Source organism: Lygodium microphyllum, chromosome 1 (genome assembly GCF_053477565.2).
Source record: "Lygodium microphyllum isolate KBCC chromosome 1, Lygodium_microphyllum_v1.1.10, whole genome shotgun sequence".
Taxonomy (NCBI): Eukaryota; Viridiplantae; Streptophyta; class Polypodiopsida; order Schizaeales; family Lygodiaceae; genus Lygodium; species Lygodium microphyllum.
This window is the reverse complement of record NC_141135.1, coordinates 143,958,874-144,019,821: the sequence shown is the minus strand read 5'-3', so window position 1 is coordinate 144,019,821 and position 60,948 is coordinate 143,958,874. Positions and strand designations below refer to the sequence as shown.

At 42.8% G+C, this 60,948-nt stretch overlaps 1 protein-coding gene and 1 long non-coding RNA gene across 2 annotated transcripts; both read right to left on the bottom strand.

The window, feature by feature from the left end:
• Positions 1 to 14,390: 14,390 nt before the first annotated feature.
• LOC148041769 (choline/ethanolaminephosphotransferase 1-like) lies at positions 14,391 to 47,872 on the bottom strand. The gene is made up of 19 exons (XM_087696684.1): positions 47,843 to 47,872; positions 47,571 to 47,627; positions 47,198 to 47,527; positions 21,683 to 21,733; positions 21,261 to 21,338; positions 20,917 to 20,992; positions 20,791 to 20,813; positions 20,545 to 20,645; positions 20,014 to 20,108; positions 19,814 to 19,882; positions 17,603 to 17,672; positions 17,426 to 17,489; positions 17,103 to 17,143; positions 16,827 to 16,911; positions 16,623 to 16,685; positions 16,450 to 16,508; positions 15,508 to 15,560; positions 15,351 to 15,423; positions 14,391 to 15,208 (listed from the first exon to the last, which is right to left on the bottom strand). The coding sequence occupies exons 1-19, from the start codon at positions 47,870 to 47,872 to the stop codon at positions 15,187 to 15,189; spliced, it is 1,440 nt and encodes a 479-aa protein (XP_087552810.1). The 3' UTR covers positions 14,391 to 15,186.
• Positions 47,873 to 57,181: 9,309 nt separating this feature from the next.
• LOC148041768 (uncharacterized) lies at positions 57,182 to 59,402 on the bottom strand. The gene is made up of 3 exons (XR_015691462.1): positions 59,164 to 59,402; positions 59,000 to 59,078; positions 57,182 to 57,355 (listed from the first exon to the last, which is right to left on the bottom strand). It is a non-coding gene; the product is annotated as an uncharacterized LOC148041768 (long non-coding RNA).
• Positions 59,403 to 60,948: the final 1,546 nt, after the last annotated feature.

Genomic DNA, 60,948 nt, shown 5'->3' with positions numbered 1-60,948 from the left:
CTCCTTCCCGGCAGCCATATCCAACTCCTTCGAGCTCCCGTCGCTCCCTGGCTTCCCGAGCACCTTTGTGGCATTGTTGGGCACCTTCAGGGCATTACATCAGAGGTACTTGATTATTTTCTTCAGGGTTTACTTCAGTTCTCTGGTCACATAGGCTGTGAACAGTTTGGGGCATCCACCATTGAAGCTCCATTACTTCATATCTTCATTGCTTCTGCTCAAGAACCCTTGAGGCTTGGTGTGTACCCCCTTGGGCACCTACTTGAGCCCCTACTCCACCCTAGTTGTGCCATGTGGGTTGCAGGCCCCCGAGGATAGCATCATGCTATTTGTGCCCGTTTCCAGGCTGATCTACATCTGCTTCACACCAGTCCTCCTCAAGCTCCAAGCCATTGGGCACTTCCACAGGCTTCATTTGAGGCATTTGCACATGCTTTGATGCTTGGTATTGAAGGCTGAGCATTGACATTGCTTCTGGGATGATTTAGAACTATTTTGGGACTTTCATAATAGTCCAAGATAGTTTATAACAATGCTACAGTAACATTTGATGCTTATGCTTGCCCGACATTGTCATTTGATGCCCGGTTGGTCCCGTATGATGCCTACATGTTAAGGGAATGTATGCCTATTGTTTGGCAACCATTTGGCACTGATTTGGGACTGAAATTTCTCAATTTTTGACAGTCATTTCATGCTATAATAAAAGCGGGCTGAAGCCATTCGACATGCTTTGGGTTATGCCTATTTGTTTTGGCCTATGTCTTGGATATATGCCATGAAGTATTGATCTTTGAAGTACAACTTCGAGCTTGGATTTCATTCCAGATTCTTTTGGAAGAGATTTGACATTATGCACTCATTGACGTGGTTCGTGCTTGATAGTGGTATATGCTTTGACAGTGATGCTCCTTGGGTTTATGCATACCCGTTGCCTACGGCTTGATGCTCATGTTACGGTTGATTACCCTATGTATACATTGAGCTTGAGTGCTCATTGAAGCTCTACCTTGGATGCATTTTTGATTATTTGGAGTAGTCTTGGATGTTACTCGGCTTGTTAGAGTTTTGATTGGGATGTATTTGATGTCTTACATGCTTATGGATGCTATATACGGATGCTCTACCGCCTACATGTTCGGGATGTACTATTGATGTATTGTCTTGGACTTATGTCATTGGAACTGTGTCTTACCTTGGCTTGAGCTCTTGAGCTTGTACATATGGCTTTTGTGCCAGTGGGAGCATTCTTGAATGCTTATCAGACATTGAGCAGGCGGTACTTTTATGCATTGAGTTGTTACATGCTATTGAGCAGTTATAGACACTTGAGACTTTGAGATTTCTTATCCTTTGAAATAATACATTATATGTCTTGGTTCCCTCTATGCTTATGAGCTGAGTCTCAGTTTTGGATCTGTATCTTTGTGAACTGACACCTACTTGTGTCAAGTATTGGTAGTGGCAGAAACACTTTGCCCCGTTGATTGGGGGGTGTGCCTACTCACTGGCAGATGTTTGTATGACATACTTGAGTGTTGGATTCATGCTTATCAACCATCATATGCTTATGCTATGCCCCCATGATACCGGCTTTGGTCTTGGCAGTATCTGATTGCCTTGGGATCCAATTTTGGCACTGTTAGCTCTCTTTTACTGAAATCTAAAATTTATTACAGTAAGCATATATGTATGGACTGACATGGATTTTTCATGCTAAAACATTCTGAAATGATGTATTTTCACTAGTACTTGGTGGGCAGCAGCTTTGGTTCCACTTTCCTTGCCATTTTTTCTCTATTTTGGTGATTTTTTGGTCATTTTCTGCAGTAAACAACAAGCAGTTTTGAACTGTCTACAGTCTTCCAGCTTGCATTATGGTGAGTTCATCCACTGATCATGCTATTTTCAACATCACTAAGCTTGATGGTACGAATTACTCTTATTGGAAGAGCGAGATTTGGCAGGTGTTGGTGCAGAAATTGCAGATCAAACCTTTGAGGTTGAGCGGGCATCCGCCTGCAACTATGCCAAATGAGGAACGGCTTAAGCTTGATGAGTTATACAAGTCCACTATTGTATTATCTCTCACAGAATAGGTTCATTACAATGTATTTGAGGAAGAACAGAGTGCATGGCAGTTGTGGGATAAGATCAAGAATCTCTATGACAAGAAAAGTCCAGTGAGTCAGATGTATTGGCTGAAGCAGCTTATGGATCTACGCATGGAGAATGTGACTATGTCTGCTCACTTGAGCCAGTTCCATGCTATATTCAAGAACTTGACTTCGCAGGACATCACTTTTGCAGAGGATGTCACTCCTCTTTTCTTGCTTGGTATTCTTAATGAGTCATGGGATGTATTCTGCACTGCATTATGTGCCTCTACTGCTACCTTGAAATTATCTGACGTTGAGAGTGCTCTTCTAAGGTTAACCATAAGAATTTGGATGCCTCTCGTGTGTCACATGCTATGACAGTTAGAGGCAGGAATGATGGATATGGAAAGCATGGCAGTGCCAGTGCCAGTGGCCGTGGACGGGATTCTCAGAAATCTCGGTCCAAGTCTCATGGGAGATCATGTAGCAAATCCCGTGGCAGGAATGCAGATGTTACTTGTCACCATTGTGGGAAAAAGGGCCATATTAGGCCACAATGCCATGAACTGCGCAATGAAAGGTGCAAAGATAAGGGGAAAGACAAAGTGCACGATAAGTCTTCTAATCGCAGCATAGTGCCTGCAAAGTCCAGTGTTAAAATCGAAGAGATCAATGTTATGCAGCCTGAGTATACTGATGATGATGATTATATCCTAGCAGCTTCTTCTAGTGCTTCGCAGATGACAGACATACACTCTATGTATGCACAGTGTTGGCTCTTGGACTCAGGTGCATCCTTTCATGTGACACCTTGCCGAGAGTGGTTTCATTCATACCGTACTATTTTGGGTTCTGTGCACTTGGGTGATGACAACTCTCTTGATATTGTGGGCATTGGTGATGTTAGGCTGTAGTTTCCTTCTAGCAATAGTTTTGTTATACAGGATGTACGTTATGTACATGCTTTGACACGCAGTCTCATGTCAGATGGACAGCTTGATGACGCAGGATATCATGTATATTTTGGAGACTCTGCATGGAAGATCACTCGTGGCAGACTTGTGATTGCGAGAGGTGCCAAGGCTGGTAGCCTCTATCCCCTGATTGTATCAGCTTCTTCCCTTGATCATGTTTTGTCTGTGGGTTCTATTCCACATGTATCTCTTTGGCATGCCCGTTTGGGCCATATATTTTTGAAGAGAATGAAAATGCTTTTTGGTTTGCAGTACTTACCGCCCCTTGATTATGCATGTTTTGATTCATTTGAGCATTGTCTTTATGGTAGGCAGACTAGGTCTACGCATAAGAAGTCTAGTAGGCCACGCATGAGTGAGCCCTTGGCATTGGTACATTCGAATGTCTGTAGGCCCATGCCTTGTCAGTCTATGGGTGATGCAAAGTATTTTGTTACGTTTATAGATGATTTTTACGAAAATTTTGGGCTTATCCCATTAAGCTGAAATCCAATGTCTTGGCTGTGTTTCAGAGATGGCTTGCATTGGTTGAGAACCAGTTTGGGTATATGCTAAAATGCCTACGGACAGATAATGGGGGTGAGCATGTCTCACGTGCTTTTGACCAGTTATGTGATGAGAGGGGTATTAATCATAAGTTGACCGCCCCCTACACCCCCCCCAAAATGGTTTCGGTCCTAATTTCGGTCCAAGGAGGTTTCTATCGTTACAAAGGACAAGAGTCTAGCAGTAGCCAGAGATTAGAAGTGGAGAAAAGGGTTATATTTCACCAAATTGTCCAAACCCTCGAAGGTTTGTGGATTACAAGCCCTTATGTAGTCGATGCAAAGGAGAAAGCCACACTATAAAAGATTGTCCAAGTCCAGTCCTTATGAAATCTACTTCTAATATCCAACAGGGAAGTTAGAGGGAGGAAAATATTTTTTAAATAATAATAATAAATCAATCAAGCAAAAGAAGCAAAGAAACCCTTCCCCATCCCACATGTCGGCACGGGTGGGGGGTAAAAAAATTTGCGATTCCAAGAACGGGAAACGAATGGTTAGCGGATGATGATTCGAATATGTCATGTGCGCCAAAAGATGGAAACAAGGGTGTTCGTGCGCAAACCCGTGCAATTTCGGGATACAAAAATTAATTGCGAAAAATCCGTATACTAGAATGAAGTACCAAAAAGAAGAAAAAATATATGGAACGACATGCCAAACATGCCTATCACCTGGACAATGAAAGTGGCAATACATTTTGAGGCTTTTAATATTATTGCATTCCTTAAGGAGCATCTTGACACCATTACTTTATTCACTCATGCTACTATTAAAGTACAGCAAGCCATATTGATGAGTTCAGGTCGATGACTAAATGCCATTCCAACAAAGATAGAACCTAGTCATGTGGACTCCCGCATCCCCTCACACCCTTCCTCTCCCCTCTCCCCTCTTCTCTCTCTCTCTTTCTTTCTCTCTCTCTCTCTCTCTCTCTCTCTCTCTCTCTCTCTCTCTCTCTCTCTCTTTCTTCTCCCTCCTCGACCCCTCCCGACTCTACTACTACTACTACTACTATTACTACTACTACTACTACTACTACTACTTCTTCTTCTCCTCCTTCTCTAGTGCTCTTCGTCCCCGCCCCACACTGGTCATTCGCCCACTCCGCATTGGCCGTCCATCATCGCCTAGCCACCAACGGCCCGCCGACGGCGGGTCGTCGCCCTGCTCTAGGCCCGCCCTTTGATGCACACTCCATTCATCGTCCCCACTTGCCTACCGCTTGCATTCGATCATGCACCGACACTAGAGCTAGTTGTTGCCCACCACTTCCCGCCATCAGTCCTCCTAAGCCCCCCCTTCCCATCCTTAACCCACACAGAAACCACCCCCCCCCCCCCCCCCCCCCCCCCCCCAAAATCCCTATCCCCCTTTCCCACCATTTCTCCCTAACCTGCACCAGCCTTGCCGTTGACCCCCCAAAATTTCATCCACACCACAGGTGTTTGCGTGTTCGTACACATTAGCGAGGGTACTCCTACCGTGTTTCAAGAGCTGTTAACGAGTATCTACGCGCAAGGACGCCTGTCTTGTCTCATTCATGCCGTGGAGTGGCCGTTCATGCCTAGCTGTTATCGAGTACCTTGCTGTCCGGACTTTGATTATTTTATTCTCATAAATTGGAAAACCCCGTAAATTTATTCAAAAATTAGAAAAAAAGTGTAAACAAATCAATAAAAAATTCATCAAAATACTAAGAATGACATTAAAAATTTTAAAAAAATCCCACCAATTCCTAAAAATTCAATATTAAATTTCAAAACTCGATGTAATAATAATTAAAGTAAAAAATATTTAAAATACAATAAATATTATAAAAACCTTAAAAATTCATAAAAATGCCATAAAAATACCAAAAATATTTTGAAACTTTTTAAAAAATAAATAAAATGATTTATCCACTTTCTAAACATTTTCAAAAAATTCCTTTGATGATAATGATCACGGCAAATTAGAAAATCATTAAAAATCCTTAATTTCATGAAAATTTACCTAAACATGGTTGAATAATGGTGATTTTTTTTAAAAAAAGCAAAATTTTTAAAAAATAATTTATATATTTCTAGATTACTTGTATAGTCTGACCTAATTAGAATTAATTGGAAATAATTAATTGAAAAAAAATCCATTTTAATGTATTTTCTTTACAAAAACATTTTCACTCCAAAAATATCAAACGAAATTTGGAAAAATGTTAAAAATTTATTGGACTTTTTTGCTTCACTTTTAATTCATTTGTTGATTAACAAAAAAAAAAGTGTGTCATTTATATCCAAATTCATTATTGTTGACAAACTTTTTCAGCTGGTTGGATTTTGTTGATTGGATTACATTGTGGTTGCATCATCTTGATTACTAATAGCACATTCAGACTGTGCTTGCATACACACCCACGTCATGTATTTCTTTTTCTATTTCTTTTATTTTTTGTTTCCCCAAAACCACGCTTAGTTACTAATAAACAAAAAAAAAACTTTAATCCACACACGTTTTGAACGGGCACTCGCGCCAAACATACATTTTTTCTAATTAAAAAATCAACCTATTGTTCACTTAGCACGTGTTTCGTGCGCTACAGACATGTGTAATTTTAATTAAAAATGAACTAATTGCCACAAAAAGCATGGGCTAGTAAAAAAGGAATCCACCCACCATTAATTTCTAATGAATGAATCTACATTTAGAGACCTCCGTCTGGATAACAGAGTCTGGGTTTCGTCTAAAGCACCGCATCACCCTAATAATTTGTAATTAGCATTTTAAGAAGGAACCGCTACTTTTTTAAAAGGTTTAACACCTAATAAGATTTCATCAATTTTTAAATAATTTCTTAAAACAAACAATTCATTAAACTAATTCCCTTCACTGCACTTTTTTCCATTTTCAATAATTGTACTTTGTGCGATGGGCACATACAGTTCTTCGAGTTGTTTCTATTGTCAAATTTGATTATAGAAGTTTTGGTCATGTCATGTCTGGATTGTTGTAGTATTATGGTTTGATTGCTATGACACGATTATGGGTATAGTCTATAGTTTTCTTTTCTGCCTGCTACGGGGATCCAGAGTGTCTAATTGTCTTGCATCACATGAAGCTTTCGGTCGCACGTGTAGAGGTCATGTTAAATTTTTTCTAGGATGTGGATTGCTTGGGGTGGTCAATTGATTAGTCACATGTGTGTGTGTGTGTGTGTGTGTGTTCTGATCCATCTCTTATTTACACTTATCCTGTTGTTTTTTGCAGGCATTCGTTGTGACTGTTTGTGTGTGTGGTGTGTGTGTAATCCATCTGAATGGCGCCTCATACTCCTCCTCCAGTCCAGTACATCCCATTTGTGTCTCATGACTATTCTTTATTATTGGAGTCCGAACTTATCAGCAAAGCGGGCTTAGCCAAGCTCGTCGTATACTCATTGCCACTCATCTCGGAGAATACTGATACTTGTGATCAGTTTCTAGCCTCTTTTAGTAGTAAGAGGTATGGCCTTATCAGAGGAACAATTGTCCAATTGACGCCTAAAAGTATAGGCAATGCTATGTCTTTACCCTATCGGGAAGACTCTTTCCCTACTGCTAGACAATTCTCCAATGAGGATATCCTTAAATTGTTGTAGAAGCAGACACAAGATGTGTTGGATCCCAAGAAGGTTCTTACTTCTTCTGACATCAATGTCTCCATAATCTCCAATCTTGTGTGAAAGCAGCTATGCCAATTTCTCTAGGACGGGTGTATGCTTGCCAAGACACCCTCTAACTACCTTTCAAATGAGTTGTTTACAGCTTCCAAAATGGTGTTGAAAGGCATAACTATTGATTGGAGCTCCTACCTTTTGTCAAAGATGAATCAACACTTTGTCACAACCATAAGGGGCAATGTAACTAATGTCACATTTGGTTCCTGCCTTTCTGTCTTTTTGACATATGCTGCCCCTTTGAAAGAAGTTCCTACCTTGATAGTTGATCCACCAAAAGCTCCTCCTACTGAACACTTTGATGTTGTCATTGAGGATCTTGATCCTATCCCTCTTATGGTAGTTCAAAGAAAACGCCTAAAACAAGTGGCTAATCGGCCCCAATTCCTCCTCTAGTCTCCGTTCCTATTCAATCTGGCTGTCAACTACCAACTTTCCTCACAACACCGAATCTTTTCAGAGCACATCATGATCGTACTCTGGAGATTTTCATCCTTTCAATACAACACTAAGTAGTTGGAGATGAAATTCCCTTCCTATGTCAAGACATTCAGTGTTCTATTGAGCTCTCAGTGATTCCCTATATCCAATAGTTGTATTCCTTTTGTTATGACGAAGTCAAATAGACCAAAGAAGAGTTGACGAAAGAAAATGAGGAGCTAGATTCTGCTTATGAATGCTTTTTCTAATCTTTGTACCCAAATGGAGCAACAGACTAAGACCATTGACACTCAGAAAATTGAAATTTCTAGTTTGTACACTCAGTTGGCTTTACTAACTGCCTAGACAAAGGAGCTTAAATTATTGAATACCAATTTAGAACAAAGCAGCATCCAAATTCAGCAACTTAATGATCAATTGGTTTAGTCATGTTCTTCTTCACATAGTCCTATTGTACATCCAGTTTCTTCTTGGTCCCCTGCAAACTTGGCAGTACTCCAACGACAAGCCACATTATGCCCTTTGTTCCACTGCTAAAGTGAAAGGCTTCTCAAGGACAAGCTCTCAATGATGGATCTACCTCTTCCAGAGGATGGATGGGGTGGGGCCTGGTCTTCTGATTTGTTGTCAGAAGTAGTTCATATGGTCTTTAAAGACTCAGTGACTTCGGATATAATGTTCATGTCTTATATGTATTTAAGAGGTGATCTGTTGTTTCCAGACGATAAAGATCTAGCTTGGTATGTTGGGGATGTGGTCTTACAAGCTGCCTTGTACATAAAACATTTGGAGTTGCTGATAAATGAAATGTTCTAGTGTTATTCCTCCAAAGTGGCTGCTTGTCCTAACACTTTATGGCATCCAATGATTGATTTTGTAGTCCTGAACCAAAGACAGAACAAAGCCTCTAATCACATGCTGAACACAAACCAACTGAGGATGGATCTTTTAGCTTATCTTTCTAAGAACCATCCATTAGATTCATCCTTCTTTGATGCTTACCATCGCCGATCTGCTTTAGATCCATCCATTCCTAGCTTATCTTATTATCAACAAATGGTCCACAATATGATGCTTATTTTTTCCTTTATAAATCCAACTCAATAGTCATTTTACCTCTCCTTTTCCAACCTCCCTTTATAAATCCAACTCAATAGTAATTTTACCTCTCCTTTTCCAACCTCAAGGTGGCCCTCTAATTCGGATCTTTACCTATTGTTCTCTCATTGAAGACTAAGTATTTTTCCCTTCTCTGTCTTGTCATTTCCCATCCATACATATTCCTTCCACGTTTATGCTTATCAGTTAACACATTTCTTAACCAATTCTTCTAAATTCTCAACTAATCCTTCTTTAGCTCACTCCTCATTCTATGATTTTGCCTACCCATCTCTTCATCCTCTTTTACACGTTTCTCTTCCATCTCCTACCACTTCCATTTCTCCACCCCCTAAATTGGTTAGTAGGTATGAAGGATTTAATCACAAGATTCCAAGAAGAAGAGGATGGAGCTTAACTGATTCTCTTACGAAACTACAGATTAATTGGCCATTAATTCCATGGGAGTGGATGACTGCTACTCAAGCATACCAAAATTATCTCCATTTTGCCCAACAATATTCAATCTCTAGATCCTTCAGTGAGATTGACAAGCCACTTTACTTGCTACCTCACATATATGCATAGGCATTCACATAATGATCAAAAGGCCATTCCAAAGTTATGTATGAATGTCATGTGAATATTGATTCCCAATAGCTGGATGTACTATATTTTCATGCCCTTTGTCTGCCTAGCAGATACCTTGTTTTATTAGAAAGGATGTGCTACCTTCAATTCTTCCAGAATCCTCGAAAAACTTTTGTAGATGAATCCTTATCCATGGATCGTTTTCGTAATCATCAAGCATTCAAGAGGCATTATCTTCACCCATACCTCTAGATGTATCCTATATGTTTTTTAATGCTATATCTTTTCTTTTGGAGGTGCCGTTCAGATGGTTGTTTTGTGTTTGTATTGTGTTAATTTCTATATGATGAGTTCGTGGTGATTGAATATTGGATTTGTTCGAGAGCTCTCCTTTCGACTACTTGCAGTGATGGTGACAGTGGATGAAAAACTTAAGATGCAAAGTTGACGAACCTTTTATGTCCTCTACGAATTTGTTATGCTTTGCTATTTTTTATACGATATGTTAATAGATAAAGGGTTTTCCTTTCGTTGTATTCTTTCTTAGATCTAGGTTATTTGTTGGGGTCGTGGTTTGGTGGTTTATTGAAGATACTAAAGAAGATCGAGTTAAGCTCTTTAATGAACTTGTATTTCCCTTTTCTTAGGTCGCGAGGACGCTTTCTTATCAAGTGTGGGGATATGTTGAATGCTACAATGACTTGGTTTTTTGGTTGATTTTTGTTGTTTTTGTGGATTGAATGGTTGATTTTTTATGAATTTTGAGTAATGACTGATTATTTTGAAAGTGTTTGAGAGTGTTTTGGAGGAGATTGATTATTTTGGAAGTTTTAATGAGGTTCTGATTGGTTCTGATAGCTTCTGTTTTGTTCTGATTTTCTTTTGTATAAAGCATGGAGTAATGATAGATGGAAGTTGAGAATGTTTGAAAGCTCATTGAATGGTTTTTTATAGTTTGGAATGGTTTTAGTATGAGTTATGAGGTTTTGATGCTTCCTGTTGACCTCTTATAAACCTTCTGATAAGCTTCTATAGAGCCTCTGTTTCTGTTCTGTTCTATTCTGTATGCCTTTGTAAGTGTTATGTGGAATGCATGTGTCACTTTGGAAATGTTTTCTAGCCTTGGAAAAAGGTGAATATAAGTTTAAAAGAGCTCAAGAAAGTGGAAGAAGCAGCTGTTGAAGACTCAAGAGAAGACTAGAGTGAAGTGACAGTGATGAGCTATGAAGAGTCACTGTAGTGGCTTTGGTGACCTTTCATATTAGACACACATTTTGGAAGGGGCATCCATGACCAAAGAAGAATTATTATGAGTAATTATTGAGTATTGTAGTGAGGAGATGATGTACTATTGATTGAGAGAAAGATAGAGTCAAAGATAGCCAATTCTATGCAAAACGACATGTCTATCTATGAGAGATTGTGAGAGAAAACTATGAAGACAATGAAGATAAATACTATGTGATTTTATTTCCATTCAAAACGGTGCATCTATATATGAGAGATTTGGAGAGAAAACTATGAAGACAATGAAGATGAATACTATGTGATTTTATTTTCATTCAAAACAATGTTTCATTTTTGTTCTCTTTGTTGGTTGATGAATTCTATGAAGAAAATGATGAATTTTGTTGAACTTAAAGCCGTGGGAGGATTGTTTCTATGAAGTTGTGTGAAGATTTCTTATTCTTGGTGTTGTTTTCTTTGTTGTGATTATATAAAAGATGAAAAAGATGGTTGTTGATGTTACAAGATAGATTTTCTTGCAGTAGAAACACTTTTTCCTTGGTATCTCTCGTGGGGCTCCACCTTGGTCCAAACAAATCATGCTATCGTGCTTCAAACTCAATATCTGATATAAGATAATCTTCTTCAACCAAGGTAATCTGCTCGTGTGTTGCTATGATCACACTCATTTTATCTAAGGTCCAACCTCTACCATCATCAAATGCACATCCGTACACTCATAATCAATGAGAACTTGTGTTGAATCCTTGACTAGGACAAAGAATAACTCCTCCTTTCATTTCCAAGTATTGCAGCAAATCTGATAGAAGTAAGCTTTGCACACCATCTATTTCAATGGACATCAAGGCGCCGAGATTGGATTTGTCAACTTTGGTTCTTCTAAAGAGGATGGTATCGTGAGAGCCAACCCTTGCTCCGCCACCGCCTGACATTCCTCTTGAACATTTATTAGCTCTTCAATCAACTCTTCTCCCCTATATATGATAGCAACAATCTATGTTTATGGGTGTATCCAAGCAAGGAGGTAAAATGCCATCGCACAATCATGCTTTATGAGCTCCAAAGATGTTGTACCTAGCGCACTACCCATGGGAACAGTGAATACTCTATGCCAAGGATCCACATGGGTCAAACACCTATTAACCACTTTTTGGTGGTCCTTTCTTTCTTAAAATACCATGAGTTGTTCTAGAGACACCCCTTGATGGAGTATGTGCACGTGGTCATAAAGTCTTCCAATACTTGAAATGGGGGGGGAGGAGATCCAGCAATGAGAGCACCTATTCCAGGTTGAAGGTCTTTTAGAAGATCTCAAAGATCTCGTCACCCTAGCTTGCAACGAGAGTCTCATGGATCCATGCGTCAGTGTACACCATCATCCATTACAACAAGGAGAAGGAATGTGGTGGATGTAAAGAGATAAAGAGAGAATGTTCGAAATAAAACAATGAAATAAGAACTAAAGTGTTCCACCTTAAAGAAAATACAATCCTAATTCTATGATAAGAAGGGGGATCTTCAAAAGGACTGCAAGAAGTTAATGGCATTGTAAAAAGAAAACGAGACAAGTCCTAGTAGTATTGTCATCTCTCACAACTCTTCAGTGTTAGAGAGGTAGTGGTCTCATCCATATTCAGGTGTTATGGACCCTACATGCACAATGAAGTCTAGCAGTTCAAATCCTAGAGCTAGTTTGCCTTTCAGATTTATGATGGGAGGTTAGATAAAGTCCAATGTTTAGTCCTATCCATCAACACACAAGACTTCTTTGGAAATTGGATCAAAGGAGGGGAATCCATGGTCATGATGTGCTTTCCACAGACTTGGTTTATGGCAAACATTGAGATTTCATTATGTTTACTATTTGTGTCAAGGATTGATACGGTTGTTATTGACAATGTTTGTTTGAGGCCCCTCGATGGTGGCTTGATCACCCATTACTTCATTATCCACGGTCCTCTTTGATTGTCATTATTATTTACATTATAGTAATACAATTTTTTGAAGATCATGGTGATATGAGACATGTTGATACTTCCTATCATTGTATATTTCATTATATCTATCCCCCACGATTTGAGAGAGGGTGTTAGTATTAGTGCATTGCATGGATTTTATTGCATTTTAGCATTTGGAACACTACTTGAGTGGGAAGCTAGATGGACATTTGTGGTCAACTTGGTAGTGTTGATTTTCTTCTATCTTCTTGTGTGTAGTTTACTGAATGCAAAGGATCCAACTATCACGATGGCAAGCATTCAATCCATAAGCTTGACATAGGAGGTAACTTAGTTGCTCATACCTTACAAATGTTATTGTTGTTGTGGCATCCAATATATGCATATGCATAACAGAAAAGCATTATTGCTATGAAAACCATCTGAAAAACACCAAGGTAGGGTCCACACCAGGCGATAAAAGAAAAAAGGGAAGGGGTCTCCATTAATTTACATACTTTTTGTTTGACAATATAAAGGTGGGTTTTCTTTTGGAGAGCCATCACAACTTCTATAGACCTCACATCCTCCGAAGAAAATACTTATTGGTGGAAGATGGTTTACATTATACGTGAAAATGTTTGATTCAATAAAAAACGTGCATAATTTTTTGTAATTGATTTCTTCTAAAGAACAAAAATTGTGATTACATGCTCAATATTTTGCAACCACTTATATTAACTTGAACTATTAATGTTTTCTTGCAACTCTCCCTCCCTCCCTCCCTCCCTCCCTCCCTCCCTCTCTCTCTCTCTCTCTCTCTCTCTCTCTCTCTCTCAACATGTTCGATTACGTGCTCAATATTTAATGTGACAACCAAGTTTTTTGAAGTATCTTAAACTTCAAACCATCCTTCAACAATATCTTTAATAAGATATGTCCTTCAACAAATATAAATTTCTTAAACTTGTTCTAAATAGCCAATAACAAGCCTGACAACTACCAAATTTAGTAAAGAAATGAAAACCATTACTAGCTCTTTGTTCGTGCAAAACTTCATCTTGGAGTTGAAGAAAAAGGTGAAGCAAAGCAAAATCCTTAAATGATTCCAAATGTAGTCTTTGTGTACAATTATAATAAAGCATAGGATGTACAAAGGCTCACGTTCCTACAAATGTTAAGCGAGCGAGAGAGAGAGAGAGAGAGGAGGAATGATTTTTACGTGGTAGGAACAATCCCAAAATGCCGCTAGGCATATCCCACAATTCTATGTGAGAGAGAGAGAGGGGTGTGCAAGAAAACATTAATGATTCAAGTAAATACATGCGGCTGCAAGCAAGGCTTTAATTGGATGGGGTGCTCAATATTTTAAGTGGAAGGCAAGTTTTTTGTAAATACCAGCTATCCCGTGCATAATATCAATTAAAAGTGCAGAAGACATCTTTATTAATAAGTATTTACATTCGTTTGCGGTTCTCATGACCTCGTCCTCCCATCTTCTTGTTAGCTAAACCCACCTCTATTGCCGACGTTCCCTCTACCTCCACCAAGCACACAAGCACTTCGGCATGGGACTTTTCAAAAACCACATTTGATATGCACGACACACGCCGCCGGCACGCGTGCGAGAGCGAGAGAAGAGAGTGAGATGCTTAATACTCGCAACAAAGGATGTCGTGCATAAGATTTACTCTAGATGAATGGTTTAAACATGGTCGAAGATATACACGTTTCGTTACTTCCTCATCATATATATATATATATATCTCCACAAAGACACCTTAGCCACTTCCTAGGCCACATGCTAAGGCCTCTCGGGGCAAGCCCAAAAACACCTGAACATTTGGATGAAGTTTTCATGTGTACAGATTTTTCACACCTGCGGCAGACAACTGATTATTTTGGCTTTCTTTTATTGATCCTTCATATTGGTGATGCCTCCAACCTCAACAAGCTTTGGCAAGCATGAGGAATACGGTACGGGGGCCATAAGCTAGTGAAAGTATTTCTTATAAAGTGATTGTAGCCTAGAGAGTTGTGTACCATCTTGGAAAGTGATTTTATTGTTGACGTAGAAGTGTTCAACCATGGGCTAGCTAGTGGATTGCATCTTCTTGGGAAGTGAGTCTGTTGACAGGCTGGATATACATTCAAGCTTCCCACTGAATTTACACTTACATAATACATAATTGTCCTCATCATACATGTTCAGCAAATATGGAATTAGGATGTACTTCAATTTTTGAGAATCACAAATAAATGCATAGATTTTTGCTGTACATGGTAAGACATTTTGAATACCCCTCGGAGGATAGAACAAGAATCATCCCCACTTTGTGGGCGTAAAAATGACAGGATATAAATAAAGCCAGAAGAAACTCTGGCTCATCTCCACCTGGTGGTTGAAAAAATGATTGCCAGTCTCACTTTCCTGTGTCCAGAAGATTAAGAGTTTTCACAAAATCCATTTGACAGCACAAAGCCAACTCGACTGATAAAAAAGTGTTGTTCATTCTCAATCAATTCTGGCTGACTGAAACATTCCTATGCTGCAGCTCATCATGCCTCTTTCCTACCAATCCTGCACATCAAATATCATTTCAATCATGTTGTTTTCTTTTACTTGCTGATGCAAGTTTTACAGGCTATGAGAAACACACAGCTCCTGGTTTGGCTCAGTAAAAAGAGCAGTGTCCGCGAAAAAACTGGAACAAAAAATTTACCTGAAGCAATGGATACCAAGAGCGTTTGTAATCTCATGTATAATACTTAAGGCAAAGTGCATGTACAATGATGCTGCACGAGCAAATAATATTGTGAGTACAAGACTTCTCTGCAGTAAGCAAATCAAGCAGTATCTCATGTTTTGATGAGCATTACTTGTGAAGGCACAATAAACGAAAAGAATCCACTGTTCATCAATCAAGGGTGATCTGCAAGAGAAATGTTTAATGAGGAGATCTTCGAGGCAAAAACCAAAGCAGCTTCAAGCAGTTCACTAATTCACCAGCTCCTAGGCAAGAAAGAGAACCAGATGCAAAAACTCAAAAGCAGCCTGTTCTAGTAAATACTACTTTTCTGCAAATAAGCAGATCTAAAGACCACAGTAACGAGACAATGGTCCTCCAATCAATGATAGGAGTTGATGCACACAGCTTTTGAACACTGTCCTTCCATTGGAACAAAGATGAGACTAACAATCAACTTCACATCCTAAAGAGAGAAAAGCTCTAAACTAGCAGCATAAGCATAAAAATTTTCAAGGAAAGTTCAACCCAAACAACATCATGGATATAGGGTTCCCTTGAAATGGTCACCACTTTGCTTCAAATGGTTGCAAGGGTAATAATAATCCTTGCACTTTTATGACTGCAACCACTAAGTTCAGACCACTAGGAGCCTGTACAAGGTCTAGTGGCCTTTTCTATAGCCACTCTCCATTAAAGGTCTTAAATTTCTATATGTGATCATGTAAGTGTCCAAACAATCTTTCAAGTAAGGCCCAGCTTTCTGATTTTGATAGCCATGGCCACCCTTGCCCCTAGGCTAACTAACAGTATGTCATGAAAATCTCACACAATACTGTTGTTGTAAGCGTCCAAACAATCTTTCAAGTAAGGCCCAGCTTTCTGATTTTGATAGCCATGGCCACCCTTGCCCCTACTCTAACAGTATGCCATGAAAATCTCACAGAATACTGTCACACAAGGGCACACATCAGTGTGTGGAACATTTCCCTATTGTCATGTGGCATTCACAAAATATCAAGCTCACAAGAAAGGAACACAGAAAAATGGGGGCAGCTGTAGACAGACCACTTACCCGCCTAAAAGGCTGGCAGACAGAGCATTGGCAATGGCAATTGGAAGGAACAACAATGCCTGCAGCAAACATTGGCACAGTTAGTTGCTGCCAAAGCACTCTTCAGACCTTAGACAGCAGATCATTCATCAGCACAAATGAACAAGCCACTCGAACTAGTTCTTAGTACCCACCATGTACATGCCAGTCTTCAAACCTTTTGGCTCATCACACAAGTGTGCTAAAATCATCCTCCCCTTATTCCAATGAAAAACAGAAACATCAGCCTCAAAACAGGGCAGTAGTATCTTTGCAAGCAGTAAACACAGATGAAAAACTGCCAGTCCAGAAAATCACAAGGAGCTTGACATCACTAAAGAAAGGATTGAAAACCTTACAACAAGGAAGCCAAAAGCAAAACCAGTGCCAACCATCAGCAAATGAGGTTGTGTTGTCAGAATGTCAGATGGCGAAAGTAAGCTCCTGAAACAGAAGACAACAGTGTGGAGTGGTTTAAAATTACACATGGAGCCTATTGCACATAGATATACAATGAACCCTTGTTGAACCCTTCAAGAGTTTATAATATTTTTAGTTACACACTTTTACATCTTATTAGAAAAAAGTTATGCACTTTTACATCTTCATAGAAGAAAGTTGGAGAAACAGCATACCAAGTGACCACTCCACCAATCAAGAAGAGGAAAGGAAAGAGCTGAAACATAATCAGAAATTTTAGATCAGTTTATTTAACCCACGCAAGCAAAGTTAAGACTTTTAACATGACAGCATTCAGTACTGATTTGCCTCTCGTGACAATACTGCTACAATAGATCAATATCATTAGATTAAGTTGTCAGAGGCGGCATACACAAAGTAGACTTCCAACAACTACACCACAGAAGCAGAGACTGGTTGTCACAGATAGTAACACGAAATAGCAGTGCACACTTGGAGAGACAACAGCAACATTTCAAAACAAATATAACCATGATACCATGGCCAGTGCCATAAGCATGCTTCCATTTCTGCTTTTAACAACTTTGTGAACATTGTAGACACTGTCATCAAAACAAAAATATAACTGACGTTAGCTTGCCACCCAAATGGCAGTACTAAGTCAAGCAAATAAGCACAGCACATTAAGAGAAAATGACCACACAACATCACTCACTTGTATGCCACAGTTGGTGTGACCGCCAGGATCATCATTGCTACTATGACAGCATCATACATCACCAGATCTACGGACAACACAAGGCAAGGAAACAGAGAGAATCTGGATCAAGACATGGAGCTGGAACCTATTAAAGCAATCGAAATTACTGCCTCAATACCCTGGCTACAATCTATATCACACCTTCGCACAAAATAGTACCCCCTAGAAAAGCCATGAAAACAAACATGGAACAGTAAGAAAGTCCCTTCAAACACAATCATACCCTGACAATTAATGGCAACTAAATTAGCAACCTTCTTCAGCAGGCTACATCCTTCATGCTCAGACACTTCGAGCAATTTTGACAAACTTAGAGGTACCCTGGAGTTACTTCCTCAGACTTGTTTACAAGAGCCCTTTTGAGACTACTAAAAGACAGAATGAGGTTGTCCCTTCTCTTCGAGAATCAGGTCAAAGACTGGATGCACTGGGGCACAAATCCTGCCTTTCTTTAGGGAAATTCCATCGGAGATTGGGAGGTTCACCTTCAAAGACCCCACTTCAACTATTCAGCAGAGATTATAGGAATTCAGGTGGTCAACTGGTGATGCGGTCTATTCATGAAGGAATTTTAGATGAGGGGAGGACGGACTTGCCTCCTTCACACACTTGGCTAGGTCTTTTCTCTAGAGGGGATGCTTTGCCACAATTGATAGCCACCAAAAGTCAAAGATCCTTCTACTTTGTTGTTGAGGGGAATGGACCTACAACAGAGGAGGTTGACTCGTTAGAGACTGCTGGCTGTAGTATTTAGAACGGAATACTGATTAATTCCATCCTGTGCAAATGTATTTCTAAATCCGGTTCCTTAGACTGGACAAAGGATCAAGGTAGTTTACTAGTACCTCATGTGATCGAAAAATGTACATCAACCCAAATCCTATTTGTGGTTGAGGTTTTTGGCATATCAAAGATCCTTGCAAAGACAGGATGAACCAGGAGAATGAATTTGGAGAGACCTCTTCTAGGACAGGGCTCCACATGCTCCTTTCTTTCAATGCATGGTCAGGTTAGGGAGGCGGGTTAGACAAGCAGGATTAGGTTCCAGCTTTGTTGCATGTAAGAGGGTTTGAGATTGTCAGCATATCAAAGGAGACCAGAGTCACTGAGCATGCGTTTCATGGGTGAAATGTTTCACCCCGGTAGAGAAAGTCTGGCAGTTTCACCTTTATAAAAAGTAAAATAAAAAGTTTGACGATTTGTGTTAGCTTTGGACTGCTTTGTATTTTGAGAATCCACTTGACCTTTTTTTTTTAACTTTTGAGTTGTAGAAAGCTAAAAAAGATTGGATCTCAAAGTCAGAACTTAAAATGTTGACTCATGAGTCTTGACTCTTAATTTTGTATTTTCAAATTGTCATATTCTAATGGCACCATGCACATGCAAAGTGCAGCAGATGTAACTTTTAGGATTTCAGCAAATTTATGATGTGTATGTTTACGTTTACTTTGATGTAAAGAGTTATCTTCCTATTTGACATTATTGAAACTTCAAACTCGGTTATTGTAGTGTTCCAAATTTGTGTAACTCGCTTGCATCATGCATTATGCATATATGCATTCCAAATATATTGCTCATCCGAGCATCATTGCTCGGTACATCTTGAAAGCAAGATATAATGCAGTGATATATGAAGAGCACATCTCTACAGACACCATCACCTGTATATGGACAGACCTCATTCGCATGCTTAAGAGGCAGATATGAGAGATTGCACATGATTCAGAGGCCACCTTACATAGTTAGGATTTTTTAGCACCTTTTTCCACTCAGGGATACCCCATATGATTTGACATCATAGAACAAGCGAATGGTTATCTTATCCATTGGGCAGATAAGTTGGTCTATCTGCCTCATTCCTTACGCGTGTTGGGATTGTGAACTGCATGTATTTACCTCCATGATAATTACCAGTGAGGTGTCAATGAAGTCTCACTAGATTTTTCTTTTCCTGGAGAAAGAAGAGTCTAGAAAATGAGTTTCGCCTCGTCCCTCAAACTTCTATACAAGTCAGTGACTAAAAACATCACTTAAGTAGGGGAAAAACTGTGATGCTCGAGGTGATTGAAGACAGAATTATCCGTTTCAAAATCCTAATTATAATCTCCAAGAATTTCTAGACCTTTGCAGTTTGGGAAATGTATTGCCTACACATGTTAACGTCACCTGATACAACTGGGAACCCTGAAAATAATGGAAATGCATCGCCCAGTCTCTGAGACCACCATGTTGGTCCTGCATCAATAACAGCTGACAGTTTGAAGGACACTAGAAATCTCAAACAAGGATTCATCAAATATCTACAACAGGACATGATGGGCATGATAAAATTAAATCCAAGAGTACAGAAAGGAGATCATAATTACCAACGATGGATGTATAGAAGTGAACAAGGTATATCAGCATCAGGCCTTCAGTGGGACCATTGATCTCAGGGAGGATCAATGTATTTGTGAAAAAGCTGCAACACAAATCCGCTGAAATTTCAGATGAATCCTCACTACACCACCAAGAAAACTAACCAACCAACTTCAAAGGGAAAAGGTTGCTGGGTGAATAACTGACCACAGCTTTAATCTGCCTATCAAACCTTCTATATAAAAAAATTCAACTTAACGCCTGAATAACATAGCTGGAATCCTAGTACATTCCTAATGTGTTTTCCACAGCCCATGCTTGGGAGAAGCATATTGCAAGAATATCTTGCTGGATACATATCTCCTTTGTAAAAGTAAGCTTTTGTAAAGTGTGGACTTCTCAAGAGCTAAAACACATTTACTGTAAGCTAGTTTAGGAAACCATCTGAATAAACAGAAGCCAACTAAATGGACAAAATCGTGCACAATACAAAACATGGAAGTTACAAGTTAAGAAATATGTGAAAGTTAAGAGCATACTGCTCCCAAGTTGCCCCATAAAATGGGATTGTTGCTATCACCCAAAACCAAAACGTGTGTCTACCGCTCATGACTGAATTCCCAAAAGCCATGGTCTCAAACTGCAAAATGCAGGAAATAAATTGTCACAACTACTACCTGCTTGGAATCTGATATTAAAGCACAACATGGCAACATTCCAAAAGAATAGATTGGAATCTCTATGTCTAACCTAAATTTTGAAAGGGTTCATGAGTTAAAACTTACCGCACATGTGAGGGCATCACAACCTGTAACCAAAAGGTAGAATAGATAATCAACGAGGTAAACAAGACAGCAGTTAAAACATGGTGCAAGCAAGTAATATTTCTCTGTAATCAGTTAAAGCTTTACCATGATCAAACAGTTCTCCCAGAGGACTAGAGGAGTTCGTACGCCGTGCTTGCTTGCCATCAACCGCATCAAATGTCTGAAGATCATAAAAACCAGAAGTTTTAGTATTGACCTCCATCTTGAAACCCTCTAAATAAAATTGCACTTGCACTTGCAAGAAGCAATTAAAGTAGGCCTTAAAATCTTAGCCCAATTGATGCTGTGCTGAGAACCGTACAATTTGCCAAAATCCAAAATATTTAAACACAAGCAGCCAAATAATAATTCAAGATTAACCACTTACTAACTTCCTTCAGGATACTGGACCTTTAGAATCTTCAAAATATTCTGAAAAGAGCACAAACCTGATACAGAAATAATAGAAGACCATGCAAAAAATGAACCCATTTTGGAGAAGCAGAAGTAAAACCAGGAGAGTAAATCTGCAAAATAAAATAGCTTTATTATAGGAAAAGCTCAAAGAGCTCTTAACACTGCCCACACAATACTTGCTGGCTCAATCTATGAAAACCACTCCACCAAAAATTATAAGTCAAACCAAAGTTGCTTCTGGTATAGATCATGCCATGTACAAATAATGAACAAAGCAGAGTTACTCATGTTCCTGATGTAAAATAGGCTGTATTAAGGCCCATCACAGTACAAAAAGCGTGCATCGTACAACAAGAGGCCAAAATAAAGCTCCAGACTCAGCGAGTACACAAAAGGGAAAAGGGAAAACACCATTTCCAAAGTTGAAGCATATGTTTTTGAGATTTGAGCTTACATAGCTTAGAAGAGCTGATGCGACCACAAACAGAAACCCTGTCAAGGTGATCTGCAACCAGTAAGGTACATAAGCTATTGAAGTACAAATTTCGAACTTGAGAACAAAGTCAGGATAATAGTAAAATTCAAGTGTTACAAATCATAGCTTTTCATTACCATATTTGGGCTGATGCGCCAAAAGCAAACCGCATGCACAAAACCAACAAAGTTCCAAAAAGAAGGTTAGCTATGTTTTGCCATCATACTAAAGAATGCATCCCATCCATAATGAAGTACAAGAAGGTAAAGAAAAAGAGGAGAGGGCAGAGAGGATTTAACAAAACCCACAAAGAAATAACCCAACTCTTTTCTTTCAGAAAAATTATCTTTCTATTACATAAGGTGAGCATAGATTACAAATTGTAAGGCATGCAAGAAAGTTGAAATTATACAGTAGAGCAACATATTAACACCCCTGGCTAGTCACCCCATGGACAGAGTCTCTCAAGCATCAAGAGGGATGGGAAGCCATACGGAAACAGCCATGTAATCTGGCTATACTGATCTGTGAAAAAAGGGGACCTGCACTCCCATATCCATGAAAGAAAGTCTAGCAGGCTGCTCCATGATCCAAAGATCCTTCTTAATTTCCAACAACATGTCCAATTATCCTTGTAGCCTCTCCCATCAACACTTAAGCAATCAAGTCAAATAAGGTGCAATATTAAGGTGGTGATGATCAATAAGCACAGGACTCAAAAGCCCATGTATGCCAGGCAAAAACCACTCACATATCCATGAAACAAAATCAGCAGACTGCTGCAGCATCCAATAATCTTTCTAGCCTCTCCCGACCACTGTTGATCTCATGAAGGTGAGATCAAGCAGAATCTAATGCAATTCAGCATAGCACTCAGAAGTCCATGTATGCAAGACAATGAACATGGCTATAACATCCCATCTTAAGCAGCTGATAGCTGATAACGGATATAGCAGAAGAACCACGTGCAATGCTGATTGCATCCAGCTAATCCAAGCTCTCTCAAAACAATACACAGATTTCATTAATGAAGGCCTAGAAAGGAGTGCAATGCTGATTACATCTGGCTAATCACAGCTCTCTCGAACTACATACGCAGATTTCATTGGCGAACGCCTAGAAAGGAGCAAAAGAGAACCAAGAGCAGAGCCTTGAAAGTTTGAAACCCCAAGTCAGTCCCAAAGATGGCCAATTGGACACAATAGTGGCTGCACCCGATTGCCACAGGTGTAGCATACCTAAAACCACATGCAAGTCTACAACAGAGACATGAAAAGAGACGTTAGATAAGTATGTTGAACGAACGGATGAAGTGTACAAGAGAGTAAAGCGAGCTCTTTAAAAGTCACAAGAAAGGCATAAGACAGCGACAATGCATCACCAAAAAATATGTAGTGTTTGTTGAGGGCGATCAGATCCTCTTGCATTTTGAAAAGGCAAGGCTTAAGAAGATGAAGGGAAAAGAGCCCTTATTCACTAGACTCAGCACAAGGTATTATGGGCCAATTCACATAACACAAATGATCAGCAATGTGGTTTACATGTTGAAGCTCTCATTTCTTCTTTTTTTTGCAAGTAAAATGTGGCTGATTATATTACTCAAAAAAACTGATTACAACGGAGTGCTCATGCTCAACAGACTAGCTGAAGCTGATGAAAGTCACAAATACATCACGTATTCAAGCATCTCAAGGCGGCGGTCTGGGGGGATGGGGGCAAGAAGCCATGGAGGGGGGGGGGGGGTGTATCGCCATCTGCCTGCTTGCATCACAAAAAACAGGTTCTGGCCGCCCCAAGTGCGCATGAAATGACATCAGAGCTCCTTATGAGCCCTGGACTCGCCCTGCACCTAATCCCATCAGCCGCAGAGGGAGTGGATGATAGAGGTCCAAAGCTCTACTAAGGTTGCATCTACTCAAAGTCTCTCTCCGCTGAAAGCCTCCTAACACCACGCCTTCCAGATATGCCAATCAATAAGACTCCCTATGATCTCCCATACCTCTGAGCCGTCTGTTGTGGGCTCCAGTACCTGGCGGATGGGTAAAGCCTCCAAACCGACCACTGTGCACAACCCTGCCTCAATAATGAATATCGTGTCCTGCATCCTCATACAAAAGGTAACGGCCTTCGCTGACCACCTGCCAGCAGAAAACTCCCCATGAGATACATCCAAGGTTGGGTGCTATACGACGAAGGATGCGGCGTGCTCCTCTCCACACGAGCTGCGCCACCTCACACGACCAAAGGCAGTGCTTTGGGGTTTCCAAAGGCTACTGTGTGCAGCGCTTACAACCTCCCTCATTCTGCATCTGGGCAAGCCAGCTTCCCACCGCCAAGGCTCCATGTGCCACCAACCATAAAAAATACGATACCCTCCTCGGCCTCCAGCTATCCCATAGGCGACGCCAAAAGGTCCAGTCGAAAAGGTTCTGTGATGCTGTGCTCCGCCCAGTGCCTGCTACGTGACGGTGCCCAATCCATATCCTCCTGCATCAATACATGTCTACTAATCCTGGCAGTGTACTCCAAGAAACTTGGTGGCTTCTTGGCAACTGCAGTGGCCGGCCATAGCCACTCTCCCGAATCCCACCCCAGCTCATCAAGTGGCCTGCCCTCCCAAATCCAGAGGCGCCACTCCCTAAGCTCCTGCCAGAAGACAAAAGGGTCCAACTGCCATGTCTTCCCCTAAAGGCCAATCACCCAGATCCTCTTCCATGACAGGACAGCTTTCCCCTCACCCTATAGCCCTCTGTCGAGCCAAACGCCCCCCCTCTTGTTCGGTGAAGAAGGTCCCAGGTGGAGCGCCGCCCACTCTACCTGCCACCTATAGGGGGATGCCTGCTGGTGAAAACCTAGCAGTCCATGCCTCCCCGGGCTCTATCGGCTCTCGTATTAGGGGAGCAAGCCACTCCTAAGATATTGCTACGTCTATCTCCCTTCTCCTCAACTCCACTCCTCTCTGGCAGTCTAATACTCCTTGCAGCACCTCCTTGTTCACCATCCTGCACACCTCCTACCATGCCCTAATGGTACGAACTAGGCCAACCTCCCAACCAGCCCACTGGATGTGGGAGCGCTCGCCAGTCTGTGCCCCTTCCCGATCTCTAACCTAGGGGTTCTAGATCCAGTCTATCTCCTCCTGGCAGCCTAGGGGGCTCTGGATTAGGGCCTTACAGAGGCCCTACCACACGCGGACCAAGCTGCGCAGAAAAGGTGATCTAGGGGGGTAATCTCGGTTGACGTAAAGATCCATCTCAGGAATGGCCTCCACTCACCACCAAGCCTCGGTCTACAATCTTGATGACCCTCCTACAATAGGACCTTCTAGGTCTGCCTGCCTGGTATGAGGCCGCGGACAACTAGCTTGCCAAAGAGCGCCATACTCCAATACTTTGGGTCTATGTAGTATGATCCCAAGGCCTCCCTCTGACCAATGTCGTATGATGGTCGCCCACACCACCTTGGCCTTGGAATCCCTAGAGCCATCTAACCCAGACCAAAGGAAGTTCCGCACTAGGCAATGAAGCTACACTGCGTAAGATAAGGAGAAGCACCAACACGAGGCGATGTACTAGGCCGTCGCTAGGAGGACCTGGTTAACCACCAAGGCTTGGCCAGCTAGTGAGAGGAGAGTTGTGCTCCAGTAGGTTAGCTTCCTCTGAATAGAATCAAGGACTGGAAGAAACTGCTGGGCGGGAGTGATGTGTAGTCCCACCTGGAACCCTAGGTACTGGACAGTTTGCCCTCTGCTCATCCATCTAAATCCCAAGTAGACGTTCCACTCCGTGCTAGAGTCCGAGTCTGAGAGGAAACCAACCAACTTTTGCCAATTGATTTTTACTCCCGCTGCAGAACAGAACACCTCAAGAGTCAGCCTCACTCTCTCCAGCATCAACTCATTGTCCTCTATGTAGAGTGTTGTATCATCTACATACTCTGAGTCTAACAACTCAGTCTTCTCTCTCACTAGAAGTCGAAGATGACGTAATCCGCACACGTGACCTAAGGAATTGAGGCATCGCCTCTGCAAGGAGTAGGAACACGTACGGGGCCAGGAGATAGCCCTGCCGAAACGATCTCTCCAGCCGAAACGATCTCCCCTCGCCTACCACCTATGAGAACCCTGCTAGTGGCTGATTTGTAAAGAGCGAAGACCCCGCGAATCCAAGCTTGGGGGAAACCCAACCTCACCATGGTGCCCTCCAGAAAATCCCAATCCACCCTGTCATAAGCTTTCTCAAAATCCAAGAGTAGTACGGCCAATCTATGCCCACTATGCTGAGCCTACTCTGTCGCCTCAAAGAAGGTGAATATATTGTCTAGGATGCTCCTATCCTGGACAAAGCCTGTCTGTGTATCATGGATGATGTCTAGAAGCACGGGGCATACTCGCCTACCAATCATCTTTGCCAATGCCTTATAGGCCACTGAAAATAAGGTGATCAGTCTCCACTGGGAAAGCTCCAACCAATCTCCCCCTTTGGGAAAAAAACAGATGAGGCCTGCTGAAAAACTCCTTGCATCTGTCCTGAAGTGAAAATCTCCTGAAAGGCCATCAAAAGATTTTCACTGGGAAAGCTCCAACCGGTCTCCCCCTTTGGGAAGAAGACTGATAAGCTTGCTAAAAGACTCCCTGCCTCTGTATTGAAGTGAAAATCTTCTAAAAGGCCATCAGTAGGGGATCCACCACTTCCCAATAGGTAGTGAAGAAGGCCTTAGAGAGGCCATTCTCTCCCGAGCATTTCTACCCATCCTGTGTATGAAAAGCCTCCTCTGGTTCATTCTCTGTGAAGGGGGCTAGGAGGGAGCGTCTCATCTCCGTTGTGATGAGGGAGATGTGATCCCAAACCTGCTATCTACATCACTGTCCCCTAGTTGAGGTTGTCTCCTGCTCGAAAAGGCGTCTGTAATAGTCCATGGCAATCTCCATCACCTCATCTGGGCTAGAATGAGTCCTCCCATACTGATCTCCAAGGCTGCGTATTTGCTCTCCTAAGGTGCGAGGCTGGTGCACCTAGAAAAACTCCCTGCACATCGTGTTCTCTTTCCGCGCCCAGAAAGCTGCTCAGGTGCGGAAAGAAAACTCCGAGCGTCTATCCTCTAGGCCAACAATGGTTATGCGCACGCACGTCCTGTGCGTGGAGGGTGGGATCCCCTAGTGCCTCCTGTAATAATCTTTACGTGGCTGCAAGGTCCCACTAGAGTGCTCTCTTCTCCTCCCAGCTCTTTTGTCTAGCTTGTATGGCTGCCTCTTGACAGACACTCCTTGACTTGGCCAGGACCTCTGCAACCTCCTTTGCGATCCGGCTCCTCTTGCCCCACTCCCTGATCCAAATCTGCTTTATTTGTCTCATCACCTCCTCCCTCCTATAGATCGAGTCAAGGATCCAACATGATCATGTATCCAAGGCAGATGCTGGGGGATCAAGTGTTGGGAGAACTGGGCAATGATCGAACAACGTGGTGCTCACCAACTGCCCAATCTAGCCTCCACGAGAGCCTCCCCGCTCTCCCACATAAAACCTGTCCAACCGCTCTAGTAGGACTCCACCTAGCCGCTTGTATCCCCAAGAGAAGTCTAGCGACCTCTCCCTCCTGTGGAAGGCATGGTCTCTCCAAGCATTGTGTGCTCCCATTGCCAGTAGAAAGACCTCCCATGCCTCTTAATCCTTCCTAGCCATGTCCTAGTAGTTTCTCCCTTTGCCCTGTTGGTCCTCCAAAGCCTCCAAGTTGTTGAAGTCTCCTCCAAAGATCCAAGAGTCCACCTCTAGGAATCCATCCGCGATCTCCACCTAGAACCTGCTATGTGCCCTAACCTCTGTAGAGACATAGACATTGAGGACTCCAAGGCACAAGTTCCCAATAGCCAATCTGATCCATAGAACCCTCCCTACCACTATCGTCCCATGGTCTCATACACAAGCGGTGAGACTCAAGCCAAAAGAGATGCATACGTCTCCACTCCTTCCGTGGACACCTATGGCGTACTCCCAATAAGTATGCAAGCTGCCCAGAAGTACCTTCGCTACCCGCTAGGCCTAGGTGGAAGTGAGCTTGTGCTCCTAAATGTAAAGAAAAATACTCTAGCACAGAAACATAAACAAAAACCGTATGACAAAGCACAGACTGATAAAAAGAACACAGTTAGGATTAGGGTTAGAGTAACTCAAAGACAATGAACACAGTGAATAAATGAAATGATATGACTACTAATAATATGATGCTCATGCAGCAAACACACTATACAGTGAATAAATACTGAACCTCGAACTCCTGTATCTCTAGGATCAGGGCAGGGATAATGAGCTGGAGAGTGTATCATACTCCAAACGGATACCGAATTGCAGCAAGGCAGCCTCCGAATGTCGAACACCAGCAAACGCAGCAATGAGAAGTTGGATCTGATGCAAACAGTAGTAGAGAGAAAGACTAAAAACGGAGCATGCAAGAGAGAGAAAAACTGAAAACGCAAGCAGGACAGCCTGCAGGAGAGAGAAAGACTGCAACGACTGCAGACATGAGAGAGAAAACTGTCAAGGCGACAGCTAGAGTCTGCAAACGCAGCAATTTGCTGGCGTAGCAGGCTGTACGACAATAGTGCAAATGAATAGTAGTCAGTCGCCAGGTAGAAACAGCAGCAATCAACATGTCGAGGGCTAGAAACAAGCGCCAGACTATAGGGAACAGTGATGGACAGCAAGGATTGAGATGTCCTCCGTGACCGGGGTGTGGACAGCAAGCTGGTAACACCTGAAACCTGCAAAAACGAGATTATAAAAGAGTGAAGGGCTGGCTGTCAATTTATAGAAATTTAGGGTTATAGATGCTCTCCCACTTAACTTTCTCGATCCGCTCCTCGTTTTAGGGTTTTGGCTAAAATAAGCCTAAAATAAGCATGTTTTGGGATTGTTTAAGTGCCTAAGTGCATTTCTTAGCACAATACCCTCTCTCAAGCTCAAAATAGGGCGAGAAAAGTAGGCCAACCAAAAATTTTGATTTACCCCAAGGCGTCCACCCCAAAGCAACCAAGGCATCGGACAAAAGGTGCACGTCGGCTGCCCAATAGCCTACCAAGACTACAGAGGCGATGGATATCTTACCAAGGGAGCCTAAGTAATCACCCCAGAGAGGTCAGGGCGTCGGACCAAGGGTGCTCTTCGACTGCCCAAGGGCCTACTAAGGCCTACAAAGACGGATGGAATCGACAATGGACTTGTTTTTTTTTTTTCTAAGTATTTTGAAAATATATAAGTAATATAGGGACAGCAGCCGATTAAGTGACAGATGGAAAAAGATAAAGAGAGTTTTAAACCCAAGTTATTCACAAAACTAGCAAGCCAATCCCTCAAGTGCCTAAGGATGATAAAAGTAAGTGTATGTGTCAATCATGCGTTGAATATGTAAGAGGCAAAAAAAAAGGTATGCTTAGCAAGACAAGCAAAGCAAGCAAGCAAGGGTAGGAAAACTGCCTTTAGAAGAACTGCCATGTGTTATGCTACAAATATGGTGGATCCTAGAGTCAACCACTCCAAAAGACCAAAAAGGGATAAATGCACACAGATACATGTTGACATAAACAGAATGTCAATGCATAGGGTAATGCAAAGGGAGATGCAAGATGTCATGCTCATGCAATATGCTATGCAACGGTGCCACTAAGACAGTGCCCTCACAGGGGGGAAGTGTTGACTTATCCAAGTGCCCTTTTACAATCAGGTCATCCTGATAGTGCGGATGAAGTTATAAATGTCCATAGTACAATACAAAAAAATAAGTAAATGTAATGTCTAAAAAACTGTAAGCATCATCACTGTCACAATCAAGAGTAGGAGCCGCCCCCTCTCAAACTCGAAGGAAAAGCAAGAGAGAAGCACTCTCTCCCCGTCAAGCTGAAGAAGTAGGGGAGGGTGTACCCAAGCAGATCCTGGGTAGTAGGTACTGAAAAACCAGTCGTTGACCGCTTTCGTTAACATATCTGCAAAAGTGTCTGATGAAGGTACAAACTCTAGGCGAATAGTGTCTAGCTCAACCTGCTCTCTAGAAAAGTGAAAGTGGACTTCCACATGCCGTGTCCGTGGGGTGATGATCGGATTGCCCGCAAGGGCAATGACACTCTAGTTGTCGCAGTAGACAACTGTGGGGGAGTCACATGGAAAATAAAGCGCCGCCAGTAAACTCCTCAAATAGACAGCCTCAGTGGTGTCATCGAAGGGAGCCCAGTACTCAGCCTTGGCTATGGAAGCTGCCACGGTCTCTTACTTACAGCTGGACCAAGAAATGGGAGCCGTGCCCAAGGTAAAGAGGTAGCCGCCATGGAAATGCCAGGTGTCATGATCTCCTGCCAATCAGAATCAGTGTACCCTACAAACATAAACCAAAACCATATGTCAAGCCATAAGAAAAAGTACACCGCAAATAACGCAACACACAAATACATGCAATCCAATGTGACATCCTAGGTGCTGTGAAATACTGACTAAGTATGCTAACTGAGTAAGCTAAATCTGGCCTAGTGTGAATTAACCAAAGAAGTTTTCCTACAACAGAACGATAGGCTTTCGCTTTAGAGAAATATCCCACAAAAATAAGAATATCAGCTCAGGGAGTAAGCTTTCCTATCTTGTCATCAGACGTGTGTGTGTACGCACGACACCCGAAGACTCTGAAATGGAAAATAACAAGTCGAGAGCCAAAAAATGCCTCATACGAGGTTTTCTGAGGAAGAGTCGCAATCAGGCACCGATTGAGAATGTACACTAACGTGTTAACAGCCTTGACCCAAAGCCGCTCAGAAAGCTCTACTGCAAACAGCATAGAGCGTGTCATTTCCATGATTATGTGGTTCCTACGCTCTACGACTCCATTCTGAGAGGGGGAGTTGGTAGAGGTGAGCTAGCGAGAAATGCCATGCTTCTGTAGAAACTCAGAAAACTCGTGGAAGATAAACTCACCACCGCTATACTCCTCATGCACCCAACACGACGATGAGTCTGGTTATTAACCAGCATCACCCAAGCAAAAAAATATGTAAAAGCATCTGACTTATGCTTGAGAAAGTACATCCACATGTATCGTGAATGATCATCCACTATCAAAAAAAAGTACAACGCGCCGTTCAAAGCAGCAATGGATGTCAGCCCACAAAGATCAACGTGAATCAATCTAAGAGGCTCCTCAGCTCTATGTGTGAACTGCTGAGGAAATGGGATACAGTGCTGCTTCTCGAGCTGACAGGCTTTACAGACATCTCGAGCTAGCTTCAGGCGTGGAAGGCCCTCAACTAGCTCATGGCGTGACAACTCATAAAGTGAGTCATAAGCAAGATGCTCTAAGCGAAAATGCCAAAGACGCTTATTTTGCATAGGCTCCCGAGATGTGACTAAGGCCTAGAAGCTATGGAACACGGAGCCTTCGGCGGTTGGCTTGGTCAAAAAGTGTGTCATGTGGTATAGGCCATTAGGCTGTGCCTCACCACAAGCAATCACTAAACCAGTCAAAGAGTCAAGGAACTTGACTGTGATCGTTGTAAAGAAAACTACTCACCCCAAACAGCAAAGCTGCTGAATAGATAACAAGTTCACCCCAAGCTGAGGGACATGATATACATTGTCCAACGAAGCCAGATCTGAACCCTTGTCAGCGGCAAAACTGACGCAACCTTGAGCCTGAATCTTGATCGAGGAGTTGTTTTCTACACGGACCTGCCCGACTGCAAGAGCTCCGGTACGAAAAATGTTCTCTATAAGAGTCATGTGATATGTAGCTCCACTGTCAACAATCCAAACTGGAGCTGAAGTGCTCGGCTATGATGAGTAGACCTTTGCAGTAACCTCATCGGGAGGCAACTCACAGATGTGGAGGAGACTCGCATCTGATGTCTCTATGGAGACAATATGGGCTTGTGCAGACCAGTCAGACAAGCCCTCTGGAGTTAAGAACGTTGTCGATTGAGATGACTGTGCGGTGGCAGTGTGAGTCTAACCTTTAAACTGCCCCTTGCCATCACCCTGCCTCCCCTGCTGGGGGTTGCCCGACTAAGGGACAAAGGTTTGAGACTTAGGTTTTGGTGTTGTGCCTTGTGCCTTTGATCGACACTCGTCGCCAAAATGGCCAACCTTTTGACAATGTTAACTATACCTATTCTTTTTAGGTACATTCAACCACCCAAGTTTGAGTTGTGATTGGGAGTTTCCTTGAGAATCCCCAGATTAATTTAGCTTTTGAGTTTGATTTTGATTTTGAGTGGAGGTTTGGTTTGGTTTGCCCTTCCCTTGTTGCCGTTTCTAAGAATGAGAAAAAAGAGCCCCTCTGAAGAGCAATTCATATGAAACTGATCGAACAATCCTACGTAACGCAACAGCTGACACTCAGATTCATAGAATATAGGCATGGTAAGCTTTGAAACTATTCCTTCCACAAAATTGAACTATTTCTTAGGGAGTTTATTTAGGAACAATGTGACCTAATCGTCAGAGGACTTGGGAGTTCCTGTAGTGGAGAATTCAGCGAGGAGACACCGATACTCAGCCAACTTGACTTTCAAGTCATCCCGGTCAGTGATTTTGAAAAGTTGAAGCTCATGGTCAATATTAATACGACAGGTTCTATCTCGAGCCGTATAGCGTACGATAAAAACATAAACAAAAACCGTACGACAAAGCACAAACTGATAAAAAGAACACAATTAGAGTTATGGTTAGAGTAACTCAGAGACAATGAACACAGTGAATAAATGAAATGATATGACCACTAATACTACGATGCTCATGCAGCAAATACACTATGCAATGAATGAATACTGAATCTCGAACTCCTGTATCTCTAGGATCAAGGCAGGGGTAATGAGCTAGAGAGTGTGTCGTACTCCGAACGGAACCCGAATCGCAGCAAGGCAACCTCCGGATGTCGAACACCAGCAAACGCAACAGTGAGAAGCAGGATCTGATGTAGACAACAATGAGGAGAGAGAAAGACTAAAAACAGAGTCTGCACGAGAGAGAAAGACTAAAAACGTAGGCAAGACAGCCTGCAAGACAGAGAAAGACCAAAAACGGAGCCTGTAGGAGAGAGAAAAACTGAAAACCCAAGCAAGACAGCCTACAAGAGAGAGAGAGAGAGAGAAAGACTAAAAACGGAGCCTGCAGGAGAGAGAAAGACTGAAAACGCAAGCAGGACAGCCTACAGGAGAGAGAAAGACTGCAGCGACTGCAGACAGGAGAGAGAAAACTATTAGGGCGGCAACTGGAGCCTGCAAACGCAGCAGTTTGCTGCCGTGGCAGGGTGTACGACAGCAATGCAGATGAACAGCAGTCAATCGCCAAGCATAAACAGCAGCAATCAATGTGTGGAGGGCTAGAAACAGGCGCCAGACTGTACAGAACAATGATGGACAGCAAGGGCTGAGATGTCCTCCATGACTGGGGTGTGGGCAGCAAGCTGGTAACACTTGAAAGCTGCAAAAACAAGATTGTAAAAGAGTGGAGGGCGCCAACTGCCAATTTATAGAAAATTAGGGTTCTAGATCCTCTCCCACTTAACTTTCTCGATCCGCTCCCTATTTTAGGGTTTTGGCTAAAATAAGCCTAAAATAAGCATGTTTTGGGGGTGTTTAAGTGGCTAAGTGCATTTCTTAGCACAACACTATTGAAGTAAGATGTCGATCCGTCTGGCAAGGACAGGCTGCAGCTCTTGCCAAACAATCAACTTCTTGGAACCACGTGTCCCACTGTAGTGGAGACTATTTACATTCCAAGATGCAATGTGTAAGCTCATGGGAAAACCTGTGACTGATTGAATAGGCATTTGTTCAATGTGAAGGCTGCTGATGAGGAGGAAAAACTATGGGACATGCAAGTACGCTTTGCTATAGGTCTGGACAGCGAACTCCAATCCCCCATGGTGGCTCTCGGCCGGACCATAGGGATGATAGATGTTCCAAGTGGTACTATCAATGCATCTATCAACCATGCTGAGAGTCGTGACTGTGTACACTGGTAGAAACCGGCTGCCTCTGCCAAGGGCCACTCGATCATATCCCTCGAAGCTCTCCACTGTGGAGGGGTTTAAAAGATAATGCTCAAGTGTGGGACCTCGACACCAACTCACCACTTAATGTCATCATGTAGCCAAGCCACTGCTATGCAAACAATGCTAGTCCTTCTTCTCCCATCCACTGGGGGCACTTGACTCTTCAACTCCTCCTCTATTTGTGTCGTCGTCCAATCCCTTGAGTGAGAGAACTGAAGGAAAAAAGTGTAGTTTGGTCCATCCAATGGTGCTAGTAGATGGGCCTTGCCCCTCCTTGACTTACAAACCACAAAGATCCCCACCTCTAGAGGTAGTGGAAACTCTTTGCGCTCCGCAACTCTCAAGTAGGACCATGGGCTACTACGGAAGAACTCCTGTGGCAACACTTGTACCTGTCTTGGGAAAGTGTGACGAGTAGCAAGGGCAGATGAGCTAGTGGCTGTGTGGGAGGGGGAAAACTACTGGTGCAAGGAGGATGTAGGCGTGTGTGGCTCATCACCTCTTGTGGGAGAAGGAGGGGTGCGTCTAGGGGGGATCACCTAAGCCGGGTGCCGATCAGGGGGGGTGCTCGACAGGGGAGGTGGTAGGGGGGAAGAGAATCAAGGGATGGTGGAATGGTCGGATGTTTACCGCAGCACAGAGGAGCAAGAAATTGAAAAAAGGAAATAGCAAAAGGCGCAGGACAAAAAGAAGAAAAAGGCGTCTTAGCCGGTAACCAGACCCTGGAAAAATTAAAAGCACGGGCACAACCCTCAGTTAGTCTTAGAGTCGCCCAAGGAAAGTAAAAGAGTAAAAAGCGCACCATTAAGTGTGAAAACGCTCCTGAATCCTTGTAAGAGAGCGCCACGCTCACTCCTGTGTAAGTTGTATGCATTAGTTGGGAATAGGATAGACTAGAACGGTGGGAAATGAGAAACGGGCCTAGGCTAATGGCCGGCCATGTAAAAAAGGGGATGACCGCCCATGCAAAGTAGGGCATGTATATAAAGTTGAAAAGTGAATGAGAAGCTCATTCTGGTGTGTGGCCAAAGCTTCTTCTTCTTCTTCTCTTGTTTCTTGCCTTCTTGCTTGTGCTTGAGAGAGGGATTGAGAGAGTGTGAGGGAGTGAGGCAGTGATTGTGTGAGAGTGAGGGATCTTGGAGAAGAAGCTCTCCAACTTCTCTCTTCATCTTCCCCTCCTCTCTTCTCTTCTCTTGTCTCGCGCGTGGCTATGGAGGATGAAGCTCATGGGAGAAGGATTGAGGTTGCTTGAGCTTGCCTCAAGGATTGTGGAGCTACCAGTGTGCAAGAAAGAGGAGGGTACTCAATCGAGCATCAAGGTAAGCTCACTACACCCATAAGGTAGGCATTGCGCGTCAGCTATGTGAGAGGTAGCCATGGCCGCTCAGTTCGAAACACTTGAGCAATAAGTGGTCCGTAGGTCTCGGGGTAGAGCTTGAAGCTCCCCTCCATTTTGGAGTGAGGGAGCAATTGTGTGAGAGTGAGGGATCTTGGAGAAGAAGCACTCCATCTTCTCTCTTCATCTTTCCCTCCTCTCTTCTCTTCTCTTGTCTCGCGCGTGGCTATGGAGGATGAAGCTCATGGGAGAGGGATTGAGGTTGCTTGAGCTTGTCTCAAGGATCGTGGAGCTACCGATGTGCAAGAAAGAGGAGGGTACTCGATCAAGCATCAAGGTAAGCTCACTACACCCGTAAGGTAGGCATTGCGCGTCGGCTATGTGAGATGTAGCCATGGCCGCTCGGTTTGAAACACTTGAGCAATAAGTGGTCCGTAGGTCTCAGAGTAGAGCTTAAAGTTCCCCTCCATTTTGATTCTGTTGCTGAGACCGACGGAATCGAGCCTTGAGCGCCGCGCGCATCAAATCGAGCATAGAAGTAGGGTTTGCAGCCTGAACCGGTACTCAAGATAGCTAGGAGATTTAGGAGGTTTTAATCCGTGAAACAAGTAAGTATTTTGGTTTGTTAAAAGCATTAGTGTAGAACTACCATTCTGCATCTCTGTTTTGCATTTTGGCTGCACTAGATTAAGGTTAGATTAGGTTAAGAAAAGAGAAAACAGAGGTTTTGGCTGCTGCTAGAAATAGGGAAACAGGGGACCAAATTCAAATTTCTAGGTAAAACAGGGAAAGGGAACTGGCTGTAAGGTTTTGCAGTGCTAGGAAAGGACCTTAAGAGGCTAAGAGGCTTGGGAGGCCAGGACAAACCTCATTTCACTGGTTAGCTTTGTGAGAGAGAGAGAGAGAGAGAGAGAGAGAGAGCTTCTGGTTGCCAGGAAGAGGGAGCTATCACGATTCTGGGTGCCATCGATTTGTACTGCTCCAAGTGAGTCTGGTGTTTCTTAGTAGTGCCCTAATCAGATCTAGGAAGTCTCTCGTGATTGTGTGCAGCAAGCATCAAGAGGGATCGAAACGTGTCGGAATCGCGCCTACCGCCAGACACAATCGGAATCGGACCACCCAAGTCCTGAAGTCGGACCGTCCGATTCCCAGAATCGAACCATCCGACTGAGGGAGTCGGACCAGCCCTATTCGATTCCCAGAATCGGACAGTCCGATCGAACGTGCCACGTGGCACTCGAACTGCCCATTGTAATCGGACCATCCAACATTCGAATCGGACCAAACAATTTTAGGACTCGGACCACCCCGTCCGACTACTAGAGTCGGACCAGACCTATCCTATTGCAAGAATTGGACCGTCCGACTCCTAGAGTCCGACCAGCCCTGTCCGATTCCCAAAATCGGACCATCCTGTCAGAAAGAAGAAAAGAAAAAAAAGGATCTTAGATGACCCTGCCACAGACCTGACCCCTAGGACACAACCCTCAACACCCCCAAGACCTTGTTTGACCATTAGAACCTCAGAGACCAATCGAACTTGGAGCAGAATAGAAAACGCAGCACAGACCTTCAGAAAGACCATAGAATAGGCGGGAACCGAGCTTAGAACTCAAATCAGGCTAAGAATATGAAGAGAAACAGAGTGGAGTTCGCATTAAACGCTTTTTGTATCGGCACTTCACTTTTGTGTTCCACTAAGTTTGCACTGCAAGAAAAGAGAAAAGCCGGTTTTCGCACCAAGCACCACGAAAGCACTAAACATAACGTGTGAATAAGGATTGCAGCTGCTTTCAAATAACAAGGAACACATCAGGATATCTAATAACATTAAGGAACCCACTAGTAGGAGAAGACCCCAAGATTTAGACCGGTGCCTGAGTGCCCTACTAGTAGGACCTGGAGAAGACACGAAGACATGGAAAGCAACAATATAGAGGATTGGACGCTGCCGGAGCTGCTTGGATTTATTGACAACCTCATGGAGCTGGAAGCAGAAACAATGTCGGGATCAAGAGGCGAACGAGAAGAGAACCAATTAGACTTAGGAGAATTTCCAACCTCAGTCCAAGAACTGGTCCACAACTACGATCTACTCACCAGGACCGTGATCCAAGGCAGACATGTAGAGGAAGTGGTAGCAAACCTGGAATAAGGGAGAAGAGCGATCAAGAGAGCGCTAGAAGGCATAATTGTCTACAACCATGAGCAAAGGGCTAGAAGGCTACAGCAAGACCTAGATATGTACGAGACTAGACGAGTGCTAGACCTAGCTAGAGCGGCCAAATCCACACCAAATGTAGAGAGGGAACGGGCAGCAGAGGCTGACATGACATTGAGCGAACTGATAGCAAAGTGACTCTTGGACAACACGTCCATTGAACAGAGCACTACTGCCCTAGCAACCGTGCTACTATCGGGATTGGGAGTCATGCAAGGGGCTAAAGGGCAGGCTAGAATCCCCATAGTAGCAAAACAACTAGCTAGATACGAACCTAGCAGTGACCCGTACAACTTCATGGAGCAGTTCGGGCAAGTATGTGAGGCAAATGGTCTTACTGACCCTGCACAGCGAGCTCAAGCTTTCGGCCTGTGCTTAGGCGATAAGGGGAGGACCTGGTATTCTAGTCTAGATGACGCACGAACTTTGTTCGCCTTAAGGGCCTCTTCATCAAGAGGTTTTCAGAGGCAGGGTATTCGGATAACCTCATCGTTAGGTTGATGAATATCAGTCAAAGGGAGAAGGAGGACGTTAGGGATTACGTCACTCAGGTGCGTAGCCTCTACAAGAGAATCCCTATCAATGAGCGACCTATCGAGAGGGCAATGTCTACAGTGTTCATGAACGGGATTCGGAGTGAGGAGCTCTACAAAGCTTTGGCCAATAACTCCACCTTGCAACGAGACATGCTAGCTAGAGTTTTCGAGGAGGCAATACGCGTAGATAATCAACTCAGGGAACACAGCATGAGGACTACCAACCGAGAAAGTGCAAGCCAGAGGGACCCTGAGAGATCAACTACTTCGGGGAAAAAAGCAACTGCTAGTGTGCAGGATAAGGGAAAGAGTGTAGACCACGACCAGGGGATGGCAAAGATGAAAATGAAGATTACCTTCAATTGGCTTTTAGACAGTATGGCATCTTGTCATGTTACTCCGCATAGAGCTTGGTTCTCTTCTTACAAGGAGGTTGACGGATGTATTTCTTTGGGCCTTGAGCAGGATTGTCATGTTATTGGTACAAGGAATATACACTTGGCTTTGCCAAATGGGTCTTCTCTTATGCTCCGTGATGTCTTGCATATACCTACGCTCAGTAAGAGCCTGATCTCTACCAGTCAGTTACATGGTGCAAGATAATATGTCTCTCTTGGAAATACTTCATGGAAAATCCATCATGGTTGCTTGGTATTGGCCACAGGTGCTAGATATGGCAGTGATTATGTAGTGCATGTCTCTCATGTGGAAGATTCTATGGTTGCAGTTATACAGATACCACATGTATTGTTATGGCATTGTTGCCTAGGCCATGTACAACACACTGAGATGGATGCTTTATGTGATATGGGCTTATTGCCTGCTCCTCCCCATGCTACTTGCCCTCATTGTACTCATGGTCCGTGCAGAGCCTCTTTGGCCTATGGCGATCATGTGAGGCATGCTCCTCTAGATCTAGTCCATGTTGCAGTATATGGACCTATGCCTTCCCAATCACTTGGTGGAGCGTCGTATTTTGTGACCTTCATGGATCATGCTACCCACCGTGTTTGGGCTTTACCTTTGGTACGGATTGCGGATGCTGTTACTATACTTGACAGGTTTATGGATTCTATTGGTAGCATGCCTAGATGCTTGCAAATGGATTATGACAGTCATGAGACCCAACTTACGGATCTCTTGTCAGCAATATGGCATTGATTTCTTATGCCCACGGTATTATGGGATTGCTCATGACATGTGCTTGACTTTACAGGCAAAGGTTGCTTCTATGCTTACCACAACTAGGTTGTCTTATGGCTTTTGGGCTGAGGCCCTTATGACGGCAATCTACTTGGTTAATCGGACGTCATGTTTCTCTTTGGATGCTATTACTCCGCACGAGACATGGAGTGGCATGAGACCCTCCTATAATCACTTGAGGATGTTTGGCTGCCAGGCATCTGTCAATATGCCATATGAGCCTATGTCACGCAGATGCATACTCCTTGGTTATGGAGATGGTGACTTTATAGCTTACAGGTTTTGGGATTTAGATGCCCAGCAGGTTCTACACAGCCATTATGCTGTCTTTTATGAGACGCGGACACCTCTCAAGCCTCTTGATGCGAGTTTAGTGCGCTTTATGGCTGATTCTACAGCCGTATGTCAGTCTTCCGCTTTGCTGAGGCCGCACATTGTCTTGAGACCCCGTTTGACTTGTGCCCCGAATGCTAGCCCTCTTTCGATGATTGACCTTGGAGAGTCTGTATGCTCTCCACTGTCTTTTATGCACTGCGTTGATGCTATGCGCCACTCTGATGCTTTACAACCGTGCACTTATGAGTTGTGTTGCTTGCTTCATGGAAAGCAGTCATGGATTGCTCTATTGTCTAGAGCTATGGAATCGCTTATCTCCTGGATATCTTGGACTCGAAGATTCCCGACACTTATTGCACAGCTCGCTTTCCGATTGGGCGTTGGGTAAGGTGTCATGATTCCTCACCCTGTCTCTTTTCTTTTCTTTTGTTTTTTCACTCCCTCGCCCATTGGCCTTTTAGTGGGAGGTTGTTGGGGTAAAAGATCCTTGGGCCTATCCATGTACAATGACCGCCCATATTCTTTATTCATATATATATGAAAGTGTAATAAGGCTGTCATAACATTGTTGACAGCACCTACATTGTGTGTGCTTTTCTCTCCCGCGTCTGCTGCATCCCTTTCACAAAACACACTAGAAAAGAAATGCATGCCCTAAATAGAGTTGCCTCCTCCATCAAAGCACATGAGAGACTAAGTGTCAGAGCTCCTAATGTCCCCATCCCACTCAAATTGAGACTCACAAGCAAGAGATGGCTATGCAAGATACACATGAATGCTAGCACCCCCTCTTAGATCCTAGAAGTGGCAAAAGGCCAAAGAAGATGAAATGGATCCAAGGGTGGCAAAGTGAAAAAGTTAATGAAGTCCATCGATGAAGAAGCTCCTCACAATCCTAGGAATCCCCTTCTAAAACATAACAGGCCAAGGAATCCACAACTACATCACCAATATCATCCCCCTCTAAAAGGGATAAGGGGGTACAAGGGACTGTCAAAGGAGACAGTGGGGAATGGGATGGAACCTATGGGATAGGAGGTGAATAATCGCGAACACGTGCAACAATGGAAGACTCCTATTATGGGGGTACAAGGGGACTCTCAAAGGAGACTATGGGGGATGGGATGGAACCTATGGAATGGGAGGTGCATAATCAAAAGCAGGTGCAGAAATGGAAGACTCATACTATGGGAGCACTAGATTGTGCTCGAGAGACTAGACTACATGCAAGATTTGTTACAAGAATTCTGATTACAAGATAATCCCATATAGGGGCACAAGATACAATGATAACTTAACAATATACAAAAAATCCCACAACCTCAGACCGTAGAATAGACAACAAAACTCGATAGGATATGAAGGATTCCACAACCCGAGACCCTAGATATGGATACAAGATTATCAAAATTACAAGATCTCCCTCGATGGGGATGAACAAGACAATACTAGACAAGATCTCGTACTACAAGATTACAAGGTGACAAAACAACATGCGTATAATGGAAGACAAGACAAGACTAGATACCATGACTAGACAAGAACTAGAACTCGAACTCGAAGTTACTTACTTGGATGTCTCAACTCCTTGAGCTTCCAAGACTAGCATTGGCAAGACTAAGGAGCTCTATGGTGAGCCCCTCCTTTTATAGGTGTTGGTGGAGGGCTAAAGATCTTCTAGAATATTCCATGATGACATCATCGATGATGCAAGAGATAAAAAGGCATATCTTCTAGAAGGTTCTGCGATGACATGGCAAGGGTGCATTCGCATGGTTGGCTCAAGGATGTCTAGTTAAGAGTGTGTTGCATGGTTGGCTCGAGGATGTCTAGTTAAGGGTGCGTTCGCATGGGGTGTGGATTCATATGGCATGAGCAAGAATTAATCCGTACACTTGATCATTGCATATCCGTGACATCACCCCCTCTTCTAGCCATGAGTTCCACAAGGAGTGGCTTGGTGGTTTGGTCCAAGTTTCATTCCATTCCTTTTGTGAAATTCTTTAACTTTCAAAGGTGCTCCTTGGAGATATTCTACAAGTTCCCAAGTGCGATCATTGATGTCATATCCTTTCCAATGAACAAGCTATTGCAATCGACCTTGACATATCCTTGAGTCTAAGATATGCTTGACCTCAAATTCTTCATGATCTTTAATCTCGACAAGTGATGGGGGATTAGATCTCTCCCCCATCAATGGTGAGCTATAGTATGGCTTGAGCAAGGAAACATGGAAGACTGGGTGGATCTTCATGGTGTTGGGAAGTTGGAGTCGATAAGCAATTGGACTAATTTGGGCTACGATAGTGAATGGCCCAAATCTCTAGTGATCTAGCTTGATAGAGGGCCTTGTTGTCTGGAGGTTATGCCTGAGCAACCATACTTTATCACCAACTTTGTATGTTGGATATTGGAGACAACGCTAGTCCATATAGTGCTTATACTTATTCTAAGCCTTTTGGATTTGTTGCTTGAGTTCTTGGTGTATATCTGCTAGGTGTTGAGCTTTATCTCAAGTAGCAAGGTTCTTTACTTGATCAAAGAGATGTACATCCATCCTTGGATACTGGCCATAGTTTGCAAAGAAAGAAATTTGCTTGGTATTTATTGTAAGCAATCTCTGCAAAGGGCAAGAGCTCAAACCAATCATTCTAATGATAGTTAATGGTGCAATAGAGATATTGTTCCAATACTTGATTTACCCATTCTGTTTGACTATCAGCCTATGGAAGTTTCGTTGTGGATAACTTAACTTGGACTGGATGATTGACTATCAGTCTATGGATGATTGGCTATGTTTGCAAAGGCTCTTCCAAAAACTAGATATGAATTGGGAAACCCGATCGCTAATGATGTCGTCCGGGAGTCCATGTAATCTAAAAATATATTTGAGGAAGAGTCTAGTAGTAGCTACACCTGTGATAGTCTTGGCGGTAGGGATGAAATGTGTCATTTTTGTGAACCTATCTACCACAACAAGAATAGAATCATATTTGTCTGACTTGGAAAGATCTATTATGAAATCCATGGACAAAGAAGACGAGGGTCACGCTAGAATGGACAAGGGTTGCAAGAGGCCATGTGGTTTGTGACGAGGTATCTTGGCCATGTTCCAGATATCACATGATTTTATATATTCATTAACTTCTTTCCACTTCTAGGGCCACCAAAAATCTCTTGAAATAAGCTCAAAGGTCTTATTAACTCCAAAGTGTCTTGTTGCTAGAGTATCATGGCATTGTTGAAGTACCTAGAGTCTTGGCTTTCCTAGAGGGATGTAAAGTAGATCCTTAAAGTATAAGGAATCCATTAGTTTCCCAAAACTCACAAACTTTATTTCCTTTTCCCTCTTGATTTTTTCTCTTGACATTGTTGACCAAATCATCATACTGCAAGGCTTTATGGATTAGCTGGATCAAGGGAGGGTCCTCTTGGTGATAACTAGAGATGGCTACTAGCTGGAGGTGTGTAGGCTTGAGTAGTATTACTCGTTGATGATCAAAAGTTTTTTCTCCCTTCTTACGTGCCAAGTAAGATCTTCATGATAAAGCATCTCATTAGCATTGTTGGCATCCTAGGTGATAGGTGATGACAAATTCACACATAGATAGGAAGTTATTCCAACGGGATTGCCTTCAATTAAGGATGCAGATTGTCATAAAGCATTCTAGATTTTTGTGATTTGTATAGACGATAACTTTATGGGTTGCACCCTCTAGATGATTACACCAAGTATCAAAGGCATCTACAATAGCAAGTAGTTATTTGTCATGGGTCTCATAGTTTCTCTCTAGAGGGGAGAACTTCCTTGAGTGAAATGCCACTGGATACATATGACCATCATCTCCATGCTAGGACAAGATGGCTTCTAAGGCATAGTCTAATGCATCAATCTCCAAGAAAAATGGCTTGGTAGGATCTGGGTGGACTAGGATTGGAGCAGTGGTGAAAGTGGTCTTCAAGGTTTAGAAGGCCTTCTCGGCTTTTGGGGTCCATGAGAACTTTGAGTTTCCTATGAGTCTCATGAGTAGTGTGACCATCTTTGAGTAATCCTTGATAAATGTCTTGTAGAAGTTGACAAAGCCAAGGAAACATTAGACATCGCGAATACATGTGGGGGTCAGCCAATCAAGAATAGTCTTGATCTTCTTGGAGTCCATGAAGATTCCTCTCTAGGAGACATTGTACCCCAAGAATTCCACTTTGTCTTACGGAAGAAACACTTCTCAAGTTTTGCATATAGTCTTTTTTCTCTGAGCTTTTTCAAAACTAATTTTACATGGTGCTCATGCTCCTTTGGATCTTTTGAAAATATCAAGATATCATCCAAGTAATCTACAAAATCATCTAGAAGCCCTCAAAAGATATCATTCATCATATGTTGAAACACTACAAGAGCATTGGTGAGACCAAATGGCATAACAACATACTTGAAGTAACCATACCTCATGCAGAAGGCTATCGTCCATTTGTCTCCTTCTCTAATCTGTACAAGATTGTAAGTCCCTCGTAGATCGATCTTTGTGAAGATCATGGCTTTTCCAAGGCATTCCAAGAGCTTTGGTATCAATAGCAAAGTGTATCGATTCTTGGTTGTTATCTTGTTGAGTTCTCAATAATCCACACACATTCAAAGTGACCTGTCTTTCTTCTTCACGAACAAAATTAGGGCTCCAACAAGAAACTTAGTGCCTAATGAACCCTTTGGCAAAGTTCTTATCAATGTTCTTGCATAGTTCAACTAGTTCATCGAGGGAGAGCATGTAGATGGGTCCAAAAGTTGGTTGACCCTCCTCATTGAGTTCTATAGCACAATCATATAGTCTGTGTTTGGATAAGAGATCTACATTCTTTTTTTTCAAAGACATATTGGAATTCTTGATACTGGCTTGGGTAGCTTAACTGACTCATCCTTACTAGATTCTTAAGCTGGTATATAATATATCATATAGGTTGGTTCCTACCTTGCTATGTGCATAAAGGCTTTAGCTCCTAGATATACCGACTTTTCTTGATTTTCACAACGTGTAATCTTTTGCTTAACCCAAACAATTTCTGGGTTGTATTTCTTTAGCCAAGGCATCCCAAGGATGATTGGATTTGTGAGATTGGATATGATATTAAAGCATACATGAGATTTGTGATCACCCAAGAGTCACCATGAGTGGTTGGGTTTCCTTGGTAATATCTCCACGTGCTAGAGATCTTCCATCCACGACTTCAGCTATTGCAAGATTGGTCTTTTGGAGTACTAGAATCTAGTATCTATTCACAAGGCCATCATTAATGAAACATGCAAAGGCCCAGAAGTCAACCAAAGCTTTGAGGAAAAGGGTCTTTCTCGGCATGATTATCTGGACTGTGACAAGGAAAGTTTCCATGGATGAGGCTGGGATTAAGAGACCCTTTCTTATATCAAGGTCTGATTGTATAGTCTCATTTACAACCGGACATACTCGTTTTCTTGCTCAAGGATGGTTGCAGCAACTCTAGGGTTCTTGCCCTCTTATTTGGATAATTTAGGGCAATATGTCCAAGGTTTCCAGAATATAGACATAGATGATTCTCTCTTCGTCTTTGCTTTTCTTATGGGATCAAGGGCTGGATTTGGTATTATCTATTTGCATCGGTTCAAGCTTGGTTTCTTCTCTAATTGGGTCTCTAATTGGAACTAGGTTACAAATTAAATACTCCTCATGCCAAGTGAGGTCACAGATTAATTGTATAAATTCAGATGCATAAGCAGAAGCAAGGCGATTACCTTGTTGTAGCTTCCGAAGTTTTGTTTCTGCTACTTGACCAACCTTTGTATCTCCAAATGTGGAAGTAAGCTCGCAAAGAAATGCCTCATAGTTATCAAGTACGGGTATATTCTTTTCCAAGATTGGAGCAAGCCATGATGAAGCTTGACCATAAAGCAAAGTCCCAATGAATCCCACCTTGGAAGAATCATTTGGATACCTATCCGGTTGCATGCGGATATAAAGCTCTACTTGCTGCAAAAATCCCTTGAACTTCGAACGGTCACCATTGAACTTCTCTAGCATGCTAATCTTGGGTTCTTTTATTGGGGATTGATAAACACACGGAATCATCTGATCACTTCCTCTGTTGTTCTGCAAGTCTCGGATATGGTCTTGCATCTCTTGAAGCGCCAGGCCTAAATACATAGGGTGTTCTATTTGAAGTTGCGCTTATCATCCATTCAAGTCTTGAATTTATTGTTGGAGGTTTTGAAGGAAGGCAACAATTTTTTCAAGAGTCGCCTCCATGGTGCTCAGTAGGGCTAGAAAGGAGTCTTGCCAAACTGTTATGGGAGCACTAGACTGTGCTCAAGAGACTAGACTAGATGCAAGATTTATTATAAGAATTTTGATTACAAGATAATCCCACGTAGGGGCACAAAGTACAATGATAACTTAACAACAAGATACGGAAAATCCCACAACCCGAGACCGTAGGTATATACAACAGGACTCAATTGGATATGAAGGATCCCACAACCCGAGACCATAGGTATAGATACAAGATATTAGAATTACAAGATCTCCCTCGACAAGGATGAACAAGATACAAGACAGTACTAAACAAGATCTTGTACTACGAGATCACAAGGTGACTACACAACAGGCGTATAAGGAAAGACAATACAAGACTAGATACCATGACTAGCCAAGAACTAGAATTGGAACTTGAAGTTATTTACTTGGAGGTCTCCACTCCTTGAGCTCCCAAGACTGGCATTGGCGAGACTAAGGAGCTCTATAGCAAGCCCCTCCTTTTACAGATATTGGAGAGTGGCTAAAGATATTCTAGAATGTTCTATGATGACATCCTCGATGATGCAAGCAATGACATGATATCTTCTAGAAGGTTCTATGATGACATAGCAAGGGTGGATTCGTATGGTTGGCTCAAGGATGTTCTATTAAGGGTGCATTCGCATGGGGTGTGGATTCATATGGCATGAGCAAGAATTAATCCGTATACTTAATCATGGCATGTCCGTGACAACTCCCATGGAGAACCCTACACAATGAAAGGAGAATGGAGCTTGTAAAGCCCCCTCTCCTATCAACATATCACTAAAACGGCTCCTAAAGAAAAATCCTCAATAGAGACAGGCTGGTCAATAAAGACAAACCCAACTAGTAAGGCTAGTAAGGCCATGAACTGAGAGGAGTGGAAAGCTCAAGTCTGAAACATGTAGGACTTCTGAAACAGAGCAAAGTGCCAACACCACTAATAGGCACCAAAGAAATATCGCCAACAATGAAGTAAACGAAAACAAAAACAAAAATAGAATCAGCAAGTTCCAAAGGAGAGGGAAACAAACACACCACATCATCAAGGGGGGAGAGCAAAAAGGCAAAAAGAGGAGTGAGCTTGGAGCCTAGGTGCCCAAAAGTTAGAAATTGGAATACAAGTTCCACACTCAAAATCAAAGCTTTCTAATTTCCAAGTTGAGGGGGAGAGAGCGAGAGAGAGAGAGAGAGAGAGAGAGAGAGAGAGAGAGAGAGAGAGTCATTAGTAACAGTTCCAAGTCTATTTAGTCTATTTTATGCTCAAAACTGAAGTTAGTCGAGAAGGGGGTTTTTTTTGGGGGGAGAGAGAGAGAGAGAGGAGAGAGAGAGAGATTTTTGAGAGAGATTAGTCTCCAAGAGAGAGAGAGAGAGAGAGAAAACTCGTGACGATGTCGCCGCCTGCGCGTGCCGCCCTGCCGTCGGTCATTTGACCTGTCGGCCCTGCCCGCCATCACACCTGCCTGCCTTCGGGTGTCAGACCTACGGGTTTGGGTCGCCGTCGGTGCCTATCAGTCCTGTTCGCTTGCAAACCTGCACGCCGTTGGACCTGCTCGTCGGCCCCGCTTGCCATCCGACCCGCCCGCTGTTCAACCTGTCCGCCATCGCACCTGCACGCCGTTGGACCTGCTCGTCGGCCCTGCTCGCCATCCAACCCGCCCGCTGTTCGACCTGTCCACCAAGAGAGAGAGAGAGAGAGGTGCAGTTCTGCCCTGCCCCTGTGTGAACAGTCTTCTCACTGCCAGTCAGGTACAGACCTGTTGTGCGAGCAGCCCAGACTTCAGTACAGTCCCTGTGCGCCCTTCTGCAGGTAGTCAGGCACACATTTTGCTGCTTCAGTTCAACACACACTTGGGCAACTTCCTGCAGGGTATAAACGCAGACAGTTACAGGCCCCCAGACTTACAGGCTTAGACCTGCGGTCAAAAGGCTTGCATACAGGAATCTGCAAGGACAGAGAAATCTGATTGCAAGGACATGTCACGTCAGGTGATACTTCCAGGCAACTCACAGGCAGCCGGCAGAGAGAGAGAGAGAGAGAGAGAGGACAGAAGCATGGCTGGGCTGGATATGGCTTTTATCGACCAGACGGTGGTGGCAGCCCTTGGTCCGGATTCTGATACAGAGAAACCGGAGGATATGGTTCCTTGCACGGAGGAGATGCCTTCTGGTTCTGACTTTCCGCCTGCGGGCAAACGCTCCAAGCATACTTCCAACGAGACAATGGGTCCTCAGGAACGTTCCTATGCACAGGTTGCCTCTGATTCTGTGCATTTGCAGGAGATTAACTGGGAGCATTTGCTGGAGTTTGCCAATACTCTGCTTGGCGATTATGTCCAGCATAATCATGAAGCTTTTTCTGACTCGGGAACTGAAGAAGTTCTGGAAGCCACAGTGGACCCGAAAACTGTCTTGCGCTCTTTTTCGGTGTTTTATGACCGTGCGGTTATACTCTTCTTCACTAGCAGGATCCCAGTGCTTTCCCATATTCGCCAGTGGCTGCACCATTTACTACAAGGGGAGTGTGTTGAGGAGATCTTTGTTGGGCCCCGAGGCTTCTATGAGGTGCTGCTGAAATCAGAGAAGCATCGGGCTGAGCTCCTGTCCAAACTGCCATTGTTCTTTGATCGCCATTTGGTCTATGTTGTGCCATGGCGCCTTATGGTAGACTTTCAATGCCTACTTCAACGTGAATGCCCGGTGTGGGTTGAAGTGGAAAATTGTCCGACTGTCTATTGGCCATTGTTAAACGATGCCGTGGCCGTTGTGGGAACGGTATTGGTTCCCCCAAGCCTAAGGACCATGAATCAAAACTGTTTGTGTATGTTATGGGACACTGCCAAGAAAAGGCCTGCGTGGCTTCGCCTTAATTGCTCTGGCATGCATCCTTTGCACTTTCGCTTGAAATGGGGCAACTTTGCAGGACACTGCTTTTCGTGTGGAAAATTGGGGCATTTTATGGCCGAATGCCCAAAGAGGCAACCGTCTTCAGATGATGCGCATGTTGTGCTGCCTATGGATGACATGGTGCTTGATCCTCCGTCACAGGAGGCCACCCAACCACCTAATGTTTTGAATAAAGGTAAACAACAGGTCCTCGGTTTGGATTCCCGTAGCAATGACTGACTAGAGGCACGTCCCAAAAAATGTAAAAAGTTGGATGCTAGCCTGGCGGATTCTGGGCCTAATGTTTCACAGGATTCTGTGCGCACGTATATGCGCAGGAAAGAAATGTTCTCTTCCCAGCATGCTGCGCGTACTATAGTTCCTTCTGCTCCCCGTAATCAGTTTACGAGGAAAGCATATACAAACGATCTAAAGGGCCCACCTGCTAAGTTGGCGTTTGATACTAGAGGTAATGTGATTACACCCTGGGATCGTCGTTATCCCCGTTCCACTCCCAAGGCAGTGGATATTCCATCTACCTCTAAAGCGGGCCGTCAGAATTCTTTTGTTGTGTTAGCTGATTTTCTGGATGAAGGTGTCCTTGACATTCTAGCGGAAAAGGTTAAATCGAGGCAAGCGGTGCCTCATTCTTGATTCTCTTTTTGAAGATTTATGAAGATAGCCACGTGGAATGTGCGAGGCATTTGTTCTCGCCATAAGCAACATGCCATGTGGACTGTCTTGCATGAGAATCAGTGGGATGTCTTGTGTGCGGTTGAGCACAAGAGTCACAGTAAAGGAGGAAAAGTTGTGGATTGCCATGGGTTTCGCTTGTTTTATGCAGGGACTCATGCTATGCACTATTCTGGCGTGCTTATGATTGTCCATGAGAAATACCAGCCTGTTCTTATTAAAAATGATGTACAAGGCCGCTTTGTGGTAATCGAAGTTTTATTTGAAGGCAAGATCTTATGGTTGCTGGGCCTCTATGCTCTGAATGACCCTTCATCCCAACGAGATCTTTGGAAGACTTTGCAGAGCTCCATGTCACTTGGCATAAGGGGTTTTTTGATGGGGGATTTCAATATGTGTTTTGACTCTTCTCAGTCCACTTCTACGCATTCGGAGATGGATACTTCGGAAGGTCGGGTGTGGAATGCCTTTGCTCTTGCGGTACTTAAGCAAGATCTCTGGTCTTGGCTCAACCCTTCTTCGACAGGGTTTACTTTTCATTCCGCACAATATGCAACTACATGGTCGCGGTTGGATCGAATGTATATCATGCAGGATGATGATTTTCTTCCTGAGATGCTGGAAATGAAAGTCTTGCAGCAATATGCCTTGTCGGACCATTTCCCTCTCCAGCTTGAGATACTTGCACAACCCATTGCACCTTTTATGCAGTTGCTGGATAGACTCCCTTTACGTTTCAACTCGTCTTATTTGAAGGGGTTTTATTGGACTTCGCCGCTGAGGGCTCGGCTTCCTTTGCACGACTGCTCTCTAATGTGCAACGGGTTGCTCGGCAGTATGGGATCCATCATGCCTCTATTTGTCGGCGGCGTCAACATGCAGCGGAGGACTTACTGGCTTTGGTTCGTTCGCTACTGGTGGACACCCCAGATGATGAATTTCTGCTGTCACTGGCAATGTGTTTGGCTGATCTTATTAAAGAATTTCAGTTGAAATCTTATCAGCAAGCCAAACTGCACAACTTGACTGACAATTTGCAAGATAGTGCTTGTCAAACTCATAAGTTCTTTCGCGTCTTGCATGTTTCTCCTGCTCGAGAAAATATGACTAGACTCCAGGATTCAGAAGGTTGCATGGTCACTGATCTGCAGACCATTGTCAATATGTGCAAGAATTATTTTCTGGATCTTCTTGGTTCTTCTCTGTCGCCTTCTGACTAGGTTACGCATGTACACTCAGTCTTCTATGATCTGGTCCGCCATCAGGTTCCACTTGATATGCAAGCTACTTTGGAGGCAGATATTTGTGAGGAGGAGGTTATGGATGTTTTGTTACACCTGCCTAAGGATAAAAGCCCTGGTTGGGATGGTCTCACCAATGAATTCTTTGAGAGCTCCGCTACTCAACTGGTGAAGCCATTGGCGGCTATGTTTCAACAGGTTTGGGAAACAAGGGTCATGCCTTCCTCATGGAAAGAAGGCCTTATCAAACTGCTTCCAAAGGTTCCTTCGCCGTCAATGTTGCAACATTGGAGACCAATTTTTTTTATGGGTTCGATGTATAAAATCTTGTCCAAAGTGCTGGCGAATCAGCTCCACAAGCAACTCCCAGCTACTGTGAATCCTCTTCAATATGGTTTCATTAAGGGCCGCAACGTTCTACATAATATCTTAAATGTGCAAATGGCTATTGACTATGCAAGGCACTCTAGTCAGGAAGTGATATTGATTCAATTGGATCTGGAAAAGGATTTTGACTATTTAGACTGGTCTTTCATTGTAGAACTTATGTTTGCTATGGGTTTAGGTACTCGGATGTCCCAATTAATCTACACCATTAGTGCTCAACTTCTTCGCGCGTTATGCTCAATGGTGGGGTTACAGAGCCATTTGTCCTTGCACGCTCGATGAGACAAGGTTGCCCTTTGAGTCCTCTCTTCTTTGCCCTGGCGACCCACCCGATTCTTTCAATCTTATCTTCAATGGCAACTTCTACTCAGCTGGCCGGATTGTCTCTTCCTTTGGAACAGCACTTCATTAGCCAATCTTTGGCTGATGATAGCTTTATGATTTTGCGTGCGGACAAGGACAGCATTCGCAAGGCATTAGATGTGTGGACACGCTTTGGTCATGCTTCTAGTCTTCGCATCAATGCCTTCAAATCAGCCATTCTCAGTTGCACGGAGTCTGATTTACAGTCATTGGGCTGGCAGGGTCAAGTTGTTCCCCGTGGCTCCATTGTCAAGTATCTTGAGTACCCGTTGGGTGTTGATGTTCGGCCAAAGCAACTACTGGAGTGGATTTCATAGAAACTGGCAGCTAAGTTTATGTATTGGAAGTCGCAAGCATGGCCCTTCCATGTCCGCCTCAAAGTGGCTCAGACAATTATGCTGCCAATGCTCACATATTTCTTGCCATTGCTGTTGTGGACTCCTACTACTTTGAAGGCTCTCTCGCCCCATTCTTTTCATGTTATGGAAGAAGGATTCATTGCACGCAGGTATTTCGTGGATTTCATGGTCACATACATGTACCCCCAAGCGCCTGGGTGGTGGAGCTATTTTGGATGCCGAAACTCATATGCTGGTACTTCGTTGGTCTCTTTTTCCTGCTATGTGTGTGAATCATCACCCGTGGGTCATTATAGCCCGTTATTTTCTTAAGGACAGCGGGCTTCGGCATGGTAATACACAACTTCGAATCTATTGGTGGCATGTCCTTAATGCAGACTCTCAGTTTCCAATCCGTCCTCCTCTCTGTTACTACATTTGGTCGGCTCCTGGAAAGTGGTGCTCCAAAAGGCGCGTTGGCATCCAGTGGAGGACCGCTTGCATACTAACTCCTTTCAACTGGAATTGTTAGCAATCTTGAGATTACTTTCATGGGAAGACAAACATGAGCTCAGACCAAAATTTAACCGCATGGCCCGTTTGGATGTGACTTCAGATGCGGATGCCACCCTTGCCAGTAGTAATGTCTTCGCATCGTTTCGTACTGCCAGGAGACTTTTCAAAATCCCGCGTGGATACTGTGATTTATGGGAACAACTTTTGTTAGTACTTCAGAGCAGGCAACCCTTTCCTACCCTTGCTGCAGATCGTCCTTGGCAAGACTGGGACCTTGCAAGCCGGTTGAGTCTAGAAAAGGCCTTTGCTAATCAGGTGTATCATCTTTTGATTAAAGATCATCAATGGCTGGGTGTTAAAGCTAATACTGTATGGGGATTGCAGAAATCTCAGTCATGGTAAAAGGCAACTGTGATGGACGGCTGGTTGAATAAGACACCTTTCAAATGTAAGGTCTTTCTTTGGCGGGTGATGATTGGTGGTCTTCCTCTTGCCTCGGCCCTTTCCAAGCGTCGAATCTCGAACGGCAATTGTTTCTTCTGCACCACTACTGTGGAATTGGCTCGACATCGATTTATTTCTTGCCCGCTCGCTAAGAATATCTGGTTGCTCTTGTCACAGGTTTGGCGCGCGGTAGTGGGGTCCTCACTAACCCCTTTCGATTGGATTTTTGTGCGCCCAAAATACCCCACACCGCCATAGTTGCATATGAAGATCTTATTCCACTTTTTTAGATACTGGGGATGCTGGTACAATTGGACCACTCGGAATGCCTTTCTTTTTGATTCGGCCTCTAATGTACCGAGCCACATTGCCAGGCTTAAAGGTCTCTTGCATTGGCAGATAGATCTCATTCGGCACTCGGACTTGCTCCCTCGGGAGGACTTACTTCCCTGGCATATGGCAATTTCCTCTAGGTCTTTGCCATGACTTATGTAACTTTTTCGTGGCTTTGTACTTGGATTTTACACACGTTGGCTTAGAGCCCTCGTGTATCTTGTAATCATGTAAACTTGTACCTTTTTTTTCATAATTAATACAATTACCTTTTACGAAAAGAGAGAGAGAGAGAGAGAGAGAGAGAGAGAGAGAGCTATTGTGGCAATCCTAGATCTATTTGTATGCTAATGACAAAAGTTTGTTGGCAAGTGGCCTTATCTTTGTTTTATTGGAACATTGGGGTTTTTTTTTTTTTTTTGGGGGGGGGGGGGGGGGGGGGGGGGGCGACGGGAATCATGGTAGAGAGAAATGGTCACAATTTGCCACAATCTTCCAAAAGCTAGAACACATTGTGCACCTATGGACTAGTTCGTGCCACGAAGCCCCATCAACCCAAAGTATACAAAACATTGAAAATGATAGCACTAACAAAACAATGATAAAATTAAAAGTAACTAAAATGAAACATTAAAATAATAAAAACCATAACATAAAAAACAACGAATACGAAACATTAAAAATGAAAAACAAAAACGTTAAATATTAATGCTTAAGTTAGCCACATTAAAAAACCCATTTTGGGCATGTGAGAAAACTGGTGACCCCAAAACGTTTCCCTAAGTCAAAATGCCATTTGGCAGCCATTTTCCCAAAGCAAGAACATTTCGGCTAGGCAAACACATACCAAGCCCATCTCCTTATATTTCCACGTTTCAAGTCCTCCCAAGAGGCATTTTGGGGCATTTCCGGCTTCTATGTTATACCCTTTGATGGATGAAGATCCTGCAATAAATCTCCTCAAGGAGTAATATGACTCAAAGCACCACTATCAGTGAGCCAAGGCCTCTCTAAAGACAAGACAACTAATCCTCCATCTCATGGATGTGAAGGGAGCACAAATCCATGCAAAACTCAATGCTTAGTAGGCCAATCCAATACAATCACTTGTGGATCCAAGATGCTCCTATACCTATCTCCAACTACTCTTATTAGCCAAGACCAAGAACACCAAATCAAAGTAAAACTATGATTCCACAAAGATGCAAGAAGACCAATCTGCCCAACACCAAATCTTGCCACAAAAACCCTATGCAATGAAAATCTATTGCGACAAGTCTATGCAAAATTCTCAAAACCATAGCAGATAAGCACAAAACGGCTTCGAGACCACTCACACAAACTCAAAACAATATCACCTAGCTTGGAACGTGCCATGCTCAAATCAGCATTTGTCATGCTCTAGAAAATCCTTGCCCAGCCCTACACGGCTTTGCAAGGGAAAGAATAGAAAAATGATGTTTATGGTGAAAGAATTCTTATATAATAACAATCTTTGGGATATAAAGAATCAATATTCATTAACAATAAATGGCTAAATTGTCAATGGATGAGATCAGTTAAGTGATAACAATCAAGGATGGAGCTGCACATTTGTGCTAGACAAAGGCCCAAATGCAAGTAATTGATTCGCCAACATGGATCATAGTGTGCAATCTTAGATCTTCCCCAAAACAGCATCACCATACTCTAGATAGCTCCACTCTACTTTGGAACAACTTCCCTAGACTTGGTATGGCTATGTTACCTGCCTTCGAATAGCTTTGCCGAATGAGAAAATTATACGATCAACAATAGAAACACACGATCAGCAAAGGCATGACAAACATCCCTTCGCAGCCACAATTTGCTCAAATATAGGACACACTATGAAAATAAGTTGTGGTTTCCCACTTTCGCACAATTCTCCCACTTGTCTTGCATCTTGCTAGCTTTCACTTGGTTAATTAAACAATGAACAGTATTTTTCAATCGTTAATTATAAGTGTCCCAACTTGAAACTTTGGGATGTGCCCAAACTTAACATGAACCTTTCATTAAGGCTCATTGAAATTAAATTGATTAATATGTGCAACACCTGTTAAGGTAAAAACAACTCCTAAAGCCTGTCAAGCATCCACTAACTTTCGATCCTCCTAATCTTGGGCTACGATAATAGGTCCATCATACTTCACAAGATCACTCACATGAAACACTCTATGTATCTTCCCATTAGAGGGTAGCTCCAATCAATAAGTCACCTCACTTAGCTTCTTAAAAAAGCGCAGAGTCCCCCACTTTTGAGGTGTGCTAGCTTAAGTGAAAAGCTCCCAAGTTCCCACGTTGCTTCAACTGCTATTTCTAGATCCTGAAATAACACCATCAATCAGATGTAGGTCGGGCTTCTTCTACTAATGTTACTCTTGCAAGACCATCTCCTAAACCTACTTCAACAATTGATCCATATCCACAATTGATTGATCCACCACATAGTTCCCAATAGAGGTCTCCAAAGTATAGTTCAAGGTATTGCTAACCGGCCACCATGACCTATCTTGCATTCCATGCAGATATCCTGCCACGTCATCCACCCGCCCCTATCCCATTACCTGCTCAACATATGGGTAGCTGCATTACACCTAGCTGCTTTTTCTTTAAAGGCCAAGCCTCTTCAAAGAAAAGCTGGTGGTGTTCGAAACTAGGATTTCTAAAGATCATTTGTGAGTTGACCCTAAGTTTGACCAAACAATTGAAGTCTCCTAGCTTCTTTAGGCCTAGAGACCGTTTTCTTGAATGGCCCGTGTTGGGTCTCCATCCAACTGTCCAATGTTCAGCACTCTTGCAGTTTCTCAAAAGCTCAATGTTACCATGCGTAGAGGCAAACTCTTTTATCTGAGTTAGTGCATGTTGTATTGTTACTCATACGGGCATACCTTAACCCTCTCTTGTTTTCAGCTCTTGTGCATTACCATGCAAGGTTTCATCAATGTATGCAAGTCCACATCTGAGTCTGGGGACAAAAGTAATTCATGTCCCAAAGCACACACATTCTAATGTCTGTATTGGTAAGAGGTGTGGAACAACCAATAGCAACTAGTCAATAACAATGCCAGACAGTATGAACTGGGAGACTTCATTATGCAACAAACTGGACAAGCTCATCTGCCAAATCAAAGTAGAAGCCCCAGGGTGTAATAAACGGTGTGCAAAGTGTGCATGTCCCCGTGCTTCAATACTTGCAAACCAGCTGAACGGTATGTGCTGGGACCTGGAATCCTTGATCCAATCTCTCAAGATATAATCATCCATGACCTTGCCCACCTAACTGCTGAGACATCTTCAGTGACTGTAAAATAGTTCTCACACATGCAGAAAGCACAGCTGGATTCAAAAATCTGAATTCTGACTCAAAGCAGGATTAAGGGATTGAGTTCTGGTTTTTTCTCCTGTGTAGCCGACACCTGATTGAAATTGAAGGAGCTGATGAACATCTGAAAAGAAGCCAATATCTTTAGGGCTCATCATTTATTAGCTTCTAATGTGAATACTCACAGAGAAAAGGTATGGTTGAATCAGTATAGCTTATCCACTACATTCAAGTAATGTCATGCCCTGTACTTAGTTTCGCACTGAGGGACCAGGAAAAAGATGTTTTGACACAGGCCCCTAGGCATCCATCTAATCAATCTTTTTTTTTTTTTTTTGCACACAGTTCTTGCAATTATACCTTCTGCTTTCCCTCACTGCCATGGACTTCTCCTGAGGCTGATTCAATTCAACTTTTGAAAATTACAAAAACCTTTAAAACCAGTCTTGCAACCAGTACTTATTCTTAAATCAAATGTTCAGAATCCCTATCAAGCCTAGTACAAAAGAAAGCCTTCACCAATATATTGGATTTGTACCGAACAAGTAAAGAGAGTCTCAAAACTTATTTCCTACAAGCAGGCACATCAGCAGCATATAAATCATGTGGCCTTATGACAAACAAATAAAACAGCTGTACCTAGAGAATATAGCTTTGATCAAATTTTTTCTGTTTTAATTGACTCTAAGCACCTCCAAAGAAATTATTTACCAATAGTATATGCTGCAGAAAATGTTTAACTATATCTCAGCATCTTAAGATCAAGCACCTAACCTCACAGACCTTATCCATGCTAACGCATCCTCGTTTAATGGCAAAAAGAATTCTCATCTTTACAATGGGTTTGTGCCAAGCTAGAAATGTGAGACTATTGACCATAACTTTATCAATTGTAAATACCCATCTAGTTTGAATCTTTGATGCCATTGCAAAAAAAGATGACTAAAACTACCTTTCTAACAAATGAGTTAGGGAAAACAAAGCTTACGGCATCCACAAAGGGAAGATTGTAACAAAACGGCTCCAGAAAGGCTGAAAAACGTATTTAGCCATGTAAGAACGGTCCACTCCACTGTATTTGTACTTCTGTAAAGTTTCCACTCCATGTCTACCTATGTATCCCATCTCAAAGGGTCCTCAGCACCTGCAGTAAGATTTGATTTTAAAATGTCAAAAGTATATCATCTCCTGTAGAGTTTTCTGAATGTAGAACATCATCTATAGTGCAAGTAGTCCATTTAACCGCTACCCCTTGATAGATGTGCAGTGCAATTAGAGTACCCTTTGTCACTAACAATGTACTGCCATCTGAAAAACAGGTCCATAACAATCAGCATTTTTTCAAACAATCATTCAGAAATGATGTCAATGATAATTAGAGAATTGAAAGATTTAAAGCTACCGACAGATACCCAGACTTTTCTGAAATTTTAATTAGGCCTGAACTGTCAGATGCTGGCCACGCAAACTCGAACCAAAATACAATCTTGAAACAGATAGAATACACTGAGAGGTAAGGTTGCAATCATTACTCTGTATTAAAATGCGACTTCAATATCATTTAAACAATCGTTGTATTTCACAGTATTGAAACAATCATTTTATTTCAACCGAATCCATACAAAGAAAGATGACAACAGTACAGCACATGGCCTGCACCCCCTCTGCCAGAGAACCCATCTTCTCACTCCCCTCCAAACCCCCCCCCCCCCAAAAAAAAAAAAACAAACAAACAAAAAAGACAAAAACAAGAAATAGAATAACCCAAAAAGTGCCTCCAAGGAGAAGAAATTCGGCACTGTAGATAAGCCAGATTCCCTCTTGAGGGTAGTGGTGCTTGTTTGGAGAAGTGAGGGAGAGTGAGAGCTATGCATCTTGAGAGTAGTGGTGGAAGGAGACACAAGGGAGGATGGATGCTTCTGCTAGCATTTCTATTGGGCAAATTGAGAAAATACTTGCAAATATTTAGATCCGAGAGAGAGAGAGAGAGAGAGGTTCAGAGTGAATTTTCCTTTAGAGAGAAGAAAATGGGAGGGGAAAGAGAGGGAGACAACATTTGTGTCCACAAAGATAGTACCACTTAATAGGTCCACTCATAATACAACCGTGTAAAGGAGTGCATGATGCTTCTCATAAGCACTTGTCAACTCAGCCGCTTTCTTCAGCTCAAAACAGCACCAAGTAACAGCAGGATCTCAAATAGCTACACACTTCATAAAAACTACAGAAGTTCTAAGTACAGCCTTTTAAGAAAATCAAAGCTCTTGAGCAAGCCAACATGTAACTTGAGCAAACTTCCCCCAAGTCTCTACAATCTGTTTGCCAATAGCATACAGTACTACATGGCATGCACTAACAAAAATTAAGTCCCTGCACTTTGGCTTAAGGCAAAAGGCCACTATGAACACCGATTTCCGCAATATTCGATCATTTGTGCTAACTGTTTATTGCTGAACTAAATTGTGCACGGACATTTGATGCCAAGTAAAGAATATCTTCAGCTCAAACTTACAGTGCTGAGGAAATGGCGAGTGCATCTACATATGACTGCAGTGCTTGGACAGTTAAACCCACCTCACTAGCACTTGCAAGTTGCAAACAAAACGACTCTGATTAAATCTGCAACATATATCTGAGCCGTGCACAGACTACATTCATTGATCTCTATAACATTAAATAATTATTGTATCACTCACGAGACCCAGTTTGCATTAAGCAAGCTGGAATGTTTCCCTCACAAACAAGAGGACTGTATGAGGCAGGTAAATGGTAGGAGCAAGGAGCTGACCTGAACCAAGTGCTGCTGTGATGAGTATGGTAGCTCGGATGCATGCGACAACAAAGACAAGTGGCCTCAGGAACTGACCCTGCATATATTTATAGACAATAGTCAAGTGGTAACTCTCTGCAAGGCTTGGGAAGGAAATAAAAACAAAAGCAAAGCATTCGTACATAAATATACAAACACCGTTTAAATTCTGATTCCTGGATTCACGCTATGGGAAGGATAACGAAGGACCCAGAAGCATAAGCCAAATAAGGAGCGAAGAATGAAAATGTTTGCCAAGGTTGCACTTGCACCCAATGCGATGGGGTCAGACCTAAAAATATGGCGTCCTTTCCCGTTCTCGGTAAGGAGAAACTGACAATAAACCCTCTTGAGTCTGAAATGAGCTTGAGCTAGCTGGCTATTCGTCTAAAAATGAGGGGGGGGGGAAGAGAGATTTCTTTTTAAACGAGAAGACGCTAAAGCTAATCATGTATTTTTAAATTTTACTTTCCCAGGAGTTAGTACAGGCTACACCCATGCTAAGAAAACATGGGTTGCCATACAAAAAGTAGTTCTTCTCGGACACAATAGTAAGATCTGTCTATTGGAAGCTCCTGGGGCATAGTAGTAATATTTGTCTATTGGAAGCTCGTGGCGCGTAGTGTATGAAAGATACTTACTATTGTCTATTGGAAACTCATGGGGCATAGTGTGTGAAAGATACTGCCACTTCTACAAGGAGTTGTTCCTTCATTTTTTATGTGAATCAATAATTGTATTAATTCAATATATGGGGCTTACATCAAAACTTGCAATCAAGGGGTGCCCAAACCAATAATTGCCAACTCGTACGCGTGGTCTCATTACAAGGTCTAACTTGGTGGCTAGCCAAGTGGAACCAAATCACTTTTTACATCATGCATGGTGCCTCACTGCAACCTGCGAGAATGGAACCCTTGACCTTGAATTTCTTACACCATTTCGCTACAACTTGAACTAGTGATTCTTGGCAAAGTTGTTTCTTACACCATTTCACTACAACTTGAACTAGTGATTCTTGGCAAAGTTGTTTCTTCATTACCAAAAGGTATTTCATACTATCTTCATCTTAAGTGTAGAGGTCTAGCAAGGGGTTAGAGCTCCTTATCTTGATTTTGTACTCCCCTTGGCCTTCTTAGCTACAGCAACAAACTTGGCTTTGTTGCTAGGAACATAAGGCAAAAGTCCCCAAATAAGTCTAAAGAACAAAGTTAACCCTTTGGTTATTGAAAATCACTACATTCCTTATCAATCACGCATAGGAGAGGTGTGTCCCTCTTAGCCAATTCCAAACCAAGGGGAGGGATGAATTAGCTTCACCAATAAGCAATTATTTCCAAGTTATAGAGTAGGGTTGTCGCTTAGAGATAATATTCTAAACCGCATTGATGGCATTGCTTATTACTTTCACGAGTCATACATAGGTGAGGGATTCTTTCTGTGGAAGCTCCACATCTAGGACAAAAGGCCATTGTTAATACCTAGTTTCATTGCTCTCTCATTGGCTTAAAGTTCTATATGCAAAGTGAACCAAGGTAAACAAAAACAAGGGATAACGCAAGACCAATTTCTTTGGAAGTTATTGGTCCATTAATGATTTGAACACCCTAAGTTCCATATTTTATTGAGGGAGACAGGGACATTGTTGTAGTGTGGGGAGGTAGAGGAAGCAATCTACTCTAAGAATTCTAACTAAAAGCATTGAGGTGGAAAGGAAATCTAAGCTACATATCTTGAGGAAGAAACGTGGACCATAGGGGGCTTTTCTAGAGTTAATGAAACCAAGATGTTGAGGGGTCAAATTAAAGGTTGTTTCAAGGTGTTTTCTAGGATTAACCCTTATTTTGGATGTCTTAGAGGTCAGACCAACAATGGGTTCTTCCTTTTATCTATCTATTATATATTATTTTAGTTGTAGTTTTAGGGGG

Excerpts from the sequence above, each read along its gene's own strand:
- LOC148041769 (XM_087696684.1), bottom strand. The coding sequence starts at position 47,872 with ATGCTTGGAGCGTTTGCCCGCAGGCGGAAA. Across the intron at positions 21,734-47,197 it reads GCAGGTCCAACGGCGTGCAG|ATCACCTTGACAGGGTTTCT; the intron begins GTTTGCAAGCGA and ends TACTGGTTGCAG. Across the intron at positions 20,814-20,916 it reads GGGAGAACTGTTTGATCATG|GTTGTGATGCCCTCACATGT; the intron begins GTAAAGCTTTAA and ends TTTTGGTTACAG.